The sequence below is a fragment of the Piliocolobus tephrosceles genome, chromosome 20 (assembly GCF_002776525.5).
Source record: "Piliocolobus tephrosceles isolate RC106 chromosome 20, ASM277652v3, whole genome shotgun sequence".
In the NCBI taxonomy this organism is placed as follows: Eukaryota; Metazoa; Chordata; class Mammalia; order Primates; family Cercopithecidae; genus Piliocolobus; species Piliocolobus tephrosceles.
The window spans coordinates 20,613,329-20,674,133 of record NC_045453.1 but is presented as its reverse complement, the minus strand read 5'-3'; the positions used below and the strand labels follow the sequence as shown (position 1 = coordinate 20,674,133).

Genomic DNA, 60,805 nt, shown 5'->3' with positions numbered 1-60,805 from the left:
GAAGGTGGTATTGATGATGGTTGTGGTGGTGGTGATGATGAAAGTGATGGTGATATTGATGATGGTGGTTGCGGTAATGATGAAGGTGATGGCGATATTGATGGTGGTTGTGGTGGTGGTGATGACAAAAGTGATGGTGATATTGATGATGGTGGTTGTGGTGATGAAGGTGATGGTGATATTGATGGTAGTTGTGGTGATGATTAAGGTGATGGTGATATTGATGGTGGTTGTGGTGGTGATTATGAAAGTGATGGTGATACTGATGATGGTGGTTGTGATGATGGTGATGATGAAGGTGATGGTGATACTGATGGTGGTTGTGGTGCTGGTGGTGATAATGAAAGTGATAGTGATATTGATGATGGTGGTAGTGATGAAGGTGATGGTGATATTGATAATGGTGGTTGTGGAGGTAGTTACGTGAAGGTGATGGTGATATTAATGATGGTGGTTGCAATGGTGATGACCATGAAAGTCATGGTGATATTGACGAAGGTGGTGGTGCTGGTTTCTCACATGGGAAACACTGACTGAAGATAAAAAGTATTCACTGTGGGTAGTTCATCAAAAAATACAAAATATTCCTTTCACATTCCTGGTGCATCTGGTTACACTTTTAACCTCATTGAGGTATTCACGGGTAATCACCAAAGATCCTAATTTGAGAACCTTAACCACAGAAACAACTGAACCCAGATGAGTGCTTCCAGACCAACAGTGCAGGTCACATTACTGGGTCAGGGTTTCCTTGGATGGGGTTGAAGAGGTGGTTACCATGCAGATCTCTAGGAGAATGCATTGCTTCAGCTCAAGAGGAAGCATTAGGGATTCCTGAGTTGGGTCAAATGTGGAGTTACTTAGGAAAGAAGTCCCTGTTTGAAGACACACCATATAAATGAATCCCTCTCTTGAAAAACTGAGCCTTTGATATGGTTTGGGTTTATGTCCCCACCCAAATTTCAAGTCAAATTGTAATCCCCAATGTTGGAGGTGGGTCCTGGTGGGAGGTGATTGTTTAAAAGTGTGTAGCAACTCCTCCCTGTCTTCCTCCTTCTCTGACCATGTAAGACGTGCCTGCTTCCCCTTTGCCTTCTACCATGATTGAAAATTTTCTGAGGCCTCCCCAGCAGCCAAGCAGATGCCAGCATCATGCTTCCTGTACAGCCTGCAGAACAGCGAGCAAATTAAACCTCTTTTCTTTATAAATTACTCAGTCTCAGGTATTTTTTATAGTGATGCAAGAGCAGACTGATGCAGCCCTTCTTTATCTGCCCTCAGTGGAAACTAAGGAAGACATCCCATTCCATCACATCACATCACATCACAAGCAGATATCAACCTTCACAAAAGCATCTCAGGCTGCACTCATCTGGTGAAGAATTTTTCTCACCATTTGTGAGAGGGACCACAGGACCTCCTTCACCATCATGCTTTCATCTAAATCAGACCAGCCAGGTTCACAAGTCATCTGCACAAACCAGGTCAGTGTACAGTGGCCTGCTTCAATGCGGATGACCACAAGGAAGATGTATGTGAAGAGTCAGCTCACCTGGGAGCCACCACACCCCATTTTCCTTTTCTTTTCTTCCAAAATAAATGAATAACTCATGCAGCAGTTTCACCCATTATCAAAGGCAAGAAAGAGATGGGGATAGAAGTGAATATATTAATCAAACTCAGCTCACAGACCTACTCCCTTCTTCAGCTAGAGCCTGTAATTTGGGTGCTGTGATTTTCAAAGTCAGTGAAATGCTAAATAGAATCATGTCAGCTGGTATCAAATAGATCCTCAAAATAACATTGCTGGGAATGGATCCTTTGATAAAATACTCCTTAAAAGTTTCAAGACACATATTTTTTTTTTTTTTTACAAAATAAAAAACTTGGCAGAATTTTCTTCTAGTTTCCAGCTTTACAAGGATGATTTTCATTCCAAAGTGTTTTTAAACTTGCAAAATATCTTACTTCTTTCACTCCCCCTATACTGAGTTGTCTCTTTTGCATTTTGCAGTTAATTTTAAATCTGAGATGGATGACTTCTATGGTGCTGAGTCACTGGAACAGAAATGGCCTAATTTTCTATTACATGTGAGCAAAATGGGAGTCTGGAGCTAGTATATGGGCAGCATGAAATATCCCTTAAGAGACTGAAAACTACAAACTCTGCTAGCCAAAAGAATCTCCGATGTTCTCCAAGCATGGTTTTTCTCTTGTAGGTTTTTCCTGGCAATAAAAAGGGAGGGTTTTTTAAAATTAAATACTTAATACAAAAAGTAAGTATTTTTATCTTCCCAGCTAGACCATATGTGCTATGAATTTAGTATCTGATTTTAATTGTCCTAGTGCCATTCACTATCCTTTGAATCTGAGAACAAGTCCTTGGTAAATTCTTACTGACAGCTTGATTAATGGCTCTGAGAATCAGGAGATGACAGATTTGGTGTGAGCTGGGATCATTGAAAACGAAGGAAAAGCCTTGCTTTCATTAATAACAAAGTAGCTCTTATAGACCAGATTGGATTCCCTTCCAAATTCATATATGAAGTCCTAACCCCCAGGACTTCAGAATGATGTATTTAGAGACAGGGTATTCAAAGAGGTAATTAAGTTTAAGTGAGGTCATTTGTGCCAGCCCAAATCCAATAAGACTAGTGACATGTTATGGATCTTGCCCAAATTTCATGTTTAATTGTATTCCCCAGTGTTGGAGGTGGGACTTGGTGGGAGGTGATTGGATTATGGAGGTGTTTCTCGTGGATGGTTTAGCACCATCCCTGTGGTGCTGTTCTTGTGACAGTGAGCAAGTTCTTGTGAGATTTTGTCATTTAAAAGTGTGTAGCACCTGCCCCTTCTCTCTTATGCCTGCTCCCACATGAGATGCCTGCTCCCCCTCTGCCTCCCACCATGATTGGAAGCTTCCTGAGGACTCCCCAGAAGCCCAGCAGATGCCAGCATCATGCTTCCTGTACAGCCTGCAGAACCGTGAGCTAATTAAACCTCTCTTCTTTATAAATTACCCAGTCTCGGGTATTTCTTTACAGCAATGTAAGAACAGACTAATACAACTAGTGTCTCAAAGAAGACAGGAGGACACAGACACGTGCAGAGGATGCAGGGAGCAGATGACCATCTCCAAGCCAAGGAGAAAGACTTCGGAAGAAATCAACCCTTCTTCTATCCTCCAGAATGCCAAGGAAATAAATCTCTGTTGTTTAAGCCACCCAGTCTGTGGTAATTTGTTACAGCAGCCCTTGAAAATGAACACAACCACTATCTTCCCTTTCGCTGGGGTTCCATTCTCTGAGGGCTGATGTTGCTTATTCACATGCAATCCACAAGTGAAATATGACATGTTTTTACATCAAAGTCAAGGATGAGAGACATCTGAACTTGAGCTGAAAGATTCAATTTGAACCTGGCCAGATAGAGTGTCTGTAAAATGCCTTGTCCCCAAAGAGTTCCAAATGATTTATAATCCCAACAGTGAAAAAAGGAAGTGGCCTTCTTATATTAGTATTTGAAATACTTTCCAACTCCCACCAGAAAAGTAACAGGCAGTTAGATCATATCTCAAAAACTAATCTGAGCAGAAATGTCAAGCCCTGAACCAGCCAGCCTCTCTATTAGAAAGCAGATCTGGAGAGACCAGTGCTTGCCACCTGCTTCTCTCATGTTACCTAAACCTTATAATAAGAGTATGGAACTTGGAAAAAAAAAATGCATTAAAATGAGAAAACATAGAATAACCCATGTTGAGTTCATGCTGAGCACGGAGCCCACTCAATGCTCCTCAGCCATTGCTTCCCTCCCTGCATGTCAATGGTCACAAACCTTCAGCTCTTCCTTAAAGCTCTTCCTCTCTGCTGTCTTTTCCAGATCTCCAAAGCTCCCTCTCCTCTCCTGGCTGGCACCCGCTCTCCCTGTGCTCCCAAAGCCTGGGCTGGGCCTGGAAAGGACTTCCTCCTCTGTTCTCCTCCACTTTCCCCCTGCAGCCTGGGGCACAAGTGTCTGGAGAAGGTACAAATGCCTCAGCTGGTTGTTCCCCAACTCCTTCCCCAGTACTTGGATCCCTTCTCTGCCTGGGGTTCCCTGTTGCACAACTGGCCCCGGAGAATCACATTTCCAGAGCTCCCTGCCCTCTGGCATCCAGTTAGGTTCGGCCAAGGAGAGGCTCCCTGGAGGTCAAGGGCAGGAGGGGAAAGGTCAGGGTGCCTCTTCCCTACTCTCCCTGTGGTGTGACCTTCCCTGCAGGGCTCTCCCTGGGTTACCTATGCACTCTCCTCCACCCACCCCTCCAACTCTGGGCTCTGAGCAGCTCCCTCTCTTGCTGGTCCCTAGGTGCTTTCATCATTTAGCAGTTCCCTTAATTCTGCCCCCAACCCCCGACTTGCATGTCACTGTTTCCCATTGGGGCTGGGTCTGAAAGAAACTGCTAGACCAAAGCCAGGCATGGTGGCTCATGCCTATAATCCCAGCACTTTGGGAGGCCTAATCACTTGAGGTCAGGAGTTCAAGAACAGCCTGGCCAACATGGTGAAACCCTGTCCCTACTGAAAATACAAAAATTAGCCGGGCATGGTGGTGCACACCTGTAATCCCAGCTACTTGGGAGGCTGAGGCACGGAATCACTTGAACCTGAGAGGTAGAGTTTGCACCAAGCTGAGATCATGCCACTGCACAAACTAGAGCCCAGGAAACAATCAGGAACCGAGTCCCCGACCCAAAGGGGGCTCAGCAGAGAGGAACCCGAGTCTGCAGCCCTGGGTGCCACAACTCTGGTTCCTGCCACAGAAACCAACAATGCTGCACATGGCCACCCCCATCCCCAGTCCTGCACCTCACTGGCCCTGTGCACACAAAGCCACAGGGTGCCCCAAACCACAACCTGCCCTGGGGCTCTGCTCCTGCAGCTGAGCCAGGCTACAGAGCAGCAGGGAGGGGTGCAGGCTGTCCTTGGAACCCTGGCTCGGCCCTTTCCAACCTGTGCGATGGTGGGGAGGTTATTTGCCGTCTCTGGCCTCAGTCTCCTCCCCTGTAAAATGTGAGAGGTGACAATGTGCTAGCAGCCCTCACTCTCAGCGCCTCCTCAGCCTTGGCATCCACTCTGGCGTGCTTGAGGAGCCCTTCAGCCCACCACTGCACTGTGGGAGCCCCCCTCTGGCTGGCTGAGCCCGGAGGCGGCTCCCTCTGCTTGCCGGGAGGTGTGGAGGGAGAGGCGAGGGTGGGAACCGGGGCTGCAATGTGGCACTCACAGGCCAGCCTGAGTTCCCCAGGGGAGCCGGCACGGGCTCTGCGGGCCCCACACCTGGGGCGGCCGCACCGCCCGCCCAGGGCAGTGAGGGGCTTAGCACCTGGGCCAGCAGCTGCGGTGGCTGCGCTGGGTCCCCCAGCAGTGCCACCCGCCGTGCTGCGTTCGAGTTCTCGCGGGGCCTCAGCTGCCTCCAGGCGGGGCAGGGCTCAGGACCTGCAGCCCGCCATGCCAGAATCGCCCCCCCACCCCCGCACTGCGGTGGGCTCCAGCGCAGCCCAAGCCTTCCCCGGGCCGCCCCCAGTTCCGCAGGGCTTGATCCCATCAACCGCCCAGGGGCTGTGGAGTATGGGTGCAAGGTGCAGGACTGGCAGGCAGTTCCGCCGGCAGCCCCAGAGCGGGATCCACTAGGTAAAGCCAGCTGGGCTCCTGAATCTAGTGGGGACTTGGAGAACCTTTATGTCTAGGTAAGGGATTGTAAATACACCAATCAGCACCCTGTGTCTAGCTCAGGGGTTTGTGAATACACCAGTCAGTACTCTGTATCTGCCTAACCTGGTGGGGACTTGGAGAACTTTTATGTCTAGCATTCTGTGTTTCGCTAAAGGATTGTGAACGCACCAATCAGCACTCTATGTCTAGCTCAGGGTTTGTGAATACACCAATCACTACTCTGTATGTAGCTAACCTAGCGGGGACTTGGAGAACTTTTATGTCTAGCGAGAGGATTGTAAATGCACCGATCAGCACTAGCTCAGGGATTGTAAACGCACCAATCAGCACTCTGTTAAAATGGTCCAATCAACTCTCTGTAAAATGGACCAATCAGCTCTCTGTAAAAAACACCAATCAACTCTCTGTAAAATTGACCAATCAGCAGGATGTGGGTGGGGTCGGATAAGGGAATAAAAGCAGGCTGCAGGAGGCAGCAGTGGCAACCAGTGAAGTACCGGTGTGTGCTGGGGTTGGTGTATGGTTTCACTATTGATAATAAATTTTGTTGCAGCTCAGTGTTTGGGTCTATGCTGTCTTTAAGAGCCATAGCACTGCATGAGAAGGTCTGCAGTCTCAGTGTTGAAGCCCGTGAGACCATGAACCCACTGGGGAGAAGAAACTTCAAACGTGCTGCCTTTAAGAGTGGTAACACTCAATACGAATGTGTACAGCTTCTCTCCTCACAGTGAGACCACAAATCCACTGGAAGGAAAAAACTGTAGACACGCCTGAAGGAACAAACTCTGGAGAGACTGTCTTTAAGAACTGTAGCACTCATTGCGAGGGTCCGTGGCTTTATTCTTGAAGTCAGTGAAAGTAAGAACCCACCAATTCCAAACACAAATGGGTGGCAGGATTGACCTGTGTTGTGGGGTGGGAGAGGGTTGCAGTGAGATGCTGGAGGCACAGTGCTCAGATTCAGGCCTGAACAGGACGGGCTCAGTAAACCTGAACTCTGGGGATTTCCCTGTGCCTGGGACGATCTGCCCAGCTTGCCTCCTGCAACCTAAGTCTCTCTGTAGAGTGGGGACATCGCACAGGTTTCTTCCATGGATACATAGTTCTTAACCCGTGCTCCAGCCCACATCTTTCCTGTTAAGGAAATTGTGTGTCCTGTAGTGATGTCCACACCCCTACCTCACCAACACTCACTCTGATACTCCCACTGGATTTCCCAGCCCTGCTCCCCAAGGCCTCTCGTGGGGAGCTCCCTGTGCTTGCCCTAAGGACCTGCCCAGTCCCTTCTGGGTGTCCACAGAGGGTGATCCTGGGCCGTCATTCCTCCTGGTCTCCCCCTCTGCTACTGTCTGAAGGTGTCCCCCCAAATTCTCACGTTAAAACTCAGTTACCAATGTGATAGTGTTGAGAGGCAGGGCCTTCCGGAGGTGATTCCAGCATGAGGCCAGAGCTCCTGGATGTGACTGGTGCCCTGCTACCCATTTGGACGCAGAGAGCAGCCCTCAGAGGACGCTGAACCTGTCAGCGCCTTCGTCTTGGACTTCCCAGTCTCCAGAACTGTGATGAATAAAGTTCTATTATTTATAAGCTACCCAGTCTCAGGCATGTTGTCATAGTAGCAGGAATGGTTGAAGGCACCCTTTATGTTCCCATGCTTAGCCAGGCTTTCTGTGTCACTCTTGTCCTCCTCCTGCCCTTAAATGCAGGGGTCCTGCCATTGAGTCTGCGTCTCTCTCTGCTTCCCCTCCTGGGGGTCTCAGCCCCCCCTTAGACACCACATGCATGGGGTCACAGACACACAGGGGACTCCTTAGCCACACCAGCCAACCACTCTCCTGGCTTCAGACCTGCAGGTCCACATGGGTGTCCCATGGCACCTTCAACTCAGCCCAATAAGTTCACCCCTAAATGTAGGCTTATTGGGGGTTGTTGTCTCAGTGACTGGTGACCCCATCCATCCAGGCCCATCCAGAACCCTGGGCAACTCTCTTATCCCCTGTCTTCTGTCTCTCCCTCTTGTCTCGAACCCAAGTCCTACTGAGTTGGCTGCTAAATGGCTCTTGGCTGTGTTCCATTCCTCCTTCCTCTACCATTACCCTGCTAGTTCAGGTGACCATCCTTTCTTATCTATATGATGGCCTCACCCACCTCAGACCACCCTGGCCCTGGGCAGCCCCTCCTCCTCATCCCCCATACTGTGGACAGAGGGACCTTCCGTGGTCACATCACATCCCTGCTAATCTCAATGAGGTCTTCCACTGCATTTAAAGACACCCCCAGTGCCACATGTGGCTGGGAAGGCCCTGCACTGTCTGCCCCTCCCACCCCAACCCCTGCCTTCTTCCCTTATCATCCTCACCCCAACACTCTGCTTAAACCCCACTGAACTTCATTCAGGTTCTTCAACTTGCTGCACCATCTTTGCCTCCAGGCCTTTGCACATGCTGTTCCCCTGCCTGGAACTCCTCTCCCTGCTCCTTTTGCCTGCCTGAGTCATCATCAGGCAACCAGCACAGCCATATGCCCTCCTGGAAGTCTGTCCTGGGTTTGCTGCTCCTACCTGCTCCCGTAACACCTGAGCTGCCCAAACACACAGACAAGTCACTGCTAGGCAATTCTCATTTCCACAAGCAAAGGACGGTGACCTCATAGTAAACTACTAAAGGAGCAGCTGTTGTTTCTCCCTGCCCATGTTCCCACCTTCCATCCACAACTTTTTTCCATGTAATTCCATTTTTCCTTGGGAAAGCCTCTCTCCCTTTCCCCAAATCCATGTGGCAGTTCCCAGGGCTGGTCCACTCCTGGTGGGCCCGTGACCCAGGTCTGGTCCATCTGTGTACCACATCTCCCTAGCCATCCTAAGCAATTGGCTTAGGATGGAATGTGACCCAGCCTGGCCCGAGGATTACCCTGTCTCGGAACAGTTAGCAGGAGGACGTTCTTTCTGGTAGGGCTTAGAGGGCTGAAAGAAGACACGCCTGATATTCCATTTACTGCACAACAAATTGTTCCAAAGTCAAAGAGCTCAAAATAACTATTTCATTATTCCATGGGTCTCGTGGGTCAGGAATTCAGACAGAGCAGAGCAGAGTGGTTTGTCTCTACGCCACAATGTCCAATGCCTCAGCTAGGAAAAAATCAAACACTGGGAACCATCTAGAAGCCTCTTCACTCATTCTGGTAGTTGCTGCTGGCAGTCAGCTGGGCCCTCAGTTGAGGCTATCAACCTCAGAACCTCCATGTGGCCTCTTCATACAGTCTGGGCTTCCTCCAAGCATGGCAGCCTCAGGAGAGTAGGACTTACATGCCAGCGCAGGCTTCCAAAAGCAAGTGTCCCCAAAAACAAAGCAAAAGCTGCACTGCTTTTTCTGACCTTGTCTCGCAAGTTGTGCAGCATCATTCTCACCACTATATACTGGTTTCCAGTGAGTCACAAGCCTGTCCAGCATGAAAGAGAGAGGAAACAGACTGACTTCTCAGTAGGAGGAATGTCAAGGTCACATTGTAAATGAGTGTGTGAGACAGGGGATATTGTTGTAGCCATCTTTGAAAAATAGAAGCTATTGCCATAGCTGGTGCTTGCAAAAGGAAAGAGCCTTTATACTGATGAAGCCAACACAGAGGAAAGTAGAAGCATGAGAAGAAGGGAGGGACCAAATGCTAATAATGTCATGTGAGCACCTGGATCCATCCATGCCTGAAGCCAAACATCCTGGATCTTGTACATGAATCAATAATTTCTCTTTTTACCCTAAGAGCTATATTTCAATCATTCACAACCAAAGGAGTCCTGATTAGTAAAGAGGCAGCACAATGCAACAGGTAAGAGTGTGCTCTTTGGAACCAGAAAGCCCAGGTTTGAATCCTGGTGCTTCCTGTTGAGGCTGTTTAGCTTTGGAAACAGGTTCTTAATGGCCTGGTTTGCACCACTTACCTATCTTTTGAAATTAGCCAAAATGTCCCATAGAGCTGATGCTAATGGTTTTTCTAAATAAAAATAAAAACTGATCCTCCCAGTTTGGTCTCAAAGCTTGAGAAAGTTACATTTATCTTATCTGAGTTCCTTTCTCAGGAAACCAACCACCAGCCCTGCCAGATAGTAACAAGGAACTGAAACTCATCAGATGACTGTATTGAGACAGTGAAACGCCAGACCCGTCACCCATCATGTCTGCCTAAGCCATCACTTGCTTCCTATTGAGCAATTCCTCTTCCTTACCCTGCCCTATTTCCTGTCTTCCCACACATGGTTACATTTTGTCCCTGCTACATAAACCCATAATTTTAGTCAAGGAAATGGATTTGAGACTGATCTCTCATCTCCTTGGCTGCAGCAACTGATTAAAGTCTTCTTCCCTGACAATACTCCTGCAGCATCTGATTAAAGCCTTCTTCCCTGACAATACTTGTTGTATCAATGATTGGCTTTCTGTGTAGCAAGCAGCAGGACCTAGACTGAACCCCTGGTGTTTCAGCGACATTTTAACCACTTGATTCACAGAAACCATCAAACTGCATGCAGAGGTAGGCAAACAATTTCTTCATCTAACCATGAAAGAAAAGAATGATAAATCAAACTCACTAAAATTCAGAAGTTCTATTCATCAAAAGTATCATTAAGAAAGTGGAAGGGAGTAAAAAGGCAAATGGCAGATAGGAAGAAGACATTTGTAATATTATATACTTGACAGTGACTTGTATCTAGAAGATACAAAGAATTGCTAAAAATCAGTGAGAACGCGGCAACCCCGTTAGATAATGAACAAAGGATTTCAACAAACCTTAACAAAAGAGATCTGAACATCTAATAAACATGTAAAAATATTTTTCATATCACGACTCATAAGAAAAATGCAAATTAAAGTCATAATGAGATACTTCCACACATCTGCCAAATAGCTACAATGTCAAAAGACAGACAATACCAAGTGTTAGCAAAGATGTAGGACAACTGTAACGCCCATGCTGCTGATGGGAATGCAAGCTGCTACAGCCACTTGTGTGATTTTTCACTTGTGTGAAAAATGTCTGGAAACTTCTACTAAAGCTAAATAAATATCCACCTTCCCTATTACCCATTCCTTCCACCCTGGCAGTCACCCTGGAACCTATCCGAGAGTAGTGAGTATGTACATTCACCAGAAGACATGTGTATGCATGTCCATGTTAGTTGAATGCCTAATAGAAAAATATATTAGGCTGGACACGGTGGCTCATGCCTGTAATCACAGCACTTTGGGAGGCCGAGGCGGGAGGATCACAAGGTCAGGAGATCAAGACCATCCTGGCTAACACAGTGAAACCCCGTCTCTACTAAAAATACAAAAAATTAGCTGGGCGCCTGTAGTCCCAGCTACTTGGGAGGCTGAGGCAGGAGAGTGGCATGAACCCGGGAGGTGGAGCTTGCAGTGAGCTGAGATTGCGCCACTGCACTCCAGCCTGGGCAACAGAGCAAGACTCTGTCAAAAAAGAAAGAAGGAAGGAAGCGGAAGGGGAAGGGAACCTGAGGCTTGGTAATTTATAAAGAACCTGAGGCTTGGTAATTTATAAAGCCAATTAATTTATTAATTGGCTTATGGTTCTACAGGCTATCCCGGAAGCATAATAGCTTCTGCTTTAGGAGAGGCCTCAGAAATCTCATAATTATGGCAGAAAGCAAAGGGAGAGCTGGCATGTCAAACGGCCGGAGCAGCAAGAGAGAGGGAGGGAGCTGCCACACACTTTTAAACAACTAGATCTTGTGAGAACTCACTCAGGACCAAGGGGGAATGGTGCTAAACCATTCATAAAAACTCCACCCCATGATCCACTCATCTCCCACTAGGCCCCACCTCCAACACTGGGGATTACAATTCTACATGAGATTTGATGGGGACAGAGGTCCAAACCATATCAGTATGTTTTGAATCAAAAGGGGTATGGGGAAGCCTTCTGGCTGAAATGATCTGTATCTTCCCTTGAGCGTTGTCACATGTGTGCCCATGGAAGTGTACTGTGTTTACACTTAAGAAGTGATAGAACTTACCCTTAGACGCTCCCACTGGGATTCTCCTACTGAATCTGTGGTCTTTCAAGTTTAGCCATTCGGTAGATCTATATTTGTTCACAGTTACAGGTACATGACTCCTGTGACTATTCCTGACTCCTCATGTCACTCCTGTGACTACGTATAGTGTCAGTAGAATTGGCCTTAGGGCAGCATATTGATGAGTTCCTCATAAAAAGACAATTATAGATGTCCCTCAGTATCCTTGGGGGATTGATTCTAGGACCCACCCCCTACCCACAGATATCCACAGACGCTAAAGTCCTTTGTATAAAAAGACATAGTGTTTGCATACAACCTATGCGTATCTTCCCCTATACTTTAAGTCATTTCTAGGTTGTAATACCCAACACAATGTAAATACTATGTAAATAGTTTTTATACTATACTGACTTTTTAAATTTGTTTTCCTTTTTAATTTTTCTTGTTTTTTTGTTTTAGTTTTTTTAAAATCCAGATTCTGCACAATATATTGATTTTTTAATCTGCATTTTTTAATTTTTTTTCCAAATGTTTTTTATTCATGGTTAGTTGAATCCACAGATACAAAACCCATGGATAGAGACAGCTGACTGTACATCTTATTCACGTTCGATGGCTGAAGTCCAGCTACAGGGTGCCCTTAGATGGGGCTGAGAGAAAATTAGCAAAGATCATGTGACCCAAGGTGGGGAAATCCATCCCTCTTTATTTGGCCTTCAGCAAGAGCTGACCAAATCATCTCTCTTTTTTCCAACGAGGGGCATTTTTACTTTCATGAAGCCAGAACAGAGGAACTGAACTAAATAGTAATGTTGGGTGTTTTTTTCTTTTATTTAATAAAGAATGCTTCCTGGTGAATTCCATGCTGCCAATTCATGCCAACATTGAGGCCTACAGCATGGATAATTTGGACCTGCTGCTGAGAGGAGTAAGACTTTGTGGTAGCTGCGGGAAAGATTGCATAGACTTAGGATGCTCCTGGATCCTAACAGGGAACTGTTGCAAACATGCACCAGCCAGGCCAGACCCCACCCGTCGTGGTTGCCATGGTGACAACACAATGAATTCATCAGGGAGACTGTGGCAGCATCTCTGGTCTTGGGGATGTGCTTGCGGTAATGAATTCCACCCTGGCTTCTTTAAGGTCAAGCCTAAACACAGTTAGGCAGAGATATTGAAGGGTTTGCTCTCCCTGCTCTGTCCCTTGGTCAAGTTGTTTCTCGGGCCAACAGGAGGCCAGGAGCTTCCCTATAGACCATGCACACCCTGTTCTGCAGAGAGAAGCCGAGCATCCTCTCCAGAAGTGCTCAGGCCCCACTCAGGTGCACAGAACCTTCAGATCACAAAATGCGCCTGAGCTGTTCTTCCCACCAGCTTCACTGAGGTTTGAAAGAGCCATATTAGTGCTCTTTCTTTATTCCTCTAAGAAGTATTATTTTCCCACCTTACACACACACACACACACATACACATGCATGCATGTGCGCACATCTGTTTTCCAGAGAACAAGTATTATCTGTTACGTCATTCAGCTAGAAGGAAGTTCACACAGCTTTTCACAGACCTGTCTTCAACTCACAGAAAAAAATTCCTTTCTGAACATCCCTGACACCTTCTCAGCCCCCCACCCCCACCTTCTTAAATACCTGAGGGGTAAGGCATTTATCAGTTAGCATGTTTGGTGTGGCAAACAACAACAGCAAAAATCAAACTGAACTAAACATTAAAGGGAGCATTTAGGTTTCTCCAGTTGAGGTAGAGAGCCTCAGATGGGTTTGACCAGCCTTGGCTCTGTGTCTTTGTGCATCTCTTGCTCTGACTGCAATGCCAGCGACTTCATTCCCTCTGAATTTCACTGTGGTCACAGACTACTGTTTGTATCCTCACTTTCCAGAAGGGAAAAAGCTTGTTTCCCAGCTGTGAATCAAAATCTTATCTTCAAAATCAATTAACGTAATCCATCACGTAAACAGGCTAAAGAAGAAAAATCACATGATTATATCAGTAGCTACCAAAAAAGCACTTGACAAAATTCAACACTCATTCATGATAAAAAACTCAGTGAACTAGGAATAGAGAGGAACTTCCCCAATTTAATAAATATCTACAAAAATCCCATAGTTAACATCACACTTAATACCAAGAAACTCCACTTAGCTTTCCCACTAAGATCAAGAACAAGAAAAGGATGTTCCTTCTCCCCACTGCTTTTCAACATTGCACTGGACGTCCTAGATAATGCAAGTCCTAGCTAAGATAAGAAAAGGAAATAAAAGGCGTATAGATTGGGAAAGAAGAAATACAACTATCTTTGCCTATAAATGGTATGGATTGTCTATGCAGACAAACTGAAATAATCAACAAAATAACTCCTAGAACCAATAAATTATTATAGTGAGGTTGCAAAATACAAGGTTGATATACAAAAGTCAATCACTTTCCTATATAGCAGCAATTAAAAAGTGGAATTTGAAATTAAAAATGCAATACCATTCACATTAGCACTCTTCAAAATGAAATAGTTATAAAACTCACAAAATATGTACAAGTTTCATATGAGGAAAACTTCAAAACTCTGATGAAAAGAATTTTTTTAAACTAAATAAATGGAGAGAGAGTCCATGTTCATGAATAGGAAGACTCAATATTGTCAAGATGTCAGCTCTTCCCAATTTGATCAGTAGATTCGATGCAATCCCAATCAAAATTCCTGCAAGTTATATTGAGGTTATTGACAAACTGATTCTAAAGTTTTTATGGAGAAGTAAAAGACCCAGAATAGCCAGGCACAGTGGCTCACACCTGTAATCCCAGCATTTTGGGAGGCCAAGGCGGGCGTATCACAAGGTCAGGAGATCGAGACCATCCTGACCAACATGGTGAAACCTCGTCTCTTCTAAAACTCCAAAAAAAAATAGCTGGGCGTGGTGGTGTGCACCTGTAGTACCAGCTACTCCGGAGGCTGAGGCAGGAGAATCTCTTGAACCTGGGAGTTGGAGATTGCAATGAGCTGAGATCACACCACTACACTCTAGCCTGGGCAACAAAGTGAGACTCCGTCTCAAAAAAAAAAAAAAAAAAAAAAAAAAGACCCAGAATAGCCAACACATAGTATACATAGTAAAGGAGAACAAAATTGGAGGACTGACACTACCTGACCTCAAGACTTATTGTAAAGCTACAGTAATCAAGACAGTATGGTACGGGTCACACTGATAGATCAATGAAACAGAATAGAGAGCCCAGAAATAGATCCACATAAATAGAGCCAACTAATCTTTGACAAAGGAGTAAAATCAATACAAATGAGGCAAAGACCCCTCAACAAATGGTGCTCCAACAACTGGACATTTACCTGCAAAAAAAAAAAACACAATAAAATAAAATTTTTAAAAAATGAAACAATGAACCTAGTCACACAGCTTACATCCTTTACAAAAGTAACTCAAAATGTAACACAGACCTAAACATAAAATGCAGACTATAAAATTCCTAGAAGATAACATAGGAGAAAATCAAGATGACCCTGGATTTGGTGATGACTTTATAGATGCACCGAAGGCATAATCCATGAAAGAAAGAATTGATGAGCTGAACTCCATTGCAACTGAAATGTAATGCTCTGCAAAAGATACTATCAAAAGAATGAAAAGGCAAGCCCCAGACTGAGAGAAAATATTTGCAAAAGACACATCTGATAAAGGACTGTTACCCAAAATATAAAAAGAACTCTTAAAACTAAACAATAAGAAAACAACCCGACTAAAAATGGGTCAAAGATCTTAACCCATACCTCACCAAAGAAGATGTACAGATGGCAAATAAGCATATAAAAAGTGCCCATTGTAGTATGTAATTAGGGAAATGCAAATTAAAACAATGAGACTGGCCCCGGTGGCTCACAACTGCAATTCCAACACTTTGGGAGGCTGAGATAGGAAGATCCCTTGAGCCCAGGAGTTTGAGACCAGCCTGGGCAATGTAGGGAGGCCTCGTCGCTATTTAAAAAAATAAAAAAATAAAAAAATTAGATACCAGTAACCACCTATTAAAATAGAGAAAATCCAAAACTCTGACAACAAATGCTGATGAGGATGTGGAGCAATAAGAGCTCCAATTTATTACTGGCAGGAATGCAAAATGGTACAGCTATTGTGGAAGACAATTTGTCAATTTCTTGCATAACTAAACCTACTCTTACCATACAATCCAGCAGCAGTCATGCCACTTGGTATTCACCCAAATGAGTCAAAAACTCATGTCCACAAAAAAAACCCTGCATATGGATATTTACAGCAGCTTCATTCATAGTTGTCAAACTTAAAAGCAACCAAGATGCCCTACAGTAGGCAAATGGATAAATAAACTGTGATAAATCCAGATAATGGAAGATTATTCAGCACTAAAAAGAAATGAGCAATCAAGACATGAAAAAACAAGAAGGAACCCTCAATGCCTATGGCTAAATGAAAGAAACCAGCCTGAAAGGCCACGTACTATATGTTTCCAACCATACGACATTCTAGAAAAGGCAAAACTATGACAGAAGATCAGAAGATTAGTGGTTGCCAGAGACTGGGGAAAGGGAGCAATGAACAGGTGTAGCACAAAGGATTTTTAGGGCAGTGAAAATACTCTGTATAATATTATAAGGATGAACATATGTCACTGTACATTTAGCCAAACCCATAAAATGTACAAAACCAAGGATGGAGCCTAATGTGAACTATAGTCTTTGGATGATAATGATGTGTCAATGTAGGTTCATCGATTTCAACAAATGTGTCACTCTATTTTGAGATGTTGATGGGGAAGATGTACAAGTGAGGGGGCCAGGGATATGTGAAAAACCTCTGAAACCTTCTGCTCATTTTGCTGTTAATCTAAAACTGCTCTAAAAAATAGTCTATTACAATTGAAAAAGTTCAGTCTTCACTCTGATTAGATCAATTCGGAACCAATTCCAGTGGCTAAGGGGAATACTATGCATTCATTGGCTTAGCCCTGGGTTATGTGATCACCTGTGAACCAATCACAGTGGTGAGGCAAATGTGATCCTGCTGTGGACCCATCTTCAGACCACCAAATGTTTTCATGATGAAATATTTGACCTTTCTTAGTCAGACTGGAGGATCTAGACTTGAAAAAGTAATTGACTCTGCTTCCAGCTCTCTTCCCATACTCCTGAGTTAAACCAGACACTGTTAACTCCTAAGGATGGGGGCTGCAGGACTCACAGAGAAAATGGATGCAGAGAGCTGGCCTCCAGGGCCATCATGCTAACAGAAGAGGCAAAACACACATGCTCACACAAGCACACTGTTCCGTGGCAGTTAGGCCTATCCAAGCCTACCCTCAAAATACCGAGGAAGCTGAAAGGTCGAACAGAGAGGTTGACGAATCCAGTTTCTTAGGAAGAAACATGTAATAGGGATGTGCAAACAAAAGCCATGTCTGTCTCCTGGTTGGAGGAGAGACAAGGTGGTGGATCCCCACACCATTACCCCACAAACCCATAGGGAAGGGGTAATTCAGAAGGGATGTGTAGAACTATTGAAGTAAGATAACATCAACGTTGTTTGAACTAAGAGCAGGATTTACAATAAGTACCTGCTCTTCCACAAGGAACAATAGATAAACTGGAAATCTTAGAAGTCTTCCTGAAACTGGGAGTAATCAGAAGCCAACATGGTGGATTTGCTTCCAAAATGGAGCTGCTCTGGCCTCCACATATGTACACATGTACACACACCCAGCACATGTGTTCACAGGCACACACCCTAGTGCACATAGACATATGCACACACATACACCATGCACTTCTCTGGAAGAGAGAGGTCTAGGGAATAATCCACTTCCTGAAGACCCCCATGGTTCCACCATTGCAACGTGGGTTGAGAACTTGAGGTATGGATTAGTCCACTTCTAAAAAGTAAAGTTTTTTTGTTTTTGTTTTTTTCTTAATGGGGCTTCTAAGCTGTTGCACAAAAAATGAAGGCTGAGATGATGTCCAGCAAGAAAGTCATCTGTATAAAAAGATCTCTGCCACAAGCAGGGCCCAAAAGTCTGGGTAATGCCCAGGAAGGACCCCAGACAGACCAGAGGAGTCGAGTCCTGATGCCAAGTGCAGGGGCTCATAGCCCAGCCTCCCTGCAGGACCTCACTCACTGAGGTACCCACCCCAACAACAGGGCAACTCCAAGGGCCCCTTGCACCTCAATATTCCATGAGGGTCTCCTATGATGAGTTTCCTAGGGCAATTAGTGAGAAAGGAGAAAAGAAGAAACCAGTCAGGCAGGTAGTTAGAGTGGGTCCTCAGTTGAATTCTTTCAAACAAAAGAACAGCCTGATAAGCTACAGGCACAGATAAGGGAACTTGCACATGGGAACTTGCCTGAGACATGCTCACACCTGCACAGATAAGAAAGACTACACAGGTGACTTGCCCAGACGTGCCCACAATGGAAAATTCCATCCGCTAACACATGCGCAGTAAGAAGAACAAACAATATGGAGTAACTCAAGCTAACGCACCACAGGTGCATTAGGAGGATGGGGTGGAGCTACCAGAAATTCGAGTCTTATAAAAATGAGATGCCCAGTCCTCATCAGTTTCTTATAAAAGCCCTTGCATTCAACTGTAAAAATGGCAACCCTCTTTCATACCCCGTCTCTGTGGCAAAGAGCTTTCGTCTCTTACTTATTGAACTTTTGCTCCAACCTCACCCTTTGTGTCCATGCTCCTTAATTCTCTTGGTCCTGAGACAAAGAACTCCGGGTGAGATCAGTTGGAAAGACTGTAACATTTGGAATTGACATGCTACCTAGGGAGGTCTTTACTCTCCACGCATAAAGAAAATATTGTGCTACTTCTCCAACCTCCCCTGCCACAGTTTTTGGCCAGGGGTGGAGTGAGGTGGAGGGTCATTCTTTGGGTGAATAGAGGCACAGAATGAAAAATAAACTACTTTTTGAAGCTTTGCATCTGTTTGTACCTACAGTCACTTTGTTTCTAAACTCAAAAATCCCCTTTACAAAGAAAAACACTAAGCCTTGTAATTAGGGCTTTTCAAACCAACTCAGCTCCCCCTTACTGGGCCAGCGGCACATGAACTTGGGAATGGCTGTAGGGTGTAGCAGATACCTGGTGTTGAATGTGATGATAACAAGAGTCCAAGTTGACTGACCTCTCTGGCAAAGAGATGAGACTGCTGAAAACGGCATTTATCAGTGATGTGGGCGTGTCATTCAGTCCATTTTCAAGGGTTTATTTTTGTGGTTTTGTTGCCTGCGTAAAGTGATTTACTGGTGCCATTCTTTTAGTCCTCTCCCTCCCTGTCTGGAAGGTGATGTAGATATATTTGCACTCCCAGCAGGAGACACAACCCTTGGCAAAAGAAACCCTCAGCATAGGATAAGCTGTTCCAAGCTCTGGCTCTGAAAGTCATGCAGGCTGTAGCATGAATCCCATGGCAGAGCACCAGAGGAGAATATGCCTGCAGTTTTTGCAGCCCTGAGGCTTCCTCCTCCTCCAGAGAGGAGGATAGTTCCTGCACTCCCACACTCCCATCTTGTAAGTCGCAGAATCAGAGGCTGGTCTCACACCTGGGCGATGGACTAGGGGAGGGTCTGGATGGAGTCTGTGCCATTTGCCGGGTGGGACGGGTGAGAGAACACACGTCCACGTAGACTCTTCACCCTGGACTCTTCAACTGGGAGTCTCACATTCTGGCCACATAAGCTGCACTTTCATATTTCAGAATGCTTCCTCTAAATTCTTCTGATTATTGTCTTAACACTGCCCATGTCAGCATATTATTGAAACAGATTATTGCAAAGGTATCACTTTAGGAGAATGTGCTTAGGGTAAAAGCTACATCTCAGCTTTTCTTCCCCTGCTCCCAGCTCTATTTCCCATCACTACCATGTCATAGCCCTCAGGGGGGCTTGGTTAAATATTCAAGGATCTCACCACTGATAAATCCTGAAACTTTGCTTAGAGGCATATTATATAGAAGCCAAGAGGACAACTGTCTTATTCTCCGAGGGCTGCAGGCAATCTTCTGCTTGTCCCATAACAGATTTCTAGTTAACAGATAACATTGCCAATTCTCAGAAAATAGGCCAGAGGGCCTGGCCCCTCTGGGACAGGCCCACAGCCCTTTTCTGGCTTGGCTCCATTCATCAAGCTGAGTTTTGTCTCTCCGGGGTGTCACGTTCAAGTTAGTGTCTCTGCTTGCTACTTCCTCAGTTATCTCCTTGAAACAAATTTTAAATTGACTCTGCAGAATCCCATTCCAGAACTTGCCATCATTTCTAATGAATATAAATTTCCATAACAATTTTCAAAATTGGCCACCAGCATCATGGGTTCCCAGCATCCACATTATGACTTTCAGAGGCTTCCAGACCTGCATATCTCATCACTGAATAGATCTGAGCTTAAAATCAGAAGAACTGAATCATCACGCACTCTGAGGCTTAAAGAAACATTTAATCTGGGTAATCAACACACGGTAATAAAAACACTTTTATGGTCGCTTTATGATACTCACTTATAAGGATACTCAATTAAAAACCTATTGATTGATCAAACATTTAGCCTTTTGAAAAGTATTTTTTTAACAATTACTTTGTGCAAAACACTGTTAGGTGTGATGAAGTGTCCACAGAAACATAATACAGTTCAATTAAATGAAGCAAATAATGATGAGTTCCTGCCATGCATCAAGAATTCTGCTGGACTGTGTGATCCAGAAGTGAGCAAAATGCAGATCTTATTGCTGTCGAGATGACAGAGTAATGTATCTGCTAAATCAGTAACTCTAATTTAATAAAGGCTTTGTGCTAAATAGGAGACAAGTTCACATTGGACACAGGCAAAGACTGGCAAACACCTTCATTTCCTACAAGTTACATGCTGCATGGGGCACAGGGGTGCTCAAGGAGACAGTGGGCTTGGGTCGCCTATAAGAATCGTGGCAATGAGCACTGACCCTAGACTCAGACCTCTCAGGCAGAAGCCAGCTCTGCTCCTACTCACCGTGAATGTGCTTAGAACATTAGGACGCTCTGGCCTCAGTTTCCGAATCTCTAAAAACCAGACACTGATACCTAATTCATTGTGGAGAGACAGTGCCTGTAGAGAGCTCCTGTGAGGCGTGCCTGGGCCCAGAGGTCGAGCAGATGGCTGTCACTATTGGAGGGTCACAGCAGGTTTTGGTTCCCACTGGATCCACTGAGAACTCTGTCCTTCACTACAGCCAGCAAGACTGTCTTCAGTACAAGCACCATCCTGTCACAGGAACATGACGTTGCATCCAGACGTGGTACCAAGCTGTGTGCCTGCCAATCTAGCAGAGACTTCCACGCCATCAAGCCCAAATGTGTACCCCGCCATGCTCCTTGTGCACTGAGCCATCCCTACACAGTGCGGGAGACAACTTAGTATGGGGCCACGGTAGGGGTTAACCTGGCTGTTCTCTGGCTGGTTACAGTCTGCCAAAGCAATAAGCAGCAGTGAGAAGTTAAGTAAACATCACGACGTAATTAAGTTGCTATGGCAGTAAATCTTAGTGACTCAGGTTCAGAAAAGGAGTGGCTCTCAACCAGAGGCAATTTTTCCCTCCAGGTACACTTGCTAATGTCTGGACACAGTTTTGGTTGTCACGACTAGGTAAGGGCGTAACTGGCATTTACTGAGTAGAGGCCAGAGATGCTGCTAGGCATCCTACAATATACAGGAGAGTCCCACAGGAGAGATTGCCCAGCCCAAAAGGTCAATAATGCTGAGGTTCAGAAACCTCGACACAGCAGCGCAGCAGCAATGGCTGGTGCTTGTTGGAGGAGGAGGGTGGCTTAACTAGAGTCTTGAAGGACCGTGAAAGTCAGAAGAGCAGGCAGGAGAGGGAAGCCTTCCAGGAGGGGTCCCAGCACAAGCAAGGCTGGGAGGGAAGGATGTTTGAGGGGCAGTGAGCAGGCTGGCTTGGCTGGAGGGGCGTTTGTGCAGGTGATATGTGGAGGGCGTGCGGGGTTTGCTCTCCCATCCTAAGCAAATCTTTGGGCTTCCGCTGAGAAGCTCCCCATCCCTGTCCATGGGGTGAGGAGGGACTTTCAGTCAAACAACAACACCCTCCCCGAGTCCAGGGGGTAACATGTGGCCAAGACAGGACCATCCTGTCCTCCTGTGGGGACCTGAATCGTGAACAGTGACACATGAGTAAATTCACCATCATGGCCACACAGAGGACCCAGGAGCTGCCCTCATGCCCCCAAGCTCCCTGAATCTGGCTCCTCATGTGTAATTTTCCTATGTACTTACCCCATTTCTTCCCATAAATGTCTTCAAAAAATTAAATCAAGGAATCCAGAGTTGGTTTCCGTTGCTTGCACTCAAAGTTGGATGGGGGTCTGTGGCTTGGGTCTTCCTCTGCCTTCCTGCCACATATCTTCTAGTGCCTGAACCCTGACTGTGGGGACGGTGGAGTCTGCCGAGCAGATAAACAGTCCACTGAATTATAGGAGTGTGGTGTGTTGTGCACTGATGTCTGCAAGACACACACACGCACACACAGAGGAGAGAGGACACAGGGACAGCCAGGTTCACGGCAGACACTAGTAGCCACTCTCCTTTTTTCCTTGGTAACAGAGCCACACTTCTGTTCACCCCTCCAGTAGAAAATAATGTGCTGGGCCAGGTGTGGTGGCTCACGCCTCTTAATCCCAGCACTTTGAGGGGCCGAGGCGGGCGGATCACGAGCTCAGGAGATCGAGACCATCCTGGCTAACACGGCTGGGTGCAGTGACTCAGGCCTGTCATCTCACCACTTTGGGAGGCCAAGGTGGGCGGAACACGAGGTCAAGAGATGGAGACCAGCCTGGCCAACATGGTGAAACCCCGTCTCTACTAAAAATACAAAAATTAGCTGGGCATGGTGGCAGGCACCTATAGTCCTAGCTACTTGGGAGGCTGAGGCAGGAGAATGGCATGAACCCGGAAGGCAGAGCTTGCAGTGAGCTGAGATCACATCACTGCACTCCAGCCTGGGTGACAGAGCGAGACTCCATCTCAAAAAAAAAAAAAGAAAAGAAAAAAGAAAACAATGTGCTGAAGGAAGGTGGCCCTGCTTCAGCCCTAAGCAGAGCAACATGATTGGTCAGTGGTTCAAGGCCAAGCACAGTAATCCTCTCCTCTTTGCTTGTGATTGGTTTGACAATAAGCCTGTCATCCAGTTCTATTAATAGCTAACGAGACCTAAGGGACATTTACTAGAGGCTTCTGGGAAGATTTCCCAAGCCACACAGGAAAAAAATCTCCCAGCTCTCCTTCCTTTTCTCTGTTTTGGACACAGGCTGGTGATGCTGGAGCAATGGCAGCCACCGGAAACCCCAAGGCGAAGGCCAGAGAATCCCAAAGATGCAGACAGAGACCTCTTAGAACTGGAGAGTAAGCCAAGTTGGAGTTGCCTTTTCTGGACTTCTTGTTAAGTGAGTTTAAAAAACAAAAGGCCTTTGTAATTTAAGCCAGTGCTTCTAGAACTTTAATGTTCAATTGCCTTTTCAGCAAATAGTATCAGAAAAAAATTTGTCCATAGACAAAGAAAATCAATCACACCCTAACTGTCATACATTATACAAAAATGAACTCAAAAATGGATTTTGAACTCACAATGTAACATGTAAAACTATAAAACTTTAAAAAAAATAATGCTTAGGAGAAAATCTTCAGGACCCAGGGCTAGAAAAATAGTTCTTAGACTTGACACAGAAAACACAATGCACAAAAGGAAAAATTGATCAATTGGGCCTCAATAAAATTTAAAACTTTTGCACTGCAAAAGGCCTTATGAAGAGGATGAAAAGACAAGCTACATACTGGGAGAAAATATTTTCAAACTACTTATCCCACAAAGGATTTAACACCTAGAATAATATAAGGAAGTATTAAAACTCAACAGTAAAAGAAAAAAATCCATTTAGGAAATGGACAAAAGACATGAACAGCTATTTCACCAGTGGTGATATATGAATGGCAAGTAAGTACACAAAAACATGTTCAACATCATTATCTATAAGGAAAATGCAAATTAAAATCACTAAATACCCACATGAAAGTGGCTAAAATAAAAAACAGTGATAACAGTAAATGATGGCAAGGGTATAGAAAACTTGTATTGCTCATACAAAACACTGCTGATACACAGATGCTCTGGAAAACAGTTCAGCAGTTCCTTCCAGAAATTAGACATGTGCTTACCATATAACCCAGCATTTGCCCTCTTGGGCATTTGTCCCAGAGAAATGAAAATTTGTATTCAGACAAAAATTTATATACGAATAATCATAGCAACTTTGCTGATAATAGCGAAAAATTGGAAAACAACCCAAATGTACTTTAATGAATGAGTTAAATAAACCGGTGCATCTCTACTATGAAATACTATTCTGCAATGAAAAGGAGCAAACTATTAATATCTGTGATGGCATGATGGCTCGCCAGGGAATTAAGCTCAGTGAAAAAAGCCAATCGCAAAAGGTTATGCACCATATGATCTCACTTAGATATCTTTATTTTATTTATTTATTTATTTTATTATTATTATTATTTTTTGAGGCCGAATCTTCTTCTATAGCCCAGGCTGGAGTTCAGTGGCGCAATCGCGGCTCACTGTAACCTCCACCTCCCAAGTTCAAGCAATTCTCCTGCCTCAGCCTCCCAAGTAGCTGGGATTGCAGGCACCCACCACCATGTCTGGCTAATTTTTTGTATTTTTAGTAGAGACGGGGTTTCACTGTGTTAACCAGGATTGTCTCAATCTCCTGACCTCATGATCCACCCGCCTCGGCCTCCCAAAGCACTGGGATTACAGGCGTGAGCCACCATGCCCGGCCAGAACTGTTTTGAATCTTAATGGTGGTGGTCACACGAATCTAAACATATAATAAACTTTCAAAGAACTAAATACACACTAATTAGTGCATATAAAACTGGTGAAACCTGGGTCAGATAGATGGATTGTATCAGAGTCAATATTCTGCTTGTGAAACTTTACTATAATTAGGAAGATGGTATTATTAGGAGGAAATGAATGAAGTGCAGGTGAGATTTTCCGTATTTCTTACCATCATGTGTGAATCTAAAATTAACCAAATTGCACTAAATTTTTTGTGGATCCATGAATTAATGTGGGAAACCCATTTCCTGAACTGCACAAAAGCAATTAAATAAAATATATTACACATTAGAAATCAGTTCCTTTTGGTACTGTGATTTTTTTCAAACAGGAAAATGTAGCAGGGGTGGGGGTTGGGGAGGCTTTGGAATTAATATATAATTAGATTTTTAGCCAGGTAGAAAGCTTAAACAAAATAAACTTGACTCTAAGAAATTAAAAATTTTAATGGGCATAAGAATCACCTGGGTAATCTTGTTTAAAAAAGAAAAGCAGATTCTGATTCAGTAAGCGTTGAGTATTACCCGAGATTCTGCATTTCTAATGAACTGATATTGCTGGTTCATGGACCCCATTTTAGGTAGCAATAAAATAAGCCACTTTTAGTTGCATATTCTGTTAGTTGCTGCCAAAAGCATCCTCTTTTGACCATTTGCATATTAGTCCCACCCACTGGATGGAGCCCAGAGTCTTATCTTCCCACCAATCAGATTCACCCTCCACCTGTGAGAGGAGCTGAGAGACAAGTATGTGGGGAGAAGATGGTCCTTTTTCCAAAAGGCAAGAGCGCTTCCCTGTGTTGTGAGCCTGGGTGAGAGAGAGACCGAGGAGGATGGAGGTAGAGCAGACGGCAGGGACAGATGCTGATGTGGGGATGTCTGGGTCTTTGGTTGCCTCTTTATGGTCTGTTTATGAAACCCAGATGCCCTTTCAGTGAGAAGCAATTCTGCCATGTTTATTTTCTGGGGGGGAAAGAAGCCACAAAACCCAAATATTTATATCCGTTGTGCAGTCTTCTCCAGTTTCCAGGCACGTCTTCCTTTTCTATATCTTGGAGAACATTTCAAGCCTCCTGGAATTTTTCTTCAAGGAGGGGCCTCAGGGCCACTGCTGCAGGGTGACTCACTGAGCCGCCGGGAGGCCTGGGCTTCCTTCCTGCAAATCAGGGATCCCTTGTCGGCCTCCCAGACCCAGCTCTCCTGTGAAGTTGAGAGCTTCCAGCCGGTCTTCTAGGGAGGTCAAGAGGTGGCGGGAATATTGGAAATGGCTCTGCCCCTCACATGCTGTGTGTCCTTGAGTGAATGATCTGGCCTCTCTGAACACCAGTTTCTTACCCTGCGAAAGGTGGGAGTTGCAGCAGGTGATTTCTTAGGATCCTGCCTGCTCTAAGTGTTTCATGGTCTCCAAATTCTCATCAACAGGACTTAGCTCAGGTCTGTGCTCTCCATCTTGGCTGCATATTTGAGTCACCTGAGGGACACTAAAGATTCTAAACCCAGATGTTCTGATCTGATAGATCTGGGGTCCAATGTGGGCATCAGGAATCTTTAAAACTTCCCAGGTGTCCCTAACATACAGCCAGGGTTGAAAGCCACTGGGCTACACCTGATTTTACAGAAGAGGAAACTGGGCTCCCATCTCTGGTCAGCAGGTCAGCCACTGGTAGAATCCAGTGACTCCCACTTACAGGTGTGGGACCTCACAGCCACCCTCTGCCAAGGACCTGGGGAACATTGCACCTTTCCATTCTTCAACAATCTTCTCCTCCATCTCCTTCCCTCTCTGCCCCATCCCTCTCTCCAATGAGCTAAATCTTTCTCAAGTAGCTCCTGCCTGTGTCCTGTGAAAGTCCCTGCCAGGAGGAGTTGCCACACCTGTTTGCCTCCTTGAACTAGGAAGGAAGGAGGGAAATACGGGCAGAGATATGCAGAACTCAGGGTCTCCCACGTCACTCTGCCTCCCACCCAAAGCACCTTGCTCCAGGTTTGTCATAGGTCAAGGGGAAGCTGCTGTGAGGACACTGAGGGTGATGGGTGTTGGGGTCCGTATGTTTCCTAAACAAAGGAATGAACACCCAAGACAACACAGGACGAGACAAACATGGCGGCCTCCCCGAACGGGCATGCTCTGCTTTATTTTATGGAATGTTGCCAAGTCACAAGACACATTGTTGTTTTTCTGACCTTTCCCTGACTTTCTGGATTTTCCAGATGTTTATACATAAACCAGCCCCCAGGGTCTGCTGTTTGCAGCTGGCTCCTTTGTCCTCCCTGTTTGCAGGGAAGGAACGCCCTGCTTCGTTTGCAAGAGCAGGACTTATGGGGAACATCTCATTTGTGAGCACATAGTCCTCTACAAACATGGCGGCCGCCATGTTTGTCTTGTCGTGTGTTGTCTTGTGTGGTCATTCCTTTGTTTAGGAAACACATGGACCCCAACAGGTGGGAACTGAAAAAGGAAGAGGAGAGAAATAGCACATCTGCATTTAGACATTATCCCTGGATGCTTCTTTGCATGTTGGGAAAGGCTCATTACAATCTAGTCATGTTTAGCCCTTTAGGAGCCCTGGGGTAGTGAGTCCAGGGCCAGCACTGGGGGCTTGTCTCCCAGCCCCTTTTCAAAGTCATGTTGACCTTAGAGCGTCTTCCTGCCCCAGGAGAGCGCTACAGCTGCTGCAGACAGCATGAGATGCTTCTCTATGTGGGCCCAGCTTCACTCTTCTGTGCTCCTGATGATGGAGGACAGAAAGTGGCTCTTCCTTCCTGGCAAGCATTTCCAGTCTCTGAAGACTCTCTGGGGAAAGAACTTCAAGGGGGAGAGGCTTCCTAAGTCACTTCACTGGGGGCTTATCTGTGGCTGATGTTCCTGGGGAGACATACATTTCATCAGTCACTTTCCATCTCACACCACTCTCCCTCCTCTCTGCAAGCTTACACTGCAGCCCCATGGAATTACACACAGTGCCTTGCATATGCCAAAGTTCTTCCACCTCTAGTCATGCTGGTTCCTGTCCTGGAACCCCCTTCCTAACTCGATCCTGCTGAGCAGCCTGGGATCTGTGTACAGGACGCCCCTCAGAGTCACCCAGTCACAGGGGAAGCTGGGGTTTTTATTCCCCGCCCTTCAGTCACGGGTGTAGGCCTGTTCCTGGGGCACTCGCCCCCCAGCGTCTTCAATGCCCGGCAGCCCAGACAGCCACTCCCCTGTCCAAGGAACCCTTAGAGAACATTCCCAGGAGGAGTGAATGTCCACCCTGTGTGGCGTCCTCCTGGGGCGCTCCTTCTCGGGGGGACCCCAGCCCCTCCTGCCCTTCCACCCAGAATCCTCCTGTCTCATGGGTGAAAACTAGAGCCCAGGTTGGAGCTCTGCTGTGTCTCTCAGACTCTAGTGAGTGTCAGAATCCTCTGGAGGCCTTGTTAAAACTCTGATGGCCAGGCCCACCCTGAGGTTCTGATTCGGGAGGTCTCAGCAGGGCCGGAGAGCTGGCTTTCCCAGCAGGGTCCCAGGGTGCTGATGCTGCTGCCCCTGGGACCACCCCGAGAGCCCTGGCTCTCCACCGGAGCCTGCCCACCTGGATACAGTGACCACAGGCCACGGGCCCCTCACTGCTTCACTCCACACCCTCTCCTGTGACCTTATCTCCTCCCACCTCCCCCTCGGCCACGCGGCTCTAGCCACACCCGCCTCCCTGCCATTCCTCAGCCAGGATCACCAAGGTCTCTCCTGCCACGGGACCTGTGCACCTGCTGTGCCTCTGCTTGGGGTGCTCTTCCCAGGGCTCGCTCGCCTCCTCAGAGAGGCCTCCTGATCCCTGACACGGCCTTGCCCTTCACCTCTATTGTCCTTTAGAACAATCCCCACCTCCCGCACATCATGCAGTTGCCAGTTCAACTGCTACTGCTTGTCCTCCAGACTCGAAGGTAACCTCGCAGTGAGGGGTGGGCAGGGGGCGTTGTTTTGTTCCCTGCCCTGTCCTGGCACCCAGAACAGTGCCTGGCAGGGGTGGGTGCTCAGTACACACCTATAAACAAGTGACTCCAATGCAGGGACCATTCTCTCTAATCTCTAAATCCACCTTTCTTATGTTGTAGTAACAATATTGAATGTTGTTCCATACATCATCCATTTTCTTTTCTGACTTTTAGATCATAGTGCCTTACAGAACAACTGGGCAAAAAATGGACTTTCAGATACGGCAGGTGCCCAGGTCCAGGCCCCACCCTTTGGTCCTGCAGGGACTGCACTCATTTATTTTTCTCTTTTCCGGCTCTCCACGTGCCAACAGCTCCCTGGCTTTAATTTTCATCCATTTAAGTTGAAAAAAAATCAAAACAAATGAAATGCACTTAAGAGAAAGCCTTGAGGAGTTAGCGGGCCACCTGAAGTGAACGGACTCCTTTCAAGGAGTTCTCAATTGTTGTTATCAATTATTTATTGGGCTCCGATATGTTCCCGGCGCCACCAAGACGGAGAGGAGACAGGGTCCCTGCCCTGGGGCATCCCAAAGAAGAAGGGAGAGTTTGTGAAATGAAAAAATGTCCCATATGATAAGACAGTTACACGTCACACCTCAAGGCTGATCTATGCTTTTATTATGTTTTTACTCTTAAGGATGTTCATTTATCTTCTGATTTAAAAAAGTAATTGAAACATTTATAAAATATTCCTAGAAAATAGAGAGAAAATAAAATCTAACTCGTTTTTAATGCACATATAAAATCTATTTGGTTTATAAAATTAGGATTTCTTCTAAATGTTTAATTTAGTTAGTTTGGAAGTTTTGTTAATTTACTCATCAGATTCTGCTTTGAGTTTTATTCACATTATACCATGTACATTTCTTTAGGCCATCAAGCAGTCTTCAAAAGCATAAATTTCATTAGTTACAATGTATTTCATATAGATATACGATAACTGCCTTCAACAATCTTCTATTTCTGGGCAATAAAATTTTTAATATTTTTCTTGTTTTGCTTTTGGTTATCATAATATTGCTTGAATATGCTTCGTTTAGAAAGCCTTGACTCACTGTTATTATAATTTCAGTTTATAATCAGGAAGAGGGAAAGCCTAACTCTAAGGCTGAAACTAAATCACAAAGCTAGTTACACAGTCTCTCTGAGCTTTGCTGTCATCTTCTGTCCTGTGGTAAGAATAATACTGAAGTCCTAGGGAGCTGTGAACCATATGCTGTGAGAGAACACAGCTGAGCAGCCCAGCCAGAGCTCCCTGGGGAAGCTGTCAGAGGTCAGCAACTCCCATCCCCTTCCCTCTTGACTCCTAAGAGTCTGAGACAGAACTTTGCCCTCCCTTCTTCCTGTCCAAAAGACATACAATGATAATGATGCTGATGGTTATTTAGTAAGAAACTTCCCAACAGTTGTCAGGAGGGGACACAGTTGCATTCTCTCCAGGGAAGATGTCAGGGTGGCCAGAAATATCACCGTGATCCAAAGAGGACACAAACACTCCTGCTATTTTATTGTCACCAGGGAAAGACCAGCTCTAGGTTTGACGAATGTTTAGTGACAGTTTGCAAAAGTCAAAAAGAAACTGACATAATGGTAGCCAAACAGGCTTTCTCTGATTAGAAGAGCTCAATGGACCCTTGCATGTCTGATTAGAGAAAAACAAAACAAACAAGCAAGAGCTCCTCCGATGCACAGAGGTGCCGCTCCATTGAACTAGACCAGAAGAACTTGGGTCTGCCGCTTGGGAACAGGGGCCAACATGACATGCTGGGCAAGGACCCATGATCTGACATGAAGATGCCCTGAGGGCATTGGAAAGCATGGTGTGTCAGGAGAAGATGGCCCTGAGGGCAGGTGCATTCGGGTGCTAGCGAGCGCTGCAGCATGTTGGGTCTCTAGTTTTTTATCAGTCAGCTACTCTCACAATCATGCTGTGTAACAAACCACCCCCAAAACTCAGTTACAAACACTAGTATTTATTTCTCATTCTCATGTCCACAGGTCTGATGGGGTTCATCACATCTGAGCCAGGACTGGCTTTTCTTGGCTGCAAGCTGAAAGCTGGGTTCAGGTCTGCTATAATGAGGGTCTCTCATCTTCCTTGGACCAGTGACAACCAGAGGCCTATTTCTCTCAAAATGGAAGGCAGGAGAACAAGCAGGCAAGACCAGCTGTGCTAGCACATGCTGCCTCTCTGCCCACATCACACCTGCTAATGTCCCATTGGCTAAAGCAAGTCACACAAGCAAACCCAACATTAACAGGACAAGGAAACAGACTCCACCTCTAGAGGCACAAACTACAAAGTCACATGACACAGGGCATGGATTCAGGGAAGGAAGATGGAGAATGACAACAATGACCCACAATAACACAACCTCCCACAGGTTTCCAAATCCCCATCTCAGGCATATTTCCAAGGAAACGGAATCATGGGTTCAGGGTTTTAGAGCAAGCAATTTCTGTTCTCCCAGCTTAGTTTCCACACCCTTAACATAGGGGCAATGATGTTGCATCAAATCATATCTTAGAAGTTTGTGATGATGTTTAAACAACTAAATGCCAAAAAAGTGCTTAGGTCAGGGCTGGGTAGGAGGGGCAGAAGCCAATGGTAACAAGTAGCATCACTGTTAACCCGCAAAGTTCTGGGAATTTCCTGGAAAGTCTGATTAGAGAATCATGTCCCCAACAATTAACATTTCTTTCATTTCTGTTTGTTTGTTTGTCTGTTTGAATCTAAGAAAATACTAATTATCTCAGAGTAGAATATTTATCTGATAAGCAAATAGAAGGTAAGGGCTCCTTGGAATCACAGTGCTGGGTTTGGGTCTCACCCCTCCTATCTACCTAACTCTCTGAGCCTCGGTTCCTCATCTGTAGAATGGGTACAATTCCAACCTCATGTGTCTGTGGCAGTCAGGGTTAAATGGGCTAATGATTCTAAAGTGCCCCGCACAGGCCTGGCAGATGCTGAGCAATCTTGGGCCGTAGCGAGAGCACTGACTTGGGAGTCAAGAGCTGGGACCTCCGGTCCTATTCCCCAGGGATCCGGGAGAAGTCCCTTGGCTTCCCTGAGCTTCATCCGCCCCACGTGCTAGTGAGGTGGCTGGACCAGTCAGGCCAAGGATGTCCCTGAGGCTCTCTAACTTCCCCTTACTCACTGCTCAGCAAAGGGCAGGCGCTGGGCCTGGCCAGGTTCCCACAAAGGCCAGGCATGGCTGTGCTTAGCTCAGGGTGGGTGTGGGGAATGCGTTTCTGCCCTCAAAGGACTGAGCTCCAGTTTCTTTCTTCACTGAGCCCTTTACTCTCTGCCTGCGGGTGGTTATTCAAGACATCTCCCGCCTGCAGGGGCCTCTTAGAGAACAAACAAGAGATCATTCCTTCAGCTGCAGTGCAGGCTTTACTGGGCTTGTTCCTGCCTCAAGTGGCCAGATCCTCCCTGAATGGAGTCACCCCACAGGCCTCACACCCAGAGAGGGGCAGCCAGAAGCCTCCGAGGCTCTGCCCAGCTCGTCCTGAATGTGCTCCCTGCCCTGAGTGGAGAGCTCACAGCTCCCCGCATCAAGGTTTCTGTCTCCCCAAGGATCTTCCTCTTAAAAACCCTTCTTCTCCCAGATCCCACAAACCGACATTATAAAAAACACAAACACCCAATAAACACCACGTAAACTGATCACACACAAATAACATCCAAAAAGAAGAACTCGTATAACCACTTTAAACTATAAAACATGTCTGTTGGGATTTGTGGGAGATCATGGATCACAGCCTCCCCCTGCTCCTGGTTCAGCACCGTGAGAAATGGAAGCAAGGTTCACCCAGGGGACGGGAAAGCATCAGCTGCCACTCATGAGGCTGGGGGGCAGGGGAAGCCCCTCGTCCGTGGACACAAACCGGCGTCCTGACATGACTTCCATGAGCAGAAGTGGCCAGACAGAGCTGGAAAGCTGACCTCACAAGGCTGAGGACCGGCCTTGAGCTCTGCCTGACTGCAGAGAAGGAAAGTTCTCTTCTTGGAACCTCAAATCTTCCAGGTAAGAACCGAACGAAATCCGGCCTTTGTGTTCTCTCCACCATCTCCCTCCCGGCTCACCCACCCAGCAGCTCAGCACCTGTGAAATCCGTCTCCCGATGCACACTTGCTAACCGAGTGGGTGTGAGCACGACGATGGGAAACAGCGGGAGTCCCCTGAGTGCAGACTCAGGAGTGAACCTGCCTGAAGAGTGGCATCTAACGCACACGCTGTGGTCAACTCCACTCCACTCTGGGTCCCGAGAATAGGAGCAAGTGCGTATTTTGCTTGCACGGCAGGTGTTTCATCCACATTATTGCAGGAACAGATGAATTTAATTAAAAGAACAGCACAGTGAGCACCTCTTCCAGGGATGCCTCCCTCTAGGAACATGACACTTAGATGATCAAGATTCTAAAAGGGCGATCAAATTACTCTTTGAAAATGAAACTGCTCAGACAGAATGACAATTAAATTAATAACAACGAAGACAATGCCCAGATTTCATCTCAGCTCACAGCCCTCCTGTGTGCTGTGTGATCGGGTTCTTGGGGATGACTCCAGATGCAGGGAAGAGGCAGGATTTATCCACAAGGGTGAGCTGACTGTCAGCATGAGGGTCCCCTACAGTGGAGCTTGCCAAGGTCCGTGGCTCCCAGGGGACCCGTTCCAGGGCTAACAGATGAAGCATGGAAATGCTGTGTGGAGTGAGCCGAGCAGCCGTTCTCAGGAGGAAACAGACAAATCCTCCTGTACCTTGGCTCACCAGCTTTGTGGCCTGTTTTATGTCATCTTTGCTGAGCTCCGCCGGGTCACCCCTCCTGCTGGTTTTGTGATACTGACATTTCAGGCACTGGCGCAGATACACTGGCCTTCCTGGCTGGGATTCCATGGGTGGAGTGAGCAGTACTGGCTTGGAGGAGCCGTGGCTGCACAGGGCCTGTGCTCTCAGCTGATCAGTGCCTGTCCTGACCCCAAAGGGCCCTCGCAGTACTGTTTGAAATTGCTCTTACCATCTTTGGAACGGATTCCTCAGTACGTTTCAGACCCATTGTTGTGACTTTGGTTTCAATCCAGGGACACAGCTTGGCCAATGGACCATCTCAATATCTATGATTGCTCTTTCCCAGAGACAGCATCTCAGATACCGATGCTGAAAGAGAAACAGCAGCCTGTCCCCAGGTGGCAGGAAATAGTCCATTTTAACCGCAATTTCATAAGTGGCAGATGATTTTTATTGTAATTTTCTGGTGAGCCGATTAAGTGGAGGCAGAGTCAGTTCTGAGGCATCCATGCCTTTAATAACTCGGGGAGACAGAGGCCGTGCTCAGCGGGAACACCAAGTCCATGGAAAACAGGCCCTGGGCCTGCTGATGTGCATAATTCCACGTTTGCCCCCCACGTAACCAGGATGGTAAATTACAGGTGTCAGATAATCATGCTCTGGAGTGGCTGCTTGAGGATGCGATCGACCAATTTAAGCTCCGTCTGGCACATGATCAATAGGCCGTGATGCTGCATGGAACTGCAGGCACAGCGTCCAAACCTATAGAGCAGTGGCTCCCAGCTGGGGCAGCTTTGCCCCCCAGAGGACATTTGGCAATGTCTGGATATGTTTGCAATTGTCACAGCTAGGAGAGGGGAATGCTATTGGCATCTGGTGGGCAAGGCCAAGGATGCTGCTAAACCTCCCTCTCCCCACAGACACATCCTGTGCAGACTGTCCGTAAAGCCTAGATAAGATGCTCTGACTTAGTGCCACAATGAACATTCCACTCCATCGTCTGGGTATCTCCAGGGATGTACAGAGCTGGACGTCTAGCTTTTCATCTGGGTATCACCGGCCTCACGCAGAACCAAAACCGTGTGTAGATCGAATCTCTTATTTGCTCTGCCACTTCCTTTCATTGTAATTTTCTCCTTCTCACTAGTATTTTCTGTTACTGGAGGAATGGTAAGAAAACATAAAATGCTGGAGAGTCACTAACGATTTTGTTTTTGTCAATAAAGAAGTAATTTGCAAGTGACTCATAAAAAGCAGAAAATTAATGAAAGAAGACACGAGATCTATCAAAAAGGCTGATCAGGGTGGCTCACGCCTGTAATCCCAGCACTCTGGGAGACCAAGGCGGGTAGATCACCTGAGGTCAGGAGTTCGAGACCAGCCTGACCAACAAGGTGAAATCCCGTCTCTACTAAAAATATGAAAAAGAAATTAGCCGGGCATGGTGGCAGTTGCCTGTAGTCCCAGCTACTCCGGAGGCTGAGACAGGAGAATTGCTTGAACCTGGGAGACGGAGCTTGCAGTGAGCTGAGATCGCGCCAGTGCACTCCAGCCTGGGTGACAGAGCAAGACTCCATCTCAGAAAACAAAACAAACAAACAAAAAAACTGATCTGCTCAGGAGAGCAGCAGAGAGAAGAGTCCAGACGGGAGCTGGTCAGTTTCAGGAGAGTGCACAGAACAGGACCTCGCGGGACTGGCCCAGAGCTCCTCAAACTAACGTCAGTTCAGCAGTGCAACCGGCACTTTAAAACACTCATCACAGGGTTGAGTAGAAAATATCAAAAGGTGTCAGTACTACTTTGTGAAACTTTATATTCATATTTATGGAGGGTGCGTGTGTGTGTGTGAGCATGCGCGCACCAGGTTCCATTGTAAAATAATTTCTTATGATGGTTGTGATCAAAACAGCTTGAAAAACACTGGAGTGGATTCAATGATGGAGAATTGAGAAATAATTAAGTATCTCTAAGTAAATTTTGCAAGTAAAAAGAACAAGAAGGCTGGGCGCAGTGGCTCACGCCTGTAATCCCGACACTTTGGGAGGCTGAGGCGGGCGGATCACAAGGTCAGGAAATCGAGATCATCCTGGCCAACATGGTGAAACCCCGTCTCTACTAAAAATACAAAAATTAGCCGGCATCACGCCTGTAATCCCAGCTACTCAGGAGGCTGAGGCAGGAGAATTGCTTGAATCCGGGAGGCGGAGGTCGTGCCACTGCACTCCAACCTGGCGACAGTGAGACTCCATCTCAAAAAAAAAAAAAGAACAAGAAAATGACGAACTCTAGGAAAAATGAAAAGTGTGTAAGAAAAAAATACAACTATATTACAGCACTTTGTTCTGCAGAGAATAGCATTTACCTGGTCACAGGACATAAAGGTTGATTATGATGCAATTAAAAATAGTGATGTACTGTACAGTGTAGCAGAAAAGGAGCTGGTGGGTGGTAAAATAGCTAACTTCTCATCTAGCTTAGCAGACATTAGATAACACTAGACCTTGAAAGCTTTGTGAATAGCTTCCCTGGCTTCCTCTTTCTTTGTTTTCTTTTCTTTTTTTCTTTGAGACAGGTCTCACTCTGGTTTCCCAGGCTGGAGTGCAGTGGTGTGATCTCGGTTCACTGTAGCCTTGACCTCCTGGGCTCAGGTGATTCTCCCACCTCAGCCTCCCAAGTAGCAGGGACTACAGGCACACACCACCACGTCTGACTAACTTTTTGCCTTTTTAGGAGAGACAGGGTTTTGCTGTGTTGCCCAGGCTGGTCTTGAACACCTGAAGTCTCAATCCACACGCCTCAGCCTCCCAGAGTGCTAGGATTACAGGTATGAGCCACAGCACCCGGCCAAGCTTCCTCTTTCAGGATTTGGACATAATGTGTGGAAACTTGTGGATGTCTCTGAGAAGAGGTGTGCAGGGAACAGAAAGATTCAATGGTGTTTGATTTGGTCACCATATATCTCTTTAATGTAAAAAGGGATCATTCGGGACCAGTGAGGTCACGGTGGTGTTCATTGGAAAGAGCCCAGGGACCCAGGCGGCTCTTGGCTCCATCACCTACAGCCCCATGCCTTGAATGAGTCCCTCTCCAGCTTTTGACACCAGTTGACCAACCTCTAAAACAAATTATTTTGACTTGTTCTTGGAGCCCTGCGAGTCTATCTCACCGTGGAGTGACTTGGGAGTCTGGACACCACCCACGCTGACTCCATGTCTAATACCATGCACGTCTCAAGCACAGTGCCTGGCTCAGCACAGGCAGCAGGAAAGCTGTGTGGGTGTGCATCGGGGTTGGCGGACACCATAGACAGCCTTTGCTCTTCCAAGATGGGGGAGGTCCTGAACCGTGACTTAGGGAACTGCTTGTGCCTAAGCCCCCATCCCCTCCACAGTAGTGCAGAAAGGATGCTCTCCTAATCAGCTAATTTTCACAAAACGTGGGATGCCCTGGTGGGATCCCCTGATGACTGAGGAGAGCAGATGACTTCCAGGAGCACATAGAGGGGGCAGAGGCTGCTGGCTGACCCTTGATACCCCTCATCCCCTTCATTTAACATTAGAAATCCCAAAGGTTAGCTGCTCCGACCAAAACTGAATTTCCCATCCTGCCTTGCAGCTGGTGTATACCTTCCCAGTGTACCCTTGAATGCATTGGTATGCCCCACTTTCCCTTCTCCTCTTCCCTCCTGCCTGATGTGACTTGCACCTCCTTGGACCAGCAGGACAAAAACAGCCTTTGTCAATGACAGAGCCCAAGATGGGCGGGTTGAGGCTCAGCCCCGGGAGCTTCCCAAACAGCCCTGGGCACCCCGCCCCCCCGTGGGGGCTGTCACATGGGAGAGAAGCAAACCTCTGGCTCATGAAGTCATGGGTATTTGGGGGTCTGATGAATTTACTTACAAATAAATATGGGAAGTATATTTTTATATCAATAGTTATTTATTCACTTTAATATCCATTAGATAAAAATATCTCAACTAGGCCGGGAACGGTGGCTCACGCCTGTAATCCCAGCACTTTGGGAGGCTGAGGCGGGTGGATCACGAGGTCAGGAGATCGAGACCATCCTGGCTAACATGGTGAAACCCCGTCTCTACTTAAAATACAAAAAATTAGCCGGGCGTGGTGGCGGGTGCCTGTAGTCTCAGCTACCAGGGAGGCTGAGGCAGGAGAATGGTGTGAACCCCGGAGGCGGAGGTTGCAGTGAGCCGATTGCACCACCGCACTCCAGCCTTGGCGACAGAGTGAGATTCTGTCTAAAAAAAAAAAAAAATCGCAGCTAGTGGAATCACCTCTGCGATTCTACTAGGTGAACCCACCAGCAATCCTGGGGACGCTGAGGACCCTCCTCAGCGCATGGCCCTCCTGACTGTTGGGGGAGCCAGCATGAAGCCCCCGTGGCTGCCTGGCTGGCCGGAGCTCCTGCACTCAGCCTTGACCGACACTGACTCTGTTCCCACAGCAGCCGCTTTGTCTGTCTCCTTTGTGGACACTTAGCTCAGCGCCTGTGCTGCTTGGCTGTGACCTGACCTCCGAGGGTCACCCCCTGAATTTGCTCGCTGTGGCCTGCGCTGCAGACCCGTCAGGAAGCTCCTGGTCTCCCCCTCGCCCTTCCCCCGCCTCATTCTCACAAAAGGTCTCATTGTTCTGCAGGGTCTGATTCAGACCTGCCCTGGTTTCGGTTTCCGCAATCGCCCAGCGCTGGCTTTGGGTCAGGGGTCACTCTGGAGTGAACAGGGCGCCACATCGCTGCGTGATCCTGGCTCATCCACAGGAAGCCCCGGCCCAGGGACCCAAATGGGGCCCAGAAGTGGACCAGATGCAGCGCGGACGGTGATGGGGGGACACCAGCATCTCCAACGGTGGAAAAGACGAAACCTACTTTGCATTAAGCCCGTCCTCTTCTCCCCCAGGGTTAGGGGGACACAGTGTCTTCACTGACCATGTTAAAATGTTCTGGGGAGTGAAGGGAACGTCCCCAAGACGCGGTGACTTGACCTTCGCTTTGGCTGAGACTTGAAATTCTCTTCTTATTGATCTTTAAATCTGTACACGCAGAAGTCTGTTTTACATCCAGCCGTCCCTGTGACCCCAGGCAAGTTCCGTACCTTGTGTTTCCTCATCTGTAAAGTGGGAATAATGACCACAAGGCCTCACGTGCTTTCAGAACCAAATCAGACAAGGCACGAAGGCCCATCGGCCCGGAAAGCCGCAGCTGCGCCCTGAGGATGCCACGCTATCCATCTGGGGAGGGGACGTTCATTGCTAATTCGGCTCAAAGGAGGAAAACTGCACGTCCCCTGAGCTGAAAGAAGGAAGGAAGCCAGGTCCACCAGGCCACCGGGTCTCCTTCGGCTGAGGAAATGGACAATGAGGGCGACACCGAAACTGCAGAGAGCAGCAAAGCCCTTCACTGCTGTTGCCCGGACCCCGCAGCGGCTCCTGCGGCACCACAGGTCACTGGGCCAGAAGCCAGTTAGGGAACAGCCACATCACCATCCAGGCAAGCCGCTCCCAGGCGCTGATCCCCCGAATGGTGGGTTTGCTACCAGCAGCCACACAGACACCTCGCCTCATGCCAGGCTGCTGAGCTCAGCTGGGGCGGGGGCAGGGGGCACGATTGCCCAAGCAGGGGTGGGGCAGGGCCAGTCACATGGTGGGAAAAGCCAAAACAAACTGCCTCATTTGGTAAAATGCCAGAAAACTGCCTGAATTGGGCATTTTAAAGGTAGTTTTTAAGGTGTAGCCATTTGGTTTTTGTTGTTGTTTTTGCCTTGTACTCTTCTGTCTCCCTCCTCGTCACACAATAAACTGTCTCCAAGGCAGCCGCCCTCCCCAGGCCCCTGCCCCAGCAGGACGTGCGAGGCAGGGAGGTCAGGAGCTCTGCTGTGAGGGCACCGCCGGCTTCCGGTTTGTGCATGAAAACCCGGCTCAGCTTTTCCACTCCGTGAAGACTGGGCTTCTCCAGGCTGCTCAGTAAATAATCACGGATTCCACTGGCAAGAGGAAACGTCCCCACAGCCCCTTCTCCAGTGTGCACCCAACCTCCAGGTGTTTTCAGTCTCAAAGAGCTCCCACTCCTGAAATTTAACAACCAAAATGTTAGTTTTCATTTGCTGAGACTCTCCTGGTGGAATTGGCAGCCTGGCAGTGTGCAGCACCTAGGGCGGCTCACGATGAAAAATCCAGAGGGGACTTTGCCTTCCTGCATGTCCCTTTGTCACCAGAACCCGGGGACCAGCAGGACCCAAAGCTCCCCACGGGATCAGCTGGGTCTGGGAGTCACTGCCCTGGGCCCAGGTGGACTTTTCGGTTGAGGCTGGTGTGTGGCCGGCACCCGGGCTGGGCAGGGGGGAAGGACAGAGGTGCTGATGGACAGAGGGAGGGGAAGGGGATTCACAGCGGTCCTGGGGGAGCCCCCACGGGTGCCTTTGGCTGCTCTGCCTGCCCCTCAGGCTGGTTAAATTCCCCCTGAAAGTTCCCCATTGGGCAAGTCCGGCAAGCCTGGGCCAGGCCCGTGACCTCAAGGTGGGTGGAGCTCTAGAAGGCCTGGCCCTCACTCCTAGAGTCCACATTCACCCTCAAGGCACTGAACGGCGCCCCACTGTGCATCTACTCACTAACCAGGCCCGGGATGGTTTCCATGGTTCCTGTGTCTTAGACCAGCTCGCTCACGGTGACATGAGATGCCCTGAGACCCCGCCATGGTGCAGAGTGACATTAATGCATTAAATTAGCAGCCTCTGCAACACAAACACATTTCCTTGTGGAGGCTGTGACGTTCTTTGGTAAAAGGGATCATTACATGTTTGCAAACATTCCATGCAGCTGAGGAAGGGCCTCGGGCTCTGACAAGTGATAAATGGGAAAATTAGAGGCTTCAGGAAAATGTAAATATCATCCTTTGTAAGTCTATCCCTTGGCAGGAAATAAAAAAAGGTTTCCCCAAAGCACCGAGGCATTCCTTCTATTAAGCGCCAGGAAGAATGGCTGTGACTCTTCCAGGCACTTGCACAGATCTTGATTTGTCTTCCACAGTCTCCAGTGCCCTGGCAATGTGTGGGAGAGAAGCCTGTGATTTCAGTGGACTGTCCTCTAGTTCAGTGTTTCTCACCTTTAATTCATGATCACCCCCTAAAGAACCTTTATAGAGGTTTTTTTTCTTACTCATCCCCGCCATGAATTTAATACTACAGAAATACTGCAAAATGGTTTATGCACTGTGCGTACATCTGTGTTTTTACATAATGAGAGAAAAATCTTTTCACCTCCAGGAACCAGCTCTGGCCCCCTTGGGAGCAGTATTCCCCGCGGAGGATGCATGTTCTCATTCCTTCTTTTGTTCAGTTGTTCAAATGTGCAGAAAACGTGTGCATCTGGTGTAAACTCTGGGCCCTGGAAGGAGGTGTGGGAGCTGCCTGGGGCCTGGGGGCAGAGCGATGCAGGAGAGGGGACAGCGAGGACAGAGTCCAGAGACGCGAGGGGAGGGATGAGGCTGAGAAGCAGCCAGGAGCCCTGTGTGGCTGGGGCCAGGGGTTGTTAGAAGATGAGGCCAGAGGGGTGATGGGTCACAGTGGGGCACAGAGAGAGACGGGTCATCTCAGGCCTTAGGTGACCCTGTGAAGACTTCAGCTTTTACTCTAAGGGAAGTGGGAGCCATTGGAGGGCTCGAGGAGAGACAGGACATGGTCTGGCTTACCTTTTAATGGGATTCTCTGTCTGAGGACAGGTTGGGGATGTGGGACAACAGCTGGAGCAGCAAGACCAACAGGGAGGCCAGGTGGAGGTGATGCTGCCCGGAGCCATGCGGTCAAAGTGGAGGAGGTGAGGGAGTCCAATACTGCAGATCTGTTGCAGGTAGAGCTGCCAGGACTTGCTGGTGGATGAGAAGCGGAGTGTGGAAGGCAGGGAAGAGTGGAGAATGACTCCCAGGTGTTGGCTGGAGAGCTGGGAGGGTGGAGCTGCCATTTACAGAGATGGGGAAGACTGCGGGAGGACTGTGCTCTGACAAGGCCCTCTGCTGACTCTGAGACACAGGAGAGCAGGACAGAGCGGATGAGGGTGACTCTTAGTAGATTTATTATACTCTCCCAGAAGATCCAAGTAGATAATTTTCAGAGCCTGTGCAAAATGAAAATACAGGCCACATGCTCAAAAGCAGGAACAAAATGTCATTATAGGTACTAAAATAAGAAAGCTTTTGCTTTCTTTCTGCAGTCTCTCTTTTGACCTGTCATGGTGTTTATTATTTGCTACTCAATGTTGCATTCCCTCGGATATGAGGATGTTCATAGAGTAGCTCAGACCCCCACAGTCAGGCCCTTTCAGGGGCAGAAGGTGAAAGCAGTCGCCAGCAGGGTTATTCTCCAGAGCAGCATCTCCGGGGTGGCACCTTCTCAGTAGCCTTTTCCGAAGGAATGAGTTAGGATGACAGTTGTCACAACTTCAATGAAAAGCAGCCGATGCAATGGGAGATGGGGGAATGAACCATCAGTGTTGGGAACATGAGACACCTAGGGAAGGTCAACGGCTAGCAGATCCTTTATATGGGCTCAGCCTTTCTACAGCCTGCAGCAAGGCTCAGCCCCCACCATGGCCCCACCCCCACCATGGCCCCTCTCCACGGTGGCCCCGCCTTCATTCTGGCCACACCCTCATCCTGGCCACACCCCTGTATGACCCTGCCCCCTGCCTTGCTTTGGCCCTGCCCCTAACAAAACCGTGTCCCTCTCCCCGATCCCCGAAATGTGGTCACACCTCCAGGCTGTCAGACATCATTGTGGCTAGGGTAGACCCTGACAGCTTTCAGGAGTGAATCTCCTCTTTCTGTGCAGATGAAACCTGCCCAGGCAGGAATTCTTGCATTTCTGCCCCAGCCTCCTTTCTTAACATCCTGGAGGCCTCCTCGCAGTGTATTTGGGACAGGTGGGCTCCGAATCACTCAACAGACACCTACTGATATCTGCTCTGTGCCCAAGCTCCAGGTCCTGGCCCCAGCAGTGAAGGAAGCAGGCAAAGCCCCCTCCCTCTGAGGTGACGTCTCCAGGGCTGGTCACAGGGACTCCAGGGCCACGAGCACATGGGTGACCACTCCACGGATTATCCCACCCCAGTTGTAAGCTCCTGGGGCAGCTCCCGGCTTTCTGGGTGGTTTCTGCCCCTGGGGGGCGATTTACAACCCAAGTCCAGAGAGCGAGAGGTTGATGGGGGGCCTGGCCCGTCCCTGTCTCAGGGAGGCAGGAACTGCTTAGAGCCCCGTGCACCTGGGACCAGTGGCTCCGACAAAGCCTTGGCCAAACTCTGTTTCCTGATCCTTTTCCTCATCCAGTCGCCTCCTTCCTACAGCATGTGCAGACGCTGAGCCCCAGGAGATGCGAGCTGCTCGGGGACTGCCCTGAGTTTCTGAGAGTCTGGAGGCGATGGCACCTGGGTCCTGTGCAGATGGCACTGGGAGCCTCGAAGGCTTCGACTCGGGCTGAGCGGGGAGGTGGGTGCGGGAGATTCTCAGTCCTGACCCCACCACCGCGGCCCGGGGAACGTTAGACAGGGGCTGTGTCCCCTCAGAAAGAGATAGCAGGTTCGGCCATGTGCACACGCCGAGAAGAGATGGTCCAGCCGCCACCAAGTGGAACCCTGAGCCTGGAGGGACGGCCCTGCCCCTTCCACTCAGCCTGGCCAGTCCTGTCTGCGGGTTTCCATTGTCAGCCGTGGAGGTGAATTGAGACTCACAGGTGGGGTTAAGCGGAGTGAGGAAAGGCTTGTTAAGCTGGTTAATTCTGGATGCCCCGGGAATCTGAAGATGGAATTGTGAAACATTCATGGATTTGCCCCAGTATTCCAGCCAAGCACACGTGTGTGTGGTTGTGTTGAGGGGGCGGGTATGAGTGGATGTGTGTGTTGGTACTGGTGTTGATGATATATAGTTCGCTGACTTGGGACTCTTGCCTCCCAACCTGATTTAACAGAGGTTGAGCCCACATGGCCTAGTGGTTAAGAACATAGTCTCTGGAGCTAAACTGCCCAGGCTCAAGTCCCAGCTCTGCCCCCTGAGCAAGTGCCTTGACCACTCTGCCTCAGCTTCCCCATTTGTAGCATGGGGAGCTTAGTAATAGTGCCTCATCTCATGGGGTTGGTGTGAGGACTAAGTGGGATCATAGATACAGGGCACGGGGAATAGTGCCCGGTGTGTGCCAGCTCCTACCACTCTGCAAAGAGGACACGTCCTGCCTCCCCGCAGCCAAGTCACACCCAACAGCTCCTGCATGGATGTGGGTAGAAAGAATCTGCTATTCCCCAGGGACCTCCATACACCTGAGGTCAGCCCGGCCTTCAGGGTTCATTCTCAGGATGAACTCAACTAATTCATACCTAAAGGAATTCGAGCACTGACTGGGGATCTGCTGGGTCTTCACTGATGAGCACTCCAGAGGAGGCGATCTCAGGTCAAATGTCCCTTTCTGAGAATGTAGAGGGGTGGTAGACTGGGGATGGTAACTGGGGACTTAAGCATATCTTTAATGTCTTTGGTTTTCTTGCAGGGAAATACATTTATATATCACTTGTGTCTTGAAAATTAATTTTTATTTAAAAATCAATTTCATGCAATATAGATTTCACCATAAAGTAACAGAATTTTTAATTTTTTGATTGAGATAGTTGACAGCAGGCACTGCATCATCCTGAAAGAACCAACTTTACAGTAAACAAATTTTGGCACCTTCATAACGAGATCAGAAATAGCTACAATGCCTGCCCCTCCTGCTAACAGTTACGCAGGGCTTTACTCATACCAAAACTTTGCCTCTTGTGACCTGTTTCCATCCTTGTGACAATGTGGCAAGGTTGGAAGAAGAGGATTATGATTGTTTCTCTTTTGCCAAAGAAGATGGAGTGACTTTCTCCCTGCAGTGGGTTCCTATTGAAGGATTACAGCAACAATTCACCAGACCCTTCTTCACCTGACCCCGAATCTCGCAGCCCAGTAGCCTGTAACCCCGACCCTGCCCCCAGCCCCAGCAGTGAGCTGTGTTTGGCCTGATGCAGTCAGCGCTTCCCACTCTCCGACCTTGACTGATTCAAGAATGGGCACCTGGCCCAGGTGGGCCAGTGAAAGGTAATACGTTGCCTGGGCTCCTGGCTTTCCCATGGTTTCCTCTGGACAAAGTGGATGGGATGCAGCTCTTAGAACCACTGCAGCCTTCTCTGCTACCACAAGAAAAGACAGTCTGAAATCATGACCCATGAGAGAGGAAAGAACCAAGAGAACTTCGGGGGAACTGAACCACAGCCTAATCCAATCATTCCTGATGCTGTTTACCTCTGGGATTTTTGAAGGCTTGAGCCCACGAATGTCCGTCCTGCTCACATCTGTTTGCACTGAGTTTTCCATTCCCTGCAGCCACAGCTCTCTATTTGATTCTGACTCTTGTGTCACATGATAGTAAGGGGTAGATTATTAAACCGAGGCCTTCCCTGGCTGCCTGTTTGTGTGCAATACACACCTTCCCACAGCCAACCTGGTTCTTTACATGTAAACTTCAGAGTCAGACGAGAGACCCTAGAGGTCACCTCGTGAAGCCCCTTAGTGTAACCCCTGAGCAAAGTGAGGCCTGGGAAGAAGTCATGAGCCCAGATCGCAGGGCTGGACTTTCTACCCCTGATTGCTCCTGTTTTTAGGTTAACATGATCTAAGAGACCACCTGTGACAAGACAACCTGAGCTTTGTCTGTCAATGCAAAGTCTGTATCTGCACAGCCAAAATGAAGTGGCAAATATCAGCCATTGCAGACCACTTAGTGAGAAAAGCTCCTCTGTTCCAAATATCTGGATGCAGTCCTGACTGTAAATTGGAGAGTGACTTTACTATTTTGACTATCTGGTATTTTTGCTTTTCTCTGCTAAATTTGATGACTTTTTAAAAATTATTTTTATTCAATCATATCACTTGGGTACAGATCTGCAGTGTTTTTCTAAGCACATATTTCCATACCAACAAAAAAATCTTAAAAAGGAGCAGAAATGGAGAATGGATTAACTTACTTTTATTCTCTCCTTACTCTCTATAGACTCTCTCATGAGGTTGGGGGTTTTGTTTTTCTTCTCTTCTAATTTCTATTACGATAAGGACATATGGACTGACATGCAATCTCCAGGTTACCTGAAGCATGGCTGTGAGAGATGCATCCCAAACGGATTTTTCTGTGCATGGCCACGTTCAAGGGTGCAAAAGGCAGGAGCCACTCAGAGAGCATAGCTTGGGAGGGCTTTGTGTCACTGTCCAGGTGAGATTTCTCTCTCTGAGTCTCACCTGGTTGAAAATGTTCATCACAGTAACAGCAGACCCTTCAAGTCTGTGTCACTCTTACAGCAAAGATAAGATGCTGTGTTGAATTTTCATGGCAAAAACAACTGCAATTTTAGGTCACTGTAAAACATCTTTTGTGCTGAGCCATGGAGAGTGACAACTTACGCGATAAACGCTCAGCATCTGCCGTCCTTCCAAAGCCTCTTTTTTTTTTTTTTTTTTTTGAGACAGAGTCTTGCTCTGTCGCCCAGGCTGGAGTGCAGTGGCATGATCTCAGCTCACTGCAAGCTCCGCCTCCTGGGTTCACGCCATTCTCCTGCCTCAGCCTCCCGAGTAGCAGGGACTATAGGCGCCCCCCATCACGCCCAGTTAATTTTTTGTATTTTCAGTAGAGACGGGGTTTCACCGTGTTAGCCAGGATGGTCTCGATCTCCTGCCTCGGCCTCCCAAAGCGCTGGGATTACAGGCATGAGCCACCACTCCTGGCCCCCCAAAGCCTCTTTCACATTCACTTACTTCCCTCAATCCATTCAGAACAGTGTCATACAAAAGTGATTTTCAGGCTGGGCACGGTGGTTCACATCTGTAATTCCAGCACTTTGGGAGGCCGAATCAGGCGGATCACTTGAGGTCAGGAGTTCAAGACCAGCCTGCCCAACATGGTGAAACCCCATCTCTACAAAAATACACAAATTAGCCCGGTGTGTTAGTGGGCACCTGTAATCCCAGTTACTTGGGAGGCTGAGGTGGGAGAATCGCTTCAACCCAGGAGGTGGAGGTTGCAGTGAGCTGAGATCACACCACTGCTACACTGCACTCCAGGCTGGGGGGCAAGACTCTGCCAAAAAAAAAAAAAAAAAAAAAAAAAAAAGTGATTTTCATTGTCCCCCTCAGAGATTATTGGAGGGGACAACATCTTATTAATTTTTTACAATCTTATAATCAATTTTTAATTAATGAGACAATGATGAAAAACAGACTTTATGGAAAAAGAAAAATCACTCATGTAGTTGCAGCCACAGCCAATGTGTTTGAGACTGGGAGCTTTGTCATTGGGTATCTGTGTTCAAATCCTGACTCCACCATGTCCCTGCCATGTGACTCAGGGGACAGCACTCACCTGAGGACATCACTCATATGACAGTGTCACTTACCTGAGAGACCACTATCTGGGGAGGTCACTGACCTTCTCTGAACCAGTTTTACTCAGTTTTAAGGATTATTATGAAGGTTCAAAGTCAAAATATATTATTAAGGTCTTGCTTCTTTCAGTGTGGTCTGCAAACCAGCAGCCTAGTCATCACGTAGAAGCTTGTTAAAAAATACAGGATTTCAGGGCCCATCCAGGTCCTACTGAATAGGAATCTCAAGTTTAACAAGCCCCCCAGGTGGTCTGTGAGCACATTAATGTGTGAGAAGCACTGTCTTCAAGCACGTGTACGCCGTTAGGTGCACAGCAGGGCGTCAACTTAGCTGCCTGATTGGTGTACATCTTATCATATTATACTATTTCTTACTTAACAAAATGCATTTCATGCTGTTTTACAGTTTTCACTTCAGTTCATACTACTTCCTGGTCTACATGGAGTTATTTTGAATGTCTGCGTAATAGTCTACTGAATCATTATCTCACGCTTTCTTCTCCTATTTCCCCATCTTGATCGTTCCCAGCATTTTGCTGTTAGAAAATAGCACCTTACTGAGGCAGAAGACTCTCTTGAACGCGGGAGGCAGAGGTTGCAGTGAACCAGGATTGCACCATTGCACTCTAGCCTGGGCAATAAGAGTGAAACTCCATCTCAGAAAGAAAGAAAGAAAGAAAGAAAGAAAGAAAGAAAGAAAGAAAGAAAAAGAAAATAGTACCTTAGTGAGCATCCTTTTATGTAGAGCTTTCCAGAGACAGGGAAGGAGGAGGGACAGGAAAAGAGGAAAAAGAAAAGAAAAGCTTATATCTGTCTCTTTAAAGTCAGGAGTGTTGAATGTCCCCTTTGATCCCATTGTAAACTAGGGGAGAAAACCATGTCCCTGGCTGCATCCACTGGGCAGTGATGGGGGCACAGAGACAATGACCTCACTGAGTCACAGCACAGAGCTTCAGGGATACAGGATGCGACCAGGGCAGAGGTATCAGCCACATCTCCATGGCACCCATGCCTCATAATCACCTTATGAAAAAATGATTTTGAAATTGGCTTACCTGCTCAGGAACTGAAACTGGAGAGAAACCCAGATTACGGGGGGACACTTGCATTGAAGGGCCTCCTCGTGAGCGGTCTCTGCACGTAGAAATCACCTTGTCGCTCAGGATTCAAAGCCCTGGCCTGGGACTTATTTCACAGGTTTGCAGGAGCTGACATTATGCATTAATGGGTGGCTCCATTGCAGGGAAACCTGGTGACAAGTGACTTCCTCGCCACACTTGGAACCAGACCCCCCCAGCCTTTCCCATGGCCTGTCCAGAAAGTTAAAGGCAGGCAGCACTTGAGCTCTGGTCTTCCATCCCTCCAGCCTTCCCTGTCCCCCCACTGCAGGTGCCTCTGATCCTGAGCCACTTCTCCACTGGCCCGTCATAGCACTTCTCCCTCTCCAGAGCCATGGCCTGTTTTACATGAGATAAAAATCTGCAGACAAAAGCTCTTGCTGCCCAGAGCGTGCGTTCTAGAACTCAAATAAATGAGCAAGAAACTGAGCGTGTGCAAGGGTAGCTATGCTGTGGGGAAAAGAAGGTGGAGGGAGGATAGTAAGAGGATCCCAGGCTCAGGGAGTAAGAGGGGTCAAGGGGATCAGGAAGAGTTGGGGGCGGTCTTCATGCCTCAGAGCTGGGGCAGATTGGAGTGGGGATGAGGGAGGACTTGGGTCCTGGGCTTCCTGGCTGCGGACATGACCAGGGATAGAGGGGAGATGAGAACAGTCTGCCAGGTTCCAGGTAGGCGATGGCAGAGCCATGGCTGTGAGCAGACAAGGGAGCTGGTTTTGCAGGAGCCCAGAGGTCTGGGCATCTCTTCCATCCCACCTTGGGGCTGAGCCTGGAGGATCCTGGAGGTTCCATGTTGCTGCAGTGGAATTTCAGGAAGCACAAGGGCTGCCCAGGGGCCAAAGCGTCTCCTATGACCTCCCCCTACCCAGCAGAGGGAGAACCTGGGACCCTCCTCTTTTGGAACACTCCTTCCAGAGGCAGCTGCAGGTGGATTCTCATCTGACAAGAGACAGCATCACTCAGAACTCCTAGAAAGGCCATTGATTAAATGCCACAGAGGACAGCAGTGATGAGGTCTGCGGAAGGCAGTGCATAGCCAGAGGCAGAGCCAGGTGATGGATGGCCCCTGCTATCAGAAACGCCCCAGGCCCCACTGCTCCCTGCCCTTGGGCAGGTCACTCTGGAGTTTAAGAGTCATTAAGAGAAGCAGTTCCTTTTTATAACCAGGTCTCTTTTCTCTCTCAGTTGGTTCTGGAATAAAAACATCATGAAAGCGATGTCAGGTCACGAGGAAGAAGCCACCGCAGGTAAATCTGGCTTCAGAGATGGGGACTCCTGAAGTGAAGCTGGAAGTGAAGGCTGCCTTTAGCTGGCTTGAAATGCAGGAGAGGAAAATACTGCACAGGCTGGTCTCCCTGTGCCTGGGGATGGAGAGGTCTCCTTCCCATCCAGGGCTACTCAGAGCCCTCAGCAGGGTCCCTCAGTGACTCCATCAGGCCTGAGAACATCCTCTGGGATAGAGAGAGGAGAAAAAAACAGAGCTTCATCCAAAGCTCTTTGGAATTTAATAATAAAGGAGATAATAAACAGGCAAGGGGGGCAGGCGCGGTGGCTCACACCTGTAATCCCAGCACTTTGGGAGGCCGAGGCAGGAGGATCACTTGAGGCCAGGAGTTTGAGACCAGTCTGGGCAACATGGTGAAACCCCATCTCTACTAAAAACACAAAAATCAGCCAAGTATGATGCAGGCCTGTAATCCCAGCTACTTGGAAGTCTGAGCCATGAGAATCACTTGAACCCAGGAACTGGAGGTTGCAGTGAGCTGAGATCACACCACTGCACTCCAGCCTGGGCAACAGAGTGAGTGAAACTCTATCTCAAAAATAAATAAATAAATAAAATAAAATAAACAGCCAAGGGTTCTCGTGCCCCAAGAGGGCCAGTAAGTGGTCATCATGCCCCCAGAAGGGCAGGCAGCACCGTGCCAGTCATAACATGGAGCACTGCTCCATCGACCAGACATAGAAACAGTGTCCCACCATGCCACTGTCCGGTGGAAATCCTTGGAGTCTGTTTTCACTTCTTCCTGCTGGAATGGAAGTCCAGGGACACAGCCCAGCTTCCCCCGGGCAGGCATTCTATTCTTCCCTCATTCCTTTTTTTTTTTTTTTTTTTTTTTTTTTTGAGACGGAGTCTCGCTCTGTCACCCAGGCTGGAGTGTGGCCAGATCTCAGCTCACTGCAAGCTCCACCTCCTGGGTTTATGCCATTCTCCTGCCTCAGCCTCCTGAGTAGCTGGGACTACAGGCGCCCGCCACCTTGCCCGGCTAGATTGTTGTATTTTTCAGTAGAGACGGGGTTTCACCGTGTTAGCCAGGATGGTCTTGATCTTCTGACCTCATGATCCGCCCGTCTCGGCCTCCCAAAGTGCTGGGATTACAGGCTTGAGCCACCGCACCCGGTCTTTTTTTTTTTTTTTTTAACATTATGGTATGACTACTTGGGAAAGATGACTCACATTTACTTTGGTTTTAATTCATTTATTCAGACCTGTTTCACTTATGTATCCACAATTTTCTGAGCAAAATATTTATTTATTTATGGAGTGACTTCTCTGAGCACTAGAGCTGTGAACAGACAGACCTGGCCCGGGCCCTCAGAGGGTGGGTGCTCTGGTAAAGCAGGCACAATAAACAAGGAAATACAAAACAAGATTGGTGAAGAGGGTGAAACTGCTCTACAGGAAATGAAGTGGGAATTGAAAGAGTGAAGGGAAGAAAGGCCACATTGGATGGGGAGGTGAGGACGGCCTCTCTGAAGAGGTGAGCTTTGAGCTCAGGCTGAGCACTGAGAAGATTCCAGCCCAGTAAAGGCCACCAGGAGAGCACGCCAGGTCAAGCGCACAGCAGGTGCCAAGGCCTGGAGGCAGGACTGGGCTGGACAAGTCCGGGGAACAGAGAGGACTCCAGGACTGAGGACGTTGGGAAAGCAGGTTGCAGGGGTGCAGGAAGGGGTGCGGAGTATGGATCAGGCAGAGCCTCCTGGGACAGGGTGAGCCCCCCTGGGGTTCACATGGGGAGCAGTGGGAGGTGATTGGAGAAGTTTATATGGTGGGGGCACAACACAGCTGGCGTGCATGTCTGGACAGCCACTGATTGGCTGCTGGGAGGGAATGGAGGGAATGGAGGATTAGGGTAAGAATGGAAACCGTGGGTCCAGGCTGAACCCAAACCTACAAGATGCGAGACCTTGTGCAAATGTATCTTTCCTGAGCCTCAGGTCCTCGTCTGTGACTGAGGAAATCATGAGCCACCTGAGGCTGTTCTGATGATGTAATAAGAAGGCGCCCACGGCAGAGCCCGGCACACAGGGTCAGTGTCTATGACAATAACAAGCGAACCTTGACCTTCCTAGTCTCACGCCCGTGACCCAGGAGATAACTCTGACCAAAATAACGTGCCCTTGGGTTGCCTTATGGGTGTGTTTGTGTAGACCCAGCCCATTGATCCGTCCTTCATTCATTCTGTCTCGACTGTTAGGGTTTCTTCAGGTGCTGAGAACGTGGCCCTGGTATTGGGACTGCAAATTCTCATTGACATCTCACCTGGGAACGGCAGGGCAGCTCATTAAAGTAACTCAACCCAGAACACAGCTGTTAAGGAATTTGATGGTGAAGCCTGGGAGCAAACACCTGCCTTGCTAGTTCAACAAGAATCCAGGAAATCATCTTAAAACACAGGCTGGGCACAGTGGCTCATGCCTGAAATCCCAGCACTTTGGGAGGCCATAGGTGGGCAAATCATGAGGTCAAGAGTTTAAGACCAGCCTGGCCAACATGGTGAATCCCCATCTCTACTAAAGAAAATACAAAAATTAGCTGAGCATGGTGGCGCGTGTCTGTAATCCCAGCTACTCAAAAGGCTGACGCAGGAGAATTGTTTGAACCCGGGAGGCCGAGGTTGCAGTGAGCTGAGATCGTGCCACTGCACTCCAGCCTGGGCGACAAGAAGAAAAAAAAAAAAAAACCCACACTTTCCTTTGCTCAAGCAATGGCTTGACAATGGCTCCTTTGAGCTCCAACACCCCATTCTGGGTTTAATTGAAACTGACACACCTTGGCAAGGATGTCCAGTGGCATCCGCCTGTGGAAGGAATTGAAATGACACCATGAGGCAGCAGACGCACAAATCCTGGATGTGGAGCATCCCACAGAGCAACTGCTCCCAGGAATTCAACAAGCAGTGGCATTAAAAGTAAAATGAAGGAGAGGGGATCACTGTCAACCAAAGAGAAGTTAGAGACTTAACAACCAAATGCCGTGTGGTCCTTGTTGAATTTCTGGAAAAGCAACCAGAAAAAAAAAATCTGTGCAATACCTGGGGGAATTTGAACATTAGACTTGATTAGGAGATTGCAACTTTGTCAGAAAATCTCCAGTTGAAGGCCAGGCATGGTGGCTCACGCCTGTAATCCCAGCACTTTGGGAAGCTGAGGCGGGTGGATCACCTGAGGTCAGGAGTTCGAGACCAGCCTGGCCAACATGGTAACCCCGTCTCTACTAAAAATACAAAAATTAGATGGGCATGGTGGTGCCTGTAATCCTAGCTACTCGGGAGGCTGAGGCAGGAGAATTGCTTGAACCTGGGAGGCAGAGGCTACAGTGAGCTGAGATCGCGCCACTGCACTCCAGTCTGGGCAACAGGGTAAGACTCCACCTCAAACAAACAAAGAAAGTCGGCCGGGCGTGGTGGCTCATGCCTGCAACCCCAGCACTTTGGGAGGCCGAGGCAGGCAGATCACGAGGTCAGGAGATTGAGACCATCCTGGCTAACATGGTGAAACCCCATCTCTACTAAAAATACAAAAAAAATTAGCTGGGCATGGTGGCAGGCACCTGTAGTCCCAGCTACGTGGGAGGCTGAGGCAGGAGAATGGCGTGAACCCAAGAGGCGGAGCTTTCAGTGAGCCAAGATCAAGTCAGTGCGCTCCAGCATGGGCAACAGGTGACAGAACGAGACTCCATCTCAAAAAAAAGAAAAAAGAAAGAAAAAGGAAAAAAGAAAATGTCCACTTGAGGTCTGGGATTTGCTTTAAAATAACTTGGCAGAAAGAGGGGAAAGAGCTGGAAGGAAGGGGGCAAACCCTGAGAGCTGTTGAACCTGGGTGATGGGTAGATGATGATTCATTGTATTCCTCTGGTTGAAGTATCTATAGTGATTGTTTAATTGTGCTCAGTCTATTTTTAAAGATTGGAGTTTTCTTGAGAAAGTGTTGCAGAATATTGCAGAACACCGCCCAGGAATTGTCATTGTATCATTTTTGCTCCTGCCCCTGTAGCCAGGTATGAACAGGGCATTTCACGTGGACATGAGGCTGGGACTATAAAATATTACCAACTCTTCTGCAGATGTGGTTCTCTCTGCAACCCCCGGCCAAGTCCTGGATGCCAGGATGGGATTTTATTTGCACGCCATCTGAAGCTACCAGCTTGCTCACTACACAAGTCGACAGACTGACGTGACTCTATGCAGCGCTGAGCACAACAGCCGGGGCCTGTCACCCAGCTCGCCAGTGAAGAGCCAGGGGTATTTTCAAGCAGAAATAATGGGCCACCATGGCTTTTTAAAGAGATATGATTTATCTCTGGGACCGCATCCAGGCTAGAGCTGCTGGAGGACAATGACAGGCTCCTGGGCCAGCGAGGAGGCTTTCATACCTCGGCTTGTCTGCAGATGGAGGACAGCTGGGGCTTCGCAGGCCAAGGCGCCCAGTGGTTGCAGTGATCAGCGGGGGTCACAGAAAAGCAGCCAACTCTGCACCCTGAGGAGGGTGGAGATTTGGAGAATTTCTGATGGATTAGAACCACACGACGGCTCCTTGGAGGAACCGGGAGTCCAGGTAGGATCTTTGCAGGCAGGGTCATGTGGTTTGGTCACCTTCATTACTCAAAAGCAGGAATCTGTGTTTGGGAAGATGTGAATTACGTACTTTTGATTGAAAACAGCTGCACACCCACAAATCCCGTTAGCCAGTTAATTGGACCATGACAGGCACTCTAGATGTCTACCCACATGCCCTTTTCTTACCAACAGGACCCTGACGATCACACGCTCCTGGATGGTGCCCAGCTCCCTGGCCGCTCAGCCTGTGTGACACAGCTCTAACCCAGTGGAGGGGGAGAACAGGCAGCTGCTGGGGATTCTGGGAAAGTGTGGTCTCTTATGTAAGCCCCTTCCTGCTCTCACCTCCTCCTTCCTCCTCGCCCGGCTGGAGGCAGACAGGAGGCCGAGCGTGGCAGCACCAGCAGCCACAGGAGGCCTTGAGGTAAAGGCACCAGCTGAGGATGGCGGCAGAAAGGCAGAAGGAGCCGGCCCTGGGCGATATCCTGTGGCCCCACACCTGCCCTGGCCCCTCTGCCCCTGGACCTGTAAATCTGGAATAAGGCAACTTCCCCCCCGGAGATGCCACCGTGCCTGGGCTTCTGTGGCTTTGAGCTGAGCACAGCCCTGGGTGATGGAGACAGACGGTAGTGGTCACCCTGCCCAGGAACCACCTGCACAGGTATAAATTTCAGGTTGGCTGAAGCCCTCAAAGCTAAATCCAGAATTTATGAACCTTCTTCCACACCAACCACATCATCCTATGCCTTCAAGATTCTTTGCATGTGTGGCTGGGCTGTCCTGCGAGTGCCGTTAGAGGAGGGAACAGGTCTTGTTGCCTCCTCCTGCCTCTGCTTGCCCTTCCATATGACAGAACGTGATGAGTATTTGAGGATTCACCCTCCCCGCCCAATCCACGTGTCTGGGGTGAGCTGACCCTGAACCTCAGGTCCCAGGGTGGACACAGGAGCTGGACCTAGCCTAGCCAGCACCACTTGCCCTGGACAATGATGGGCTCAGCGAAGGAGGGACCTAAGCTGACCGTTCAGGGTGACTCTCATGGGCCTTTGTGGGATCCACTCTTGTCCCTGGATTTGAACCTGAGAGTGTGAGGCGAGAGCTTCGGTGGGCAGCTGGCACGAGGCAGGGGCACCTAGAGCTACTGGGCCTCCTCCTGGCAGCAGGTGGACATGTGGAGGCCAGAGACTCGGGGGGACAATGTCCAGGGGTCAGACCCAGCTTGCCTGAAGATCGAGCATAAGTGCTTAGCTGAATGCACTCTCAGCTAAGCCACTGGAGCCATCAGGTCTTCTGTCACTTATCCCCGAGAGAATCCTGCAGCTATTACAGCTGAAATTTCACCGGCCCTTGGGAAACCTCCAGCCTGCCCAGAAACCAAGAGAACATTTCCGCCTGCTGAGTCTCCCACCACAATCATCCTCCTCGGGCCTCACCCACCTCCATGTGGGGCCATTTCCTTTGGGTGAATTCACTGGGCTGTCGGGGAACCGCAGCTGGGGTTGGCTTTGCTCACTTCCAGGTGGGAGAACACATTTTGGTCTGTTTTAACACCTAAGTGACACACGTATGCCCTGTGTAATGCAGAAATGGAAAGTTCGTATGTGCAGAGGTCATCGTAGGCATCTTTGTTTCTGAGATTTTGCTCAAAGAAAACAAACCTGCAGCCAGAGCTCCTTGCTGTGAGGTCAGACTCTACTGTTGCAGCTGCTCCAAGGGGCTGACGTCCCTCATCCCAGGCCCAGGTTCCCTCGGTGGCCTGGAGGCTCAGTCTCTCCTAAGGGCCTCTCCCCTCCCCCTGCTGACTCTGCTCCCCACCACCAAAGGCTCTGGCCTCCTGCGAACTTTGTTTCTGGGGATTAAAAAGGCCTCAAGGATCTTGCAGCTCTGTCTGCAGAGGCTGAAGGAGCAGCGATGTCAGTGGCTGTTTGCTAAACTACAACCAGCCACTTCCTTGAAGCGGGTAAAATACTGTGAGCCCCGAGAGAAAGTCCACTCACGGAGGTTCCAAAAGCAGAGAGGCCAAATGCCTCTGAAACACGAACCCACCAAACAACCTTCACAAACCATGAGTGTCAGGTTGCGATCACAGGCGGGGCTGGCCGGGGGTGGCTGTTCCTAACAGCCTCTTTGTGTTTCTGTCCATGAAAAGACTCCACGACAGCCCCATGGCCACTTCTGTGCTTCCTTTCTTCTCTGCTTCCTGGAGGCCCCTGTCCACTTCCTGTCCTTGTGGTCGGATACCCTTCCCAATTCCATGCTTCGGCTGGACCAGGGCTTCCCAGCCTTCCTGGGAGTGGGCTATAAAGCAGCACATTCCTCTCTTTTCTGTATGTCTGAGGTTTTCTGAGCCCTGTAGTTTTTAGCTGCCCAAAGATGACACGTCTCCCCAAACTTGAGGCCTGATCCTCCCACCAAAGACGCTCTATCCTATGACCTGCTCTCTTTTCATGTTGGCATTTATTATTTTCTGGAATTGTCTCGTTTAGTGACTCATTTACCTCCTTTAGTGTCTGACTCCCCAGACTAAACGTGAGCTCTGTGTGGTCTGAGGCTACATCTGTCTAATTCTCTTGTGTTTCCCTGGAGCCCGCAGCCATAGAGGGTGCCTGATAGGAGCTCAATCAATGTGAGGTGAAGAGGTAAATGAAGAAAGGATGGAATGAATGAGTGGAGGCCTCTTGGTCACGGTTCCCCTTATTGTTGCTCTCTTTTTCTTGCTAGTGCCCGTCTCCAACTTGATGTCTTCTGGACTCAAAACCTTGTATGTCTGTCTCGTGTTGTTGAGTACAACTTTCTGCACATGGTGAAAATGTTCTGTGTCTGCACTGTCCAGTATGGCAGCCAATAGCCACATGTGACTATGGAGCACTCAAAATGTGGCTAGCGTGACAGAGGAACTGAATTTTTAAAGCTGTTTAGTTTTAATTGATATAAACTGAAATAACCCCAGGTGCCCAGTGGCTACCATGGAGGACAGCACAGATTTTGATCTTCAATGTTATTTTGAGCTGTGGCCTTCGAATCTCATCCTGCAGTCTGCCTACATCTGGCCCATCCAGACTCCCAGCTCTCACCCCACCATCAACCTGAGGGTCACAACCTCCTGCTAGGCAGATACCTTATTCACCTTTGGTTCAGGGGCCCACAAGGATTGGACCAGGTCTCAATTTGATTAGAGCACCTGAGGCCATCTCAGTCTAGTCTTAGGTCAAAGGTTTCCCAAGAATACAGGACAAATATGAATCTCCTCCTACAGCCTAGGCCTCCCCACAGCAGACCTCCAAAGCTCTAAAAGTCACTGAGACAAAAGGGGGGAACTGTCGTCTATTGGGCAGCACTCTTTTTTTTTTTTTTTCTTCTTTTTTTTGAGATGGAGTCTCTCTCTGTCACCAGACTGGAGTGCAGTGGCACAATCTCGGCTCACTGCAAGCTCTATCGGGCAGCGCTCTTGATCACAAAGCACAGAACACCCACTCAAACTCAAATGAGCCAAAACATGAATATCTTCACTCCAGAAACTTAATGGCCCAACAGTATTTGACTACAGGCACAGCTGGATCTTGGTGGAAAATGACATCATCAGGAACGGGTCTCTTCCATTTCTCAGGCTGGCATCCTCCTGGGTGGGCTTCCTATTGGGTCACACAGTTCTCATGAGGTGGCAAAGATGCCCCAGCAGATCCTGATCATCCCATCAGCCCAGCAAGAACAGTAGAAAAGAGAAGCCTCTTCCCCAGTTCCCCAGCAGAAGTCCAGGGACTGACTCAGATCAGACAAGCTGGACTCACGAACCCACCTCCTGATGCCATCACTGAGTATGTTTGATTGGCTGGGTCTGGGTCATTTGCCAGTCTTGGAGCTGGGGAGCTGGGGGATTAAGAGTTGGAGAAGGGGGCCAGGCACAGTGGCTCATGCCTGTAATCCCAGCACTTTGGGAGGCCAAGGTAGGCAAATTGCTTGAGCCCAGGAGTTTGAGACCAGCCTGCGTAACGTGGCAAAACCCAAATTAGCCAGGCATGGTGGTGCACGCTTGAAATCCCAGTTACTAGAGAGGCTGGGGTGGGAGGATCGCTTGGCTCTGGGAGGTGGAGGTTACAGTGAGCCCTGATCAAGCTACTGCACTCCAGCCTGGGTGACAGAGTGAGACCTTGTCTCAAAAAAAACAAACAAACAGAGTGGAGGAAGGTTGTTTCTCACAAAGGGAAGCCCGCTAAGAACTAGCAAAACAGAGAGAAACCGTCCAGGTAGGTGAAACCCAGAGATGCCCTTTCAGGGTGTTCAGAAGACCCCAGCCCCATGTGATGCATGCTGCTGTCTCCTGCCTACAGTGTCACGAGAACTGGGTCTGGTCAAGTGGAGCTCCGAAGGAGTTGACATGTCCCCACTACAGGTGAACACAGCCCCATGCACCACGTCCATGTCCCAGGAGAACCTGCAAATGGATGGTCTGTGCCAGGGTTGAAAGTCTTGTTTGATTAAAAACTGCTGTCCACTCCTCTACGCATTCTAGATTGATCAATATCATATTCCCAGTACCCCCAGCCTTCCCACCAAAATAGATTTAACCCAGAAAGAGAAGTGAGTTGCAGAAAATTAATCATTTTTTTATCCTCAAAGGACACCAGCGTGATGAATTTAAGCTTTCATTGGGGAACTTAGAGTCACAGAAATGGCCAAGTGGAGCCTGGAAACGTGAGTTCAGGTGGCCTGTTGTCCACAGTGGCATCGAGAGGGTCCAGGAGATTGTGTCATTTCTTCTCCCTTGCCTCAGTTCCCTCATCTGTAGAATGGGGATGATGTGGTAACAGCAGTGCCTACCACACAGGGTTGTTGCAAGAATTAAGTGAGTGTGTATGCTCGGCACACAGGAAGAATTAGCTACTATTTATGGAGCCTGAATGGCAATTAAACAACATTAATAACATGCATGCACAAACACATCTGCACACACACACCCACACACTGCAGACTTCCGCCAGGCGGGCCATCACCATGCTCTTCCTTAGCCCCCTCCCTGACTTCTACCCAGGAGTGGGCCAGCAACTTAACATGGTCACTTCTCTTTGTACAATTCTCTGGGTTGGCCAAGCACCTTGACATATGTCACCTTGGTCTTTGAGCCCCAGCAGTCGTGAGTGATGGATATTGGAGTATCGGTTCATGCCACAAAGGAAAAAACCTTGACCCAGAGAGGAGGCATCTCTCCCAAAGTCAGGTGCCTGGGAATAGCTGTATCAGGACTTGAGCCCAGGACTCAGATGCCAGGCTCACCCTCGGAGTCATCAGCATCATGTGCAGCCAGCACCTCTGGGCTGGGTACCACTATAGGTGCTGGGGACACAGGTTCATAAGTCAGGTCGGTCCCTGATTTTCCTTGAGCTCACAACAGGTAAGGAGGGGGAGAGATGCTCCCCAAGTCAACACATGCTCAAGTTCCTTTCAGATGGTGGTGAGTGATCCTGAGAAGAGGAAATGGGGTGACATGCTAGAAAGTACCTTGGTGGAGGGGACTCCTGGGGACCGGGTGGTCAGGGAGGTGCTCACCCAGGAGCCCTGAAAGGTGAGAAGGGGCAGCCATGCACCGGGCTGGGGACAGCATCCAGCAGGAGCACGGTCGGTCACACAGGGTCCCTGGGTCGGGAATGAACCTGGTTGTTTGTGGCACAGAAGGAAGGTCAGCGAGTCCAGGAGAAGGGGGAGGAGGAGTGGACAGGGCCCCGGCGCCTGCACGTCTGGAAGCATCGCCAAGTTTCCAAGCATCTTTCCAGGGCAGAGAAGCCTCCACCGTGGGCAGGAGGACTTGCTTCACCAGCAGGAGGGGTGGGGGAGCAGGAGGGAGCCCTCATGTCCCGGCTGCAAGTGCAGGGCTGGAAAACCAGGCGGGCCTCTGCAGAGGCTGCTCCTTCCCCATCCGGTCTCTGCAATCTGGTTGGGGCATCTCAGACTGAGGAGTAGGAAGTGTGACTGTCACAGGCCAATGTCTGCTGACGAATCTCCCAGCCCAGGTGGTGGCCTGCAGTGGGCTTCCCAGTGCAAGTGGAGGCGGCTTTGGCAAGGGGATTCCCTCCCCTTTCAATTTCCTCCTGGTTCTGCCCATGAGAATCTGAGCTGGTTGGCTGGGCTTCCTTTACTCTATTTGGTTTTCTTACTCTCTGAATAAAAGATGAAAAGTCAAAACATATGCATAATGCAGAATTATAACACTTGGATTTGTTTAACTTTATCCCTGCAATTTCTTGAGTATTCTTGCACTTAAAGCACCCATTGTATAGGATAAGACATGCTTTGGAGAAAGTGATGTGACTCCCGCTTCCAGGAGTGGAAGGCATTTTTAACTCAGCTGTTCACAGTGTGAGTCTGCGTATACGTGTACAGGTGTGTGTCATGTCTACGTATGAGTACTGACCATGTCTTTTATTTTCAGTATTCTGATGCTCTGACATTTCCAGGCCTTGCCGACCCTGGACAGCATGCTCTTCCCATGCTTGCCAATTCCTAAGAGACAGGAAACAACTCACCCGGAACATGTCTTGCAAATGAAAAAAAAAAATCAAGAGCCCACACCCCAACCACCTCTTTCACTGGGCTCTCCCTCTCCAGGGCCAGGTACCAGACAACTAGGACAGCCCCTGTGTCCCAGAGCCTGCTGGAATGACTCAACTAACTACCCTAAGCCTGGTGACTCTGCCCGCCCATTCAGTCCTCAGTAAAGTCTCTTGTTCACGTCTCACTTCCTCCCTCTTCCTCTTGATAGAAAGTGTGCCCCATGTGGTCCTGCATAGCACAGTTCCCCGGGTTCCCAGGTTCCCCGTGTGGCCCTGCAGAGCACAGTTCCCCAGATTCCCAGGGTTCCCCGTCTGGCCCTGCAGAGCACGGTTCCCCGGGTTCCCAGGTTCCCCATGTGGCCCTGCAGAGCACAGTTCCCCGGGTTCCCAGGTTCCCCCTGCGGC

At 48.4% G+C, this 60,805-nt stretch overlaps 3 long non-coding RNA genes across 3 annotated transcripts in view; 1 reads left to right on the top strand and 2 right to left on the bottom strand.

The window, feature by feature from the left end:
* Positions 1-21,307: 21,307 nt before the first annotated feature.
* On the top strand, positions 21,308-31,346 carry LOC111528290. The gene is made up of 3 exons (XR_002726928.1): positions 21,308-21,409; positions 23,085-23,220; positions 30,659-31,346. It is a non-coding gene; the product is annotated as an uncharacterized LOC111528290 (long non-coding RNA).
* Positions 27,147-28,233, bottom strand: LOC111528291. Its single transcript, XR_002726929.1, has 2 exons — positions 27,939-28,233; positions 27,147-27,479 (listed from the first exon to the last, which is right to left on the bottom strand). It is a non-coding gene; the product is annotated as an uncharacterized LOC111528291 (long non-coding RNA).
* Positions 31,347-60,053: 28,707 nt separating the features above from the next.
* The window catches only part of LOC111528288, a 1,037-nt gene continuing 285 nt past the window's right edge, over positions 60,054-60,805 (bottom strand). The window contains exon 2 of the long non-coding RNA XR_002726927.1: positions 60,054-60,350. This is a non-coding gene — a long non-coding RNA (uncharacterized LOC111528288). The remainder of the gene's footprint in view (positions 60,351-60,805) is intronic.